The sequence below is a fragment of the Canis aureus genome, chromosome 29 (assembly GCF_053574225.1).
Source record: "Canis aureus isolate CA01 chromosome 29, VMU_Caureus_v.1.0, whole genome shotgun sequence".
NCBI classification, from domain to species: Eukaryota; Metazoa; Chordata; class Mammalia; order Carnivora; family Canidae; genus Canis; species Canis aureus.
Window position 1 is genome coordinate 35,683,716 of NC_135639.1, and position 72,089 is coordinate 35,755,804.

A 72,089-nucleotide genomic window follows, 5' to 3' on the forward strand; every position below is an offset into this window, starting at 1 on the left:
GACTGTGACTATACTGCTTCCTTTCTGCAGTGTCAGACATGCAGCTGGCACTTAGTGAATACATGTTACATAAATAAACGTCTGGTTTGTCCAAAACCTTAAAGATGGAAGTATAGAAGGCTGCATCTATAGCCACACTATATGTTGGGACAACTCTGCCTTCACATGCCATGGATACCAGGACACAGCCAATGTGCATGCAAAGCAGAAATGAACAGTGAGAGTCTGAAAGATGGAGAAGCTGAATGACAGATAAAGAAGACTCCCTCAGAAGCAAGGCAGAGATTCTCAGAAGTCCCTCCCAATATTTCTCCTCAATATCCAGTGAGGAAGAGGCAGTAGGAATCAGAGTTCAGGGCGTGCACCTGCATGCACCTATCTCTGTAACTCACATAAACATGTGGCTTTTGCAGTCCTGCCTGGGAGAGCCTGGAGTTTGGTAGCATGGCCTCTTCTTCTACAGAAGTTTTATTTTTTATACTTCACTCTCTCAGAAACAATTAAGCAGATATAATAACTTAGTCCTTATAAATTCCTTAAAATCTCTTGATCTCTTCTATTTTTAGCACTCCTAAATTCCTTACAGTTTCTTTTTTCTGCTCTGTGTGCTGCTCTAGTTCCTTGGTCTCCCCTCTTTTCTGTCCATGCATAGTTCCACAAAGGCTCCAGATGAGACATGCCCCAGTCCCACAATCCCAGAGGACTGAGGTTTGGGTTCTATGCTAATCGCTTTTCTCACGGGAACCAAATTTTCCCCCTTTCCTTTATGGAAAGTGAGGAAGGGATAAGGGGCTGAGTGAGCAAAGGTGAAGAGAGAATTCTGGGAACTCCAAACATTAATTTTTATCCCATCGCAGGTAAATTGTAGTGTATAAGTTAAAATTTACAGTTTATCTGTGCAATGGCTTTAGTTCCAATGTTCTTATAAAGGATTGGGCTAAAGGATTGATTCTCTTTAGATATTAGGGGGATAGCTTAAGCAAGTTTACAAGCATTTTTTTTTCTTATTCTTGCTGTCTTCTGACAGTATAGAGTAAATAATGAGGGCTTATAAAATTGGTTCCCTTCCAGAGCGCAGACCAGTCCATGCAAAATGGGTGAGATATGATTTCACAGAAACAGATTAAGGGAAAAGACCTCCTGCCCAGTAAGGCTCCATGAAAGAACTCAGGGAAACAAAGAATCCAGTGCCGTGCCCTTCAACCCTGGTTGCACATTGAAAGCATGTGGGGCATTTGAAAAAATATTCTCTGGTTCTCACCCTCAGAAATTCTGATGTCATGGGTCTCAGGTATGGTCTCAGCACTGGCATTTTTAAAAGCCCACCAGGTACTTCTATTGTACAGCCAAGGTATAGAAATACACCCTGGTCTGAAGGGAAACCCTGAGTCCTTCTCTTACATTTTCCTTCAAATACTTACAAAGATCCAAATTATCTTTGGCTTAGCCATGGGGTCAAGAGATCTGGGGCCAATCAGTTTGAGATAAAAATTTCATTATGGAATTATTCCATTGGATTGATCTAGATGTGTGTGTGTGTGTGTGTGTGTGTGTGTGTGTGTGTGTAACAGATTTCTTCTGAGCCTTGAAGTCCATGTCCTCAGCAGGGTCCCTACGCTTAGGATTTTGGGAGCTTTCCCTCAAGTAACACTGTAGTTTGACGTTCACATCCCAAGTGAACATGGCAGTCATCATCAGCATAAATCAGCAAGCAGAATGTAGCAACCAGCACAGAAACGCTGGCTTGAGAGTCTGCGATGATATTTTTATTTTCATATATCCACTAGGTTCAAGATTTGTTTATTAATTCTGTAGCAGGTTAAGGGAATGGAGGCAGCTGGTATCATTTATTCATTTATATTTTCATTTAAGAGCCATCTGCTGAATGTCTTCTGTGTTCCAAGCTCTGGTTAGGGTTTAGGATAGAATGGTGAACAAGATTAACACAGTCTCTGTCCTCTGTCCAGGAGGAGACAGAGACAAGTGGAATGAGCACTGGCTCAGAGTAGGAATATGGGAGCACATGGTCGGGACATCCAGCCCAGACATCGTTGACAGGTTGAGGGGCGGTGGTGGTGAAAATCTGGAAAAATTACTTTGGGGAGAGTGGCCGCCATAGAATAAACCACTTGGATTCTCCTTTAAGAAAGAACTTGCTGTTCGACTCCTGGGAGTGCAGTTATCTGATAGCATCCAGCTGTGAGGGCTTTTAGGCTTTGCCTCAGCTTTTAGGCAAGGGGTGGGGGTCGGGAGGAACAATGCTGTGCATAGGGTGGAGTGAATGGTAGTGGGAAAAAGAAGAAAGAGGTAAGGGAGGGATTGTGACCAAATCATGGAGAGTCTTGGAGACCATCATAAGGATGCTGGCTTCTACTCAAAGTAGATGGGGTGGGAGGAGGGCATTGAGTGGGCAGTGATATGGGCTGATTTATGTTTCATGGTATCCTTAGCCTTTGACTTGGCTCTAGCCCATTTCTTCCCCTGCAGGCAATAATACCTGCCTCTGCGAGGACCTGGCATCTAGCAAAGAGGTACGTACACCGTCGGGGTGACTGCTAGTCTGATAGCTCTGTGCAGTGGAAGTTCTAAAGAAGTTGAAGATTTTATTTCTGACTTCAAGAATGTTATATTCTCAGGGATGATACTAAGTGTGTTCTTGTGCCTCAAAGGTGTGGAGGTTATCAAGCACCAAGGCCAGGAAGTATGGTGAAGTCAAGTCCAGCAGTCTTTGTAGGGTGATGAGTGAAATGACTGGTTTTTTTTTTTTTTTTGTTTTGTTTTTTTTTTTATACTTGGAAGTGGAACTACTTAACACTCCTACTTGTCCTCAACTTACAATTGCCTTCCCTGACTTGCTCAATCTGGTGATCAATGAGCTTGGCAAGCAGGTGGCCCTGGAAAGGTCCTAACTGGTATGCAATCCTAAATTTGGAGCATGGCTGTCTGTTTTCCATTCTTTGCCTTCTGTAGATTTCCAGATACAATTGAGCTGAGCCTAGAAGTAGAGTCAGGCTAAAAGGGAAGGGAACTATATAGAAAAAAATTAATTCTTCACTGGAGGAACGATTTTTCTGTTTAGAGATAATAAAGATTCCATGCTTCCCCCCTTCCCCCATTAATTGTTCTTCCTAGGATTTCTTCACCTTAGCTGATCCTAGAGCTGTCTTGAGAAAGCCCATGACTTGGTAGCTTCCTGTTTAGCTTCAGGCCCCACACCAGGCCTGGATGTCCTTGTAAACTCACTTTCTAGTAGATTTCTTGGCAAAGGAACAACTCTTTTCAATACCACCTGTTCCCAGGGAATGCCAGTATCAGGAAGATAAATGCTCAGAGTGAGATAAAATCTGTTCTAGTAGGCGGTTACCTTCTCTATCCAAGAGTGTGAGCTAACCTGGCCTTGACCATTCTTGACCTGAAATGCTACAATGAGGACAATAATGGTGAACAATACCATTACTAGGAAAATGGCTGGAACTCACAGTTCACAAATATTCATGGTGAATAAACATATAAAAATATTTAGCATCACTAATCAAAGAAGAAAGAGGAGAAAGGGTGTAGGGCAAACAAAATCAGTAAAATTGCAAACAACCAAAAAGCTCACTATAGACAATTAGTTAAATCTGAATACAATGGAATATCTTAAAATTTCTGTTTATAAAAACCTTGTTTATGGGCATCATAAAATGCTCACAGGACACAGGACTATATATGCAAATATGTTCTTAATTTTAAAAATAAGCATTTACAAAGAGGAAAATATTAAAAACTAACAATATTTGTTTTGGGGTGTATAATTATGGATTATTTTAATTTCCTCCAAATATTTTTCTCTAACTTCCTATTTTCTAGAATAAATATATAATAAAGAAAACCAAATAAAAATAAATTTTAGGAAAAAATTAAGAAAATGGATATTATACCACTCACATTTTTTTGCCTATAATGTAATTTTCACAGAAAAAAATTTTTGAGAAAATACTTTTAGAAGTCATCTAATGTTGCTCTTGGCTTTTTCTTGCAAGAGTATGGTGTGATGGCAATAAAAATTTTTTCATGAAGTTATGATTTAAATGGTTAGACGGTCTTAGTTGACCTCAAGCCCAGTTATAGAGTTTAATCATCATCTTTTGGCCACCAAGGCTAGATACATTTAGGTACAGCCACTGTCATTCTTTAATTAGTGAAAATTGGCACATGTAAAGGACACAAATCCACCCTCTTCTGAGCCTTCTGCCATTTTCAGTGCAGATGGGAATAAAGAGGGGAAGACTGAATAATTATTCAGTGAAGGTGATAGAAAAGAAGGAAGGAGAGGAGAGTAGTGCAGAGGGAGACTTCAGAGAGCATACTTGAACATGAGAAGATCTGGGAGGGAGGGATGGGCCTTGATGGGTGCTGACATTTACTAAGTTTTCCTCTGTGCTGGGCTCAGTCCTACGTTCTATTCATTCATTCCTTATGGAAGCTCTTGAGGGAGGTGTTTTCTCCACCTCATGATGAGGACATTGAGACTCAAAGAGCCAACTGCCCAAGATTATACATGCTAGTAGACAGGGGGGTTGGAAGTCAAACCACCATTATAACTCATTCCGTGTTATATGTGTGTGTGTGTTTGCATGTGTATGCCTGGTGAACATGCCTCTGCCAATAGAGTTTTCCCCACCCAGTCACCTGAAGCTTGGAGAGGTGAAGGGACTCGTCTGTGGCCATGGAGACCACACTAGAACACAAATGACCTGATTATCCATCTACTTGGATAAATTGCAATTTAAACTCAAACTGTCTGGGAAAAGCTTTGAAACAGAGAGCAGACTTTAGGGGCTGGCAGCCATCACAGTAGAAAGGAGAGTCCTAAAAAGCAAGAGAAAGTATGGAAGATGGTGCCTGTGAGGAGCCGGCTCAGGAGAGACCTCTGAGGTGTGCTGACCAGCAAGTATCAACATCCATGTGGTCCCGGAGACCCAGGATCCCTGCTTTCCTAGGATCCAGGAGTGGTTCCTGAAAGGGCAGATCAGATGGTATAACTGCTTCAGGACAAGGAGAGCTGAGAGAGTCTTCAGCCTTTGGAGAGATGTAGCAATATATGAGATTAAGAAGAAAAATTCAGACTCAGGGAGCCAGACAAAAAATATCTGGGTTGGGAAGGGCTGGACACTGAAGCTTCATTCGTCCTGACCGAGGCTTCCTTGAGGTTTGTCCCAGTCCTCCCACGCTGTTGTAAAGTCACTTCTTCAAATCCATGACCTGAATGTGAGGCTGCCCATGGTCAGCTTGTGGGAAGGAGGGTGGGAAATAAAGAAGCAAGGACTGCAGCCCCACAGTGGTGGTCTCCTAGAGGGTCATTATTGTCTTCCATATCTTTTTGATTGTTTCTCATAAGACCTGGCAGTCTCTTCCACATGAAAGCACCCCATGCCCACTAATGATAGAAGCATCACAGAGAAGCTATGTGGCAAGGATAAAAATTGGGACATTTTAATCTCAGATGATCCAGTGAGTCGTTTTCCTCTGCACTATTGTTAGATTAGAGTTCTTAGAGGGCAAGGCCCCTGTTTATCCATATTTAAATCTCCCATAGGCCTAATATGGCATCCTGCTTACACATGTGAATTAATTGAGTGACACCAAGATGTTTTTCCAAGGTTGGGTTGGAGACTCTTCAACTAATTTTCCTACAGATACAACACAGTTTATTTCTGCATGGGTGATTTCTTTGGATTTGTCACATTGAAATGCGTCAGTCTTCCATTTGCCTCTTACCTGGTAAGTACTAAGAGGTTTTCCTTTGGCTGTTTTTCACCCTCGAGGCCAAGTCTAGTCATCAGAGAAATGTCCCTGAGAAATATAATAGGTTTTGCCATCTCTGTTTGATGCAGAATGTTGGAGAAGATGGAAAAGATAGATACTTCCGATAACAAACTACCCAATTACAAATACGTTTACAAATGGGTTGCTTTCTACTTCTTGCATATTGTTTTTTCATATGCAGAGTCAACATTATTGGCCCTTCCTCAGTAAGACAGATTTGAAATAGTTTTTGCATAGTGTAGTGGATCTGACCAGATAGAAAACATAATGGATAGACAGGAAATTAGACCTGGACAGAGTCTATGCCACTTCCTGCCAATCTTCACAGGGGCTGTCAAAATGGCATCCACATTCTAAGTTCCCTTATTTGTTCACTATAAGTATCAATATAGATTAAAGGCCCTTTATACTTACTTTTCTTAATATTAGAAATCCAAGAATTTCTCGAACACCTACCATGAGCCAGGAATTATGTGATGCCCTTTGCATGTAACCCCTCACTTTTACATTATTCTATTTTGTAGTAGAGGAAGGAGAGTGTCACAGAAATTACATCAATTGTCGGAGACTAAATCACTCTTAATCAGCAGATGGGATTTGAATGTAAGTCTGTCAAAATCCAAACATTTGCTCTTTCACGTAAACCACAGTCCTGTAGTTACATTCTTACTGGGATGGAAGGACTTTGCCATGTGAACTATCCACCCCCAAATTGCCTTCATTATGGAACCCTATCAAAGGCTTTTGCAAAAATCTAAATAAATCATGAAGACTGTATTCCATTTTTTGAAATCTTTATTTTGCTTCTCAAAGGATTCCATGGAGCCAAAGAGATGGTCAATGGAATCCTTTGGTCATGCCAGCTCAGTCTCCATTCCAAAGCAAAGGCCCCCAAGAAGGATTGAGCAGAAGGTCACTTTTCTATAACATTCAGGTGCCATGCAACTATTTTCCTGCAGCAATTGGACAGTTTTTTTTCCAATATCTTGTTGAAATCACTCTGAATATAGTGAAAATATTTTCACTCTGAAAATCACTCAGAAAAAACTATATAATGTGAAACTATATCATGTGAAATGTTAATTATCTACTTCAAACTGTTTTTCTTTTTAAAAATTATTTTGGATTTATAAAAATAATATATTTATTGTAAAACATTGAAACAATGAAAAAGTATGGAGATATAAAAGTGAGCATTCTCATTTATAGCCCATTTTACTCATGCTCACCTTAGGAAGTAACCATGGTAATATTAGAGGGTCCGTGCTTTTCAGCCTGCACCCCCCTACACACATGTGCGCGCACGCACACACACACACACACAACTATGTGGCTTTTCTTTTGTACAAAAATGAGAGCATAGTCTGCATTTCATCTGCAATTTGCAACTTAATACATCTCACGTAGGCTTTTATGTCCATCAGTCATATTTTTGTTTGCTTATCACTCATAAATGGGAATAACACTGCTTTCCTCTCCTTAATCTTATAATTTTGCTGGAGGATAAATCATACGTTAAAAGATATTCAAAGATTTTTTAAAAATGGTACCTGAGGTTTTGCCCTGGCCACTGAAGTATTATTTTACAGGGAGACGTTACACAGATTAGGTGGGGAGTTCCAAAGAGAATAATGACAAGGAAATAATTTCTCGTTTTCCCACTCTGAATGGGACACTTCGTGATCTGCATATTATAAAAACATGAAAGTGAGGTCAGGCTTGGCAGGGAAATTGCTGGCTACAAGCTTTTAGGACAATTAAGAAACAGCAGGATCATTCTGGCAGGAGCTTCAACCAGTTGGCAGAAAAATGCCTCTTCGGCTCCTATGGTGACTGGCAATTCCAAGTAAATAGCTAAAATTGCCTTTCATGTCTGTCGGCAACTTATTTCTTGAAGTTTTTAAGTCTTGTTGAGTTTTCTTTGATGATGCGGTATCTTCTCTATTAGGGCAAACCTAATATCTACAAAGATAATTTCAACTCTAATAGCATGAAAATTCACCTGTTTTCAGAACTAGGAATCCTTGAAAACTTGCTCAAGTCTAGAAATGAAATTTTTCTCTCAAAGTTTTTTTCTTTAAGGCTTTGTTACCATATATAAGGCTATGTTTTACATGATTAGTGACATACTAATAGGCATTTTGAAATATTAAAAATAGCTCACAGACCCCTGTTATTATCTTTGGTGAAGTCCAAGGACTTGGAACCCTAGGTTGGACATTATTAACTTAAAATGTCCTTATTCACTGAAATTATAAGCTGTCAATAAATATTATTTTTCTTCCCACTTCAATTTTCTGTTCTCTCTGAAGCTACATTGCTCCTCCTACCCCCAATACCTAGCCAGGGCAACCAATAATTGCTTGTTGGCTCACTGCTGAAGCCTAAAGTTGAGAGGCTGCAGAGTGTAGTGGTTGAGTGTGGGCCTGGAGTTCCAGTGGCTGGTCCAAAGCCAAGCTCTACCACATGTTCATGTACAGCCTCCATAGAGTAGACAAGATGGTGGCACCTCCCTCACAAGCTTATTGAGAAAATTAATGAATCCACATAACAAAGCACCTAGAACCCTGCCTGGACCACAAAGTGTGAGTTATTAGTTTATCTTCTGTATTTAAGGCCACCTTTTTCAACTTTTGTAATCAGAAGAAGTTAGTAACTACTTATGCTTCTAAAGGAAAATCTCCTCTTGTTTCCTGTGTCAAAACAGAGAGAGGAAGAAGATACCATAAGTCTGATCACTTTTTCTCTCTCCTATATTAGGTCAGGTAAGAGTGGGGTTTTGAAGCCAGGCTGCTCGGGGTGGCAACTCACCAGCTTGTACCATGAACAAGTTTCCTAACCTTCCCAAGCCTCAGTTTCCTTATCTGCCTAAGGGGATAACAGTCTCCCTGGTCATGGGACAGTCTCCCTGGTCAAGATCAAGACAGTGTGAATAAAGTATTTACACATAGTAAGTGCTCTATGTAATTAACTAGTGAGTTGATTCAAATGCAGCAAATTTAAATCCATCTACCAAGCACCTACGATGTGCCCACTCTATGTAGGGACTTTGTTTATCCAGAACCTTTCAAGGAACACTCATTATATGCCCTTAACTAACGCAGAGATAAGGCTTTGAAAATGTGTATTAGTGTTTAGAGGTAGAAGGCGATAGAGCTGGAACGTGATCCAGGTCTTCTGAATCACAGGCTGGTATCCTTTCTTCTCTACCCCCGAATTTCCCCATGCCCTATGAACATCTGATTAACCCAAGACTCTCAGGGTCGATAATTAAGAAACAAGGTGGAGGGACTGTTAGTCTCTGCCTTCTGTTTGTTAGAAGCTTTCTCGATTTTTTCATGACTGATGCATATGTACATGCACAGTATACTTTTCGATTTTTTGCACAATATCCTTTTAACAGTTAAACAATATAACAAAGGTTTTTCACAGTCAGACTCTTGGGTTCTTTCTCCTCAAAGTTTCGTGGACTTTTTAGAATGTCTAAATGACCCTGAAAGTTTTTAACCAGGAGTGTTTTCCCTTTTTCATTGATTCTGAAACAGTGAGTTGACTCCTCTCTCCTTCCTGGAAGCCTTTTTAAGTCATTACAAATAGCATTTATCTTTATAGTTAAGTGACCTTTAGCGCAAACGTCTCTTTCTTCTTCCTGGGATGGGATCTGCCATCATTCTCCTGGAACACAAAGGCCTCCACTAGATTGATTTATCCTGCTGAGGCTTTGGAAGGGATCTCCTCTTCTCTGACCACGTCTGAATTTAAACGTTGGGGGAAAATATTTAATAACAAGGCTTCTCTTTTCCCAGTTTTCCTTGGAGTTGTTTTTTGAAGAGGCAGTTATTCTAACATCTGCTTGGAAAACTCTATTGTCCCCAGTCAGAAAATATGGCTTTGTATCTTTTAGCCAATTATTTCTTATCTTTGGCTACTTCTGCTCTTTTTAAATTCAAATCAGCCAGCATCTGTTCCCAGGATTCTGTGCCAAGGTGCCACCCAGCTCAGAGAAACTAATCTTTGATCTTTTTCTTTTCTCCGGCTTGGTACCACACATTAGTTACCATCCCAAAGTCTCCCACGTTCTCATGATTTCCTTTGTAAATTTATTTGGGATTTAAAAAAGAAAACTTAAAAAAAGGAGAGCTATGAAGCTTATTCATATTTAATGCTGTACGAAGGTAGCCAAAGCTTTGTGGTCCTCAGGTTTGGTGTCTTCTGCCTGGATGTTGTGTATGTCTTCATGGGGAGAGAGCTGCCAACTTTGCACAGAGCAGAGGATTTTCAGTATTGGCTCCTCCCGTATCCTGGGTCCCTGATAAATTTCCCAGGTGGCTTTTTCATATCATGGGCATAACGGTGGAGCCCACCTCCAAAGATCAAAATTAATGTCAAGGGAGAGGCTCAGGCGGCACCTGCTGTACCGAGACAGTCTCTGATATCCTCAGCTACTTTCCTTTAGTGTCTTGGTACAAATAGGGCCCCTCTGAAACAGAACTCATGATGGTTTTGTAGTTTCACACTGGCATGGAATTTTGGTCCAATGTTTGAAGAAAATCTTCTATTTATGCATAAGGAGACTTCTGAATTCTGAATCATGGTTGCAGGCATTTTTAGAGTGAGAGTTGTGTAACTCGTGGAAGTTGGAGTAAAACGGTTTTGAAAAGTGCTGCTAAGGACTTTTCAGTCACTCAGTCATTCAGTCCACAAACATTCGTTGAATGCCTCCTCTATGTCAGATACTACATGAGACCCCAGCAGTAGAGCAGCAGGGAAAGCAGACAGGGAGAGCCCCGTCTTCCCGAGGCTTGGAGCCCAGCTGATACCTTCTGTTAACGCAGGAGCAGTTTGAATATGAGTTGTGGCTTTTCCAAGTCAGGTGTAAAGCTTGTCACTTGCCTTGAAGCTAGCTACATTAAAAGGCTGATTCCCAGATAAATCCCTATTGAAAAGATTCTATAATTTCCAGGAAGATGATATCTCCTGGGCATTTTGCTAAGGAATCAGACCTTTTTAACCCAGAGCCGAGAATGTGAATAAGTTGGTCCCTTCTTGGTATGGAGAACAGTGGTCGGTCTGAAACAAACATTGGCAAACTACTACCTGGGGGCCACACCACCTGTTTATGTGACCTTGCAAATGAACAGTAGCTTTTACATTTTTAAGCACTTGAAAAAAAATTAAGAATATTTTCTGACACCTGAAAACTATATGAAACTCAGATTTGAGTGTCCATAATAAAGTTTTATTGGCCCACTGTGCCCATTCCTTTATATGTTGCCTATGGCTGCTTTTGTGCTGTGGTGGGCGAGCCGGGGGATCACAGGAGAGACTGTATAGTTTGCAAAGCCTAAAGTATTTATTACTTGGCCCTTTGAAGAAAATATTTTCTGACTTCTCATCTAAGAGACTTTCTAATGCTGTCACTTCACACCGCATGACTGTGGTCACCTCTTGAGATGCTGAGAGATGCATTAATCCCAAACTGCCCCTTCCCTCTGTATGACATGAAAAATAGAGAAAAGTATAAGAAAAAAAAGAATGACATAGTTTTGAATTTTCTTAAGCCGCAAACTTGTGAGAAATAGCACATTATTTTCCATAATGAAGCTGAACGTGCTTAGTGTTAGAACATGCACTCTTATTCATTCCTACAAAACCTCTGTGTTTTGTCTTTTCATCCAAGTTCAGTTAATTCTGGATTTTCTCTCTTGTTTTCCTTCTCTGCTAGCATGGGGAACCTAGGTGGCATCCTGCCAAGGGTGCCTGTCCTGGGATGCAGCCCATCTCTGGCTACTGGCATTCTGGGAGTGTCCAGGACCCTATTTGGTCTGGCTGCCTTCTGCTGCAATGTCTTTTTATCATTTCTGCCAGATACTTCCAAGGCTGATGAGTGCTCTGCTACTCCTGAGCCCCTTTTGGGTATGGAGAAACTTGCGCTCTTCCATGTTGCTCTAGGGCTGCTAGAAATCAATTGACCACTCAGCCTTCTCTGGCCCCAGTAGCCAAGAACTCTGGGAGGAGAATCAGGTCTGTGTGACAATAATGCCCTTGCACTTAAGAATGGCATCCTTCCTCTTCACACAGCCAGCTTCCGGGACGGACACTCCCCCAGGCCGGCTGCTGCTCCATTGGCCTTGGTGTTGGAAGAACTGGATGTGTTCTCTTTCAGTGCTGTGCTCTGAGGCAGGTGGGGAGGGGGGAGGCATAGGCTTCTGCTTGATAGGCCTTTCAGAAAGGAGCCTATTTGTCTTTCCCAGTTCTGTACATGTTCCAGCCAGCTCAAGTCAGACCTATTGGCTCTGCTTGATTCAGCAACTTCAGGCTCTGGTTAGGCCAGATGGAAAATCAGTCCTGGAAAAACGAAAATGTGAAAAACCAAGGCAGAGAAGGTCATTCACCCCCTCATAAATCTAAACACACTAAGTCCATTGAAGGACTTGCCAGGAAAATGCTATTTTCAGTTTTCTCTGTGGGTTCAATTTATCTTTACTAATAAGTAGTCAAGTTGAATTAGATCCAGAACCAGATACAATTCACCCCTTTTTTCCTTGAAGGGAGTTACCCCAACCTTCCTGTCAGAGACCTGGCTCTTCCATCCTAAGGACTGGCGTTGTCCGAGTTAGGACTTATAGAAGATCTTCCTTTAAGATCTCTGAATTAAGTGCACTGAGGTTTCCCTTTCTGAAATAAATGACCAATTGCCTCTTTCCTGCTCTATCTCATTAAGGATGAGAAACAGTTACTCAGGATTGCACTTTACTTCGCTGGGTTTTGCTTCTCAAATTGGCAATTTTCCTGCATCTTATGATCTACCTTGGCCTGAAGCACAGCCTCATCCATCATCCTGACCATTCAAATTTAGAGTTTTGAAAGATATGTAATAAAATAATGGAGTATGACGAAGGACACAACTATCCAGGCAACTTGGGTGGCCCAATCAACCCTAGTGTCAATGAGGTGGTTGGAATGGGCACTGGAATGCCCACACCTCCATAATATTACCACATTCGTGTGTAAAGATAAAATACACAATGTATTAAAGCATTCCCCAAGCTTTTGTGGGCAAGAATCAGAGCTCCCATCCTATGAGGATATGAGCAGAGTAGAAGAGAGCATTCAGGTCTATTTCCCATCTGAATGGCAAACTGGAAATTGGTTTCTGCTTTTCCATATGGAAATGACTTGTTTCCCACATGGGTTGCATAAATAAGAACAGCTGTCCTGAGGCTGATCCTTTCAGGACAGAGTGAGAGGAACCTTTCCTTTGAACTCCCTGTGGTAGTCTTAATATAGAATCACAAATTCTTTGATATGCCTCCCTTCCACAGGTGGGCCCTAGCTCCCCACTCCTTGAGTGTGAGCGGGACTTAGTAACTCACTTATAATATACAGCATGCAGCAGGTGTGACCTTGTGTCACTTACAAAGATTTGGACATGAAAGGTACTATGGCTTCCTCTTTGCTCTCTCTTGGATCACTCACTCTGGCAATCCAGCTGTCATGTCATGAGAACACTAAAGGAGTCCTATGAAGAGGACCACATGTTGGGGAACTGATGTCACTGCCAAGAACCAATAAGAAACTGTGGCCTTTTGCCAACAGCCGTATGAGTGAGCCACGCTGGATATAGATTCTTCAGCCTCAGTTAAGTCTTTAGATGACACAGCCCTGGCCAACATCTTAACTGCAATCCCACAAGAGAACCTGAACCAGAGCCCCTGAGCCAAGCTGTTCACAAATTCCTAACCGACAGGAGCCATGAAATCATAAATGTTTGTTGTGTAAAAGCTACTGAGTTTTAAACTCATTTACTGTGTAGCAATAGATAATTAACAAAGCTCCCCTTTGAGAACACTTCATTTGTAGTAAAAATTTTATTATAAATGTTATTTATGTTACATACCTTTATGTTTCCTGGTCATAAAAAAATATCTGGTCAGCTTTCCAGAGCAATAGGGCTGATAAAAATGAATTACCATATTAGTTTAAACCTGAGCTGCATGAACTTGATCAGACATGTTCCTAGATAATTTAGTGATATATTCAAATGCTCCTCAGTGTAGATTACTTGAGTGGACAAAGAGAAAGAGGGGTCCAGGTTATCAATTTCACTTCATTGTAATAACAGAGTTAAGAGCATACTGTGATGGTTTTATCATATGCCTGCAAATTCTTTGACACCCCTTTCATTGAGAGTCTGGTATCTCTGTCCCCTCCTGTAGAATCTGAGCTAACTGTAGTGACTTGTTTATAACCAGAAGGTGGCTCATTCAACAGCCAACTGAAGTCTCAGGTGTCAGCCAGGAGCAACTACTAGACATGTGAGCAGCAAAGACAGCCCCCCACCCCCCATGATTTCTATCCCCAACCAGCAAGTTACTTCCAACTGTCAAGTCATCCCCTAGTTTAAGTCTTCCGACTTGAGACCCCAAATATTCATGGAGCAAGTTCCAGGAGCCTATTAAAATGGGTGTTTCATGTCACGAAGGTTTGTTACGTAGCAATAGTAACCAGAAGGGACACGCAGAAACAGTTTTTCTACATCTTTCAAATTAGTTGAAAACAATCCAATTTGGAGACAAGAACTAATTAGCTAACTGAATTGAAGTGATGACCTTTAAAGGACTTGACTTCAGGGCAAAATGTAAGGTTCAGTAGGAAGGTGGCAACGTGAGAGACCAAGTGGAGAAATACAATACGGTTTTTGCTATGTTGTAGTTTTTGTTGCAAATTGCAGCTCTCTGTGGAAAACGTTAAAAAGCTCGTTAGGCAGCATGCATAGAGATTGAAACGGTAAGCATAAATTTCATCTTTGAGTCTTTTCCCCCACTTTAAAAATAATTGCAATTGTGAAAAATTTCAAACACAGAGAAATACATCCGAGTATTCACCACTACCACCGAGAATTCATCCAAGGTTAATGCTTTTGGACGTATTTGCTTGGAATCTATTTTTAAATAAGAAATCAGTGGATAGATACATGTTGAGCTTCCCCCTCCTACCAATTCCAATTGATGCTGTCCCCAGAGGTAACTGCTATCTTGGAGTTCGTGTTTCTCCCTTGCCTTTGCCTTTTAATTATTTTAAGAACAATTATTTCTGAAAGTTATCTTATAATTGCATTTTTGAGAGCTGGCTTTAATGATGCTGTCATTAATAAATAAGTTGATTTGGTTAAGGCGCTACAGATAAATGTTTGCTCTCTCACTTACAAATGGATTAAAAATCCTAGGATACATGCTCTCCATCTAGTGGTAAAAACTGGATAACCGTAAGTTCACACATGTCTGATGTAGAGGAATGAATGCATCTAAAGTGACTTTTATGGACAGGACACTCTTCTAGTCTCTGTGGGGAATATGAAGAGGGACACATCACTGACTCCAGCCCTCAGGGTGCTCACTATCTATGGAAGATTTACCATGTGCTCAGCAGCCATGTGAGAAATAGGGAGGCTCAGAGAGGTCAGGCAACTTGCTCAAGGTCATACAACTACTGAGTGCAGTATAGTGATCTAAACTCTTTCTGTTCTTTAAGCCAAAAACCTTGATGGAAATTTAAAACATTTTATATGAAAACAGATACAGATTTTTTTTAATGAAGCAGAATACAAATTTTGATGAATTGTAGGGCTTAAAGAAAAGTCTTCAAATAAATTTGGTCCACAACCCCTATTCTAGGAATTTCTATGTTTAGGAGTCCATGGAGGGAAGACGTTGACAAACTCTGCCTGGGGATGGCATTCTAGTGTAGACCAGGAGATGGTTTAGAAGGGGGAGTGGGACACTTGAAAGACCACTAGCAGCCATGATATTTAAAAATATCATTTGGATCAGTGGGCACTGACCAGTCAGAATGAGTTTCTGATAAAATCAGATACTGAATATATCAACCAGTTTAGCCATAATGTGCTTGCCATCTTCTTTGTGAAAAAAAAAGAAAAAGAAAAAAGAAAAAGGAAAAGCTTGTGTATTTTAGATAAGGGAACACATTTAAAGAAAGACAAGAATTTATAAACAAGACACTGAGAGTTCCTTTAACATGTCCCAAACCTCTTTTTCCTCTTCTATTTTCCTGCCTCTATTAGACTTTCAAGCTAGAAACTTTTACATTGCTCTTCACTTAGTTTCTCAGTTAAGTTAAAAAGAATCCTATCTTGATTTCTGTCCCTCATCCCCTTGGTTCCTAGTCCTACTTTGAGGGAGAAAGAGAGAATAAGAAATGCCTGGGGCACAAAGCCAAGAAGATATGGATTCTTTGGGAGGGAACTTTTCTAAATGGAAGAATAGGATGGTTATGGGTGTGGTTAGGGCAAAAAAAAAAAGGTGGTAATCACATAATGGATAAGGGAGAGAGTGCAAGATGTTAAGGTCAGAGACATAATCAGAGGTCAGGCTGTGGGAATCATGGGAGGCCAGTTATGTGGCTTATGTTTTTATTCTAAGTGCAGTTGGGAGCCATGGAGGATTTTTGTTGGTAGGGGAGGGGCATGTGTTAAGATATAATTTGTATTTTTAAAAAGTTACTCTAGCTATGACAACAAAATCTTGTAGGTCAAGACTGGAAGTAGGGAGATCAGGGGCTTCTACAATGCTACAGCAACAAGATGGTGGTAGACTGGATAGGAGCCATAGTGGGCACGGAAGCAAGGGGATAGATTTGAAATATCATCGACAGGTAGAGTTTATAGGGAGTCATCTGATATTATTTAGTCCAACTTTTCACATTGCAGATGAGGAAACTGGGGCTCAGGGAAGTAATGTTGAGTCACCATTTATAAATGGCAGAACCACAACTCTGACATAGGCTCTTAATTCCCAGCTTAAAGAATTTCCCATTGTACTACATAACTTTGTATGTCTTTTATTAATCTGTGCACACCTTTATCTCTCTCACCTGATTCTAAATTTCCCAAAAGCTGAGAAGTTGCCTTAGACTTAAACAATTGATTAATTCAATTTGTATTTTGAAAGGCTTGTACCAACAAGTCACATGGTAGATGAAATGTTGTAAGACAAAGTTCTACACTTCCAGGATCACCCCATCCTAGGCACAGAGAAAGAGCTTCTTGATATATCTTCAATTAAAATGATGTCGAAAAACATACAAGGTTCCAACCTACATCAAGCAAAATCCCACTGAGATTCAGATTCTAAGAGAACTTCAGGATCTTGTTTGAGTTAAGAGAGGGAAATACTAGAGGAAATTCACATTAGCTTTTTATGGAACATAACAGCCCTTGCAGGAACTGTCCCAAGGGAAAGTTGAAAGAGTGTTTGCATAATCTCTTGCCCCAACTCTAAACTCAGGGAGGACTTCACATGGGTTTAGCTGAGGATCCACATGCCCTTCCCAAGGCTTGGCCATGGAGACCTGTGGAAAGGGTGACAGAATGAGAATTAATCCTGGGGAAACTCTTTTCACTTCTGCCTGTGGAATAGTAAAACAGCATTGGCCAAGCCTTCATCTTAGGAGCTGTTTTTATCCAGCAGGATAAGCAGGGCCAGGTGGAAGCTCAAGGGAAAGCAAACGAAGGGGCTGATTTTTCATAATTAGTTCTGTCTTGGGCTTCAGATTAAAATCAGAGAAAAGAGAGAGAGGCTTCGAGTTCACATGTTGTTTAATCTAATTCAATAAGATGAGGGATTAAGGATGTAACCAAGAATCAATCACAACCAGAGATTAAGTCATAACCGGGAATAAAAAATGTTCATTTAATTTGATCATTTCCTATGTTATCTCATTTAGGAGACCATGCTTGACAAGTAACAACTGACGGGATGTGCAGATTCAGTCCAGGTAAGGGAACCCTTCCCATCTGTGTAGTTGGCAGAATTGAATGCAGCCATCTGGAAAACCTCTAATAAAAAGATGCCACTTGGTTTCAGAGAGAATGCCAAACACCTGTGTCTATTATTAATCTGAAGTCATTGAAAATTAGCTTTGAATAGCTCAGGTACTAATGACAAGTGAATTTATTTATTTATTTTTTTTTTTACTTTTTTTTTTTTTTTTTTTTTTTTTTTTTTTTATGATAGTCACACAGAGAGAGAGAGCGAGGCAGAGACACAGGCAGAGGGAGAAGCAGGTTCCATGCACCAGGAGCCTGACATGGGATTCGATCCCGGCTCTCCAGGATCGCGCCCTGGGCCAAAGGCAGGCGCCAAACCGCTGCGCCACCCAGGGATCCCGACAAGTGAATTTAAAATTATTCCTTGTACCTTATACTTCTCCTTTCTCTAGTTAAGCACAGCGGGGGTAGGGTAAGGCTCTCCTTAGGACAGATCTGTTTTCTGTGCTCTTAGCTTCTTATTCTGTGTCCTTTTCCTTCCCTCTCTGGTATCTGGTGCCTTTTTGCTGCAAATAGGGTTTCTGGGGCTCCCTGGTCAGGTTCACTCCCCCCAAACAATGTCTAATGCTCCCAAGTTACTCCTTTTTTCTCCATTGAGTCCATAAATCCTCCCACTTCCTCAGGACACTGATCTCATGCATCTGTTTGAAGGGAAGCCATGTGACTGAACTTACTCATGGTGCATGTCTTAATGTGCTAACTCATCCATCCTCTACATGGAAAGACCTTAATGGTAGAATGTAGGGGGAACAGGGGACCATGTCACAACACTTCTGTCACTATCAGGTACTCTTATTTTCATTGCCCTTATCACAATTTGTAATTTCGTAACTGTGTAATTAATTGACTGCTTTCTTTCAATTAGATGACAAACTCTGTAGGGTTGGGCCCGTGTTCATGTGCATTTCTCAGCCCAAGGAAACGGGTCCATAACTGACACAAAGGAGGAGACTCGTAACTAGCTGTGTGAATGAATGAGTAAATAAATAAATGAATACAGGTAAGAATGTACCCTGTTCCATACATGCTCAAAAGGGCAAAAGTTTAAAAACGTAGTGACACCATCTCAAAAAACAGAGGTCCTTATAGGAGGTGAAAAATTACTAGGGCTTTGTTTAAAAAGATAATGCTGTATACAAATTTCTTTATTTTTTATTTATTTTTTATTTTTTTTTAATTTTTTTATTTATTTATGATAGTCACAGAGAGAGAGAGAGGCAGAGACACAGGCAGAGGGAGAAGCAGGCTCCATGCACCGGGAGCCCGATGTGGGAATCGATCCCGGGTCTCCAGGATCGCGCCCTGGGCCAAAGGCAGGCGCCAAACCGCTGTGCCACCCAGGGATCCCACAAATTTCTTTAAATTAAAAAAGAAGAAAACTCATTGAGGCTGGCAGGTAAGTGTCAAAGAAGCAAATCCCAATTAGTTAATACCCCTTGCTTGCAGGGTATCACTTCTCAGCTCAGAAAATGAATCAATACCACTCTTTCCTCTCTCTCTCCCCTCTGCTCTAATGAGATGAAGGATTTGGAAACAGAATAGCTAGCCTGAGCCCTATGTGTTCTGCTCTCCCTCTGACACCTGAGTCCCCTACCCTTTGCAGACCCTCTCTAACTACTTCATGCTTTTTTTCCCTCTGGCTATCTTGGTAATGAGACACAGGGATACGACATTGGATGTAAAATTTACCACCTTTGCAGAGTAGCCTGCACTGCAGAAGTATCCTCGTTCTGCTTGAGTTACTATGAAAATGAGACAAAATAAGTGAAAACATGGAAGTTTTTTTTCCTCTTTTCTTCTTAGTTCATAAAACATTTGTAAACCACAGCTGTCCAGCAAGGATCTCTCTTTATCTCCTGGCATAAAAAATGAAGGCTAAAATGTTTGTAATTAATTAAGCTGGAAGATAGCTGGGGTTGGAAATGTACATATGTGTCAGGGAGCTAAGAAATTCTAAGAGGCAATAGCCTGTGGCTCCCCAAGGTAAAGACTTCTTAAAGAGGGTGATTTATCTTTAAAGCATCACTCAGGTGCCTTTTTTATATTTCTACTGTTGCTATGGAAATCACCCTTGTAAGTACATGTGGAAATGTAGAATATGTTGCCAGATGCATAAATATGGGGGTGCAAGCAAGTGGCAGGCATGTTGACACTTGTCTGTGTCCAGCTTTGGACCTGAGGGAAAAGAACTAGAATCTGGGTGAGGAAGAAAGAAGGAGTGCTATGGGATAGGCATCACCACAGATAACTTAGCGCCTGATAGACTCTAAGACCTTCTGGAATATCCAGGCCTCTATTACTTAGGCTGACCATTATGTCTGTTGTCTCAGCGTTTCCATTAACAGCATCTCTTTTCATTGCCAATATCTTCCTGGTTTAGTCGATAAATCAAATATAAGAATATAATAAGAATTCTAAGAATCTAATTTCCCCCACACAATAGAAGCATCACTGAAATGATCTCATCAGAGCTAGGATTATATTTTATGCACAGGACTTAAGTCATGAATACAGTTACTCTCTGAGAAGAAACCATCCCTTCCTTTCTTTACACTTCTTTCACTTATACCACAGCTTCAATTGATCAGTTGTGTCTCCCTTTAACCCTCCCCCCCAAAAAAAGAAGCCATCTCTTACCATTTCACAAGAGAGAGTAAAGCTGAATTGAGTCGTAGATACTGGAAGTCAGCAAGGCTCATTCATCAGTGAATCAACTAGGTCTTATATGTGTTAGCCTCCCAGATTACATATTTCAAAAATGTGGTGCAAGAAAAAAATAAATTTCTGCCTATCCTGAAGGTGCATCATTAATAGTTTCTAGCTGTGAGAAACTTAAATACAAAAGGGCACTGGGAACATTGCAGAATTCTTGGGGAAGGCTGGAAAAACACGTTGAGAAAATGAACAGGCACAAAGTAGAGTTGGGCAGCCTGTCCTCAGCCGAGATCAATGCCATAGAAGTTGTCCAACATGGACACTGCCTCCCTGCTATTGGGCATTGGACCGCACTGGAGTCACCAAGGCCATGGCTGCCCCTACAGACTAGATGTTGTTGCCTCTGCTGCCACCATCAGTATGGATAATCCATGATCCCTTCTTTGACTCATTAGTTTCTGATTCTCAGTCCCAGATGCATGAGCCATGCCTAGTTTGGGTGCTGGGGCTCTAACTAGAAAAGTGAATATCAACCCTTTGCAGCTCCCATAAGAGGAGCTTTCTGTCTTCCCCTAATTTCACAAACATAGGAAGGAAATTCAGATGTTCTACAATAAAAAAAAAAGGGGGGGGGGAAATGGTGAGTATGAAATCTGAGAACGTTAAGGGCCTTAATATATAATCTTCCAAAATAAGATCCTAAAAGTCTATTGAAATCAAGGTCAAATGAAGCCTTAAAGCTGACTCCCTTGGGTTTTTAAAAAGAGGAGATAATTTTCAATTGTCCCAGGGTATGGCTGTTAGGCTAACAGAGGAAAGGGAAAGGAGGAACAAAGGATGCTTATTAAAATTCTCGGGGACAGGGAAAGTTCACGGTCTTGGATGGAGGAGGGGGGCAGAGTTGCCAAATTTGCACCATTATCTGCCAGGAATCCCAAGCAACCACAGAGGGAGGGGAACATAATAAAAGGATGAGAAAGTAAGGAGCCAGGGAGGCACAGAATTCCACTCATAGAGAGAGGGTAAGGATGTGGCCTGCAGTTGTGACAGGAATGCTAAGGTGAGCTTTGGGTCACAGGGAGTGGTGTCCTTAGGAAATGTATGAGTGCCACAAACTACAGGTTGTGACTCAGAGGCATCCTTGAGGAAAGAGGGGATGAATGGGTGACTGGAGGCAAATACACGCACGCACACACACACACACACCCCCGAGTCATCTCACTGTGGGACAGGTCAGCTGTCAGGATGAGAAAACTTGCCAGCGAGTCACGCTGACTACAAGTGGTAGCAACCCGACACTAGTTGGCTCAGGCGGAGGAAAATTTCTCGGAAGGATAAGGGGGAGCCTCATATAAAACGCGGGGGAGGGAGCAGGTGGACCCAAGACACAAATGTCCTCAGGACTGTGTTGTCTGTGTCTGCCTCTCATCACTGCCTGACGTCGCAGACCAGCATTTCTGGCTCCGCGGAGAATAGGATCGCTGCCAGGGCCGAGGTCCCGCCCCATGGCTTCTGCCTCCAGAGGAGAGATGACCCCTTTGCATCCCGGTTCTGTAGAAACACCCAAACGAGCCTGGCTCCCCCTGCCAGGTAGGCCAGTTTAAGTTTCTGATGGTTTTAAAGGACAATTGCTAGGGGTGAGCAAACTGCTAACATTTTTGCCTTGTCCTGTGGGCAGTTGACTGTGGATAGGAAGGCGGGCCCTGATCCCTCCACCTTGGGTTTATTTTCCCCTGGATCTGACAACCAGGCAAGCAACTGGGCTGTGTAACCCACGGGCCTGCTGGGGCCCGTCCCTGCGAGCGGGCGCTGTTCTCGGAGAAGGGAGCATCACCACAAGCTCAGGTCGGTGTCTGTCTTACCTGAGAATGTGGATGAGAGAATCTGTGCAGTCTTTTCCAGGGAGGAAATCAGTAGGTGGAAAAAGGGACTCGTGACTGTGGTGGTGCTTGGGTGGTGAGGCTCTCATCCCACGCGCAACTTCCTACGCCGCCTTTGCACCGCGCGCTCCCCGCCCCTGGCTGGCCGGTGGGTTTTCAAGGGCTGGCTTGGCTTTGGGAAATACAGAGTGAGCTTACGGCTCCCACCTACCGCTTACCCCTCACGGACCTCAGGCCACACAGTTCACATCTGAAAAGAAAAAGCAGTGACTAGCCAGTCTGTCTTTATGTTCTAAGCAACGGCCCTGAGAGATTCTTGACTGAACTGACTTAATCACACAGTTGTTTTGATGTTGTACGAACAGAGCCATCATTTGTAGTCTGGGAGAAAGCCCGTGTGCACTTACCAGGCTGATGCCATCGATGTCAGCTCTATTTCCCAGCCTGGCCAGGCTTTGCTGAAATTAAACCCCACAGAGAACATTTCTGATATTATACTTGTAGTTCTTATTGCTGGGAGGATTTTCACGATGACTTTTAAACAGAACTGGATAACTGGAGAAGGATGGGTGAGCCTGCGAAGCCGCAGTCAAGCTTATCCTGAACTGCCCATGGGAGCTGAGACCGGGAACTGCAGGCCCGATTAGCTATACGTGCTACCAAGCAGCTGGTATGGAGTAATGTGTTAAGGACCCAAGTACATCCGTGTTCCCGCCAGTGCTCCAGACGGAGTCATGACCCCCAGCCTTCTTCTATGGAAAACTCAAGACCCACTGTGGAGTCAGCTGTCATTTGTTACTAGAAAGTACCTCAGGTTCATCCTTTCACATTTCTACTTTCACTCCAGTCTCTGACTTTTGGACACATTCTTATTTTTTAAAAATATTAAAAGCTCTGTCCTTTTAGGGATATATGTCAACATGTCAACTGCTTTGTCACATTCTTTGCTAATGTCAATGCCATCAGAATGTAAAAAGCTTTTTACAAGGAATTGCATTTTGAAATGAATGCCACATGAACAGCCAAGCAGAGAGCCAGAAGCTTCTAGTGAAGAGAATGAAAGCAGAACTCTGGTGGAGAGCATTTAAATCCTCCTACGGTTGTGATCTTCCTCACCCTTTCCTAGCCTCCATGGCCAACTGGAACAAAGGTGGTGTTATATTCCCTGCCTTGTGTGTGTGTCAAGGGTCATGCCTGCAGGCACACTTTAGTGTAAGCACCAAACTTTCATCCTTCCCATCCCCACCTTGACAAAGCAGGCACCTCAGGATCCTTTTTCTGCCACCAAAGTCCCCCATGCAAGTGAGAGAAAATCAGATTGCACACGAAAGATTAAACACCATGCTTCCCCATTGGCTTCCTGGCACCCTCTGATCTGCTCGGGCTTAGAGATTTCCTGTTTGGAAACCAGATGTTTTGGCCACCTCTTAGTCTATATTTTTAAGTTTATTTTTCACCCCATATCATCAGTAAATTGCGTGTGTAGGTCCATGAATGTGCTTTCCCTGTGTGTGTGTCCCTGTCTGAGATTCCTCTTCCATGTCAACTACGATGGTTCAAGTTCCGAAGCTATTCGATTGGACATTTTTACATCAGAAGAAGCACACAAATGTCTCTCCGAGCCCTGCATTTCAGAACAGTTAGCAGCAGCATGCAGAAAAGTATCCAAGAAGCTATTTCATTTCCATGGCAGCCAGGACCCAGACGCCAAAGCTTTATAGATTAAAATCAATGCCTGAATTGCATTCAGAAAGCCTGAATTGCCTGTCAGCCTTCAGGACCAGCAACGCAATGTGATAAATGAGGTGAAGAGCCTCATCCAGGCAAGGGAGTGCGCGCCGCATTAGGGAGCACTTCTGTGTCTTTTTCAAAGCAGATACCAAATGGAATGAATTACTGGGAAACAGCAAATGAATGTCAAGAATTTGAGATGCAGGGGTTGTAATTTACTAATTACTGGGAAAAGATGAACACAAAGTCAATGTGTGAAAGAATGTGATGGGGGAAGGGTGAAGCACGTGAGACAAAGAAAGTGAAGGCACAGGTAGAAGGCTCCTATTTTCTGTCCTCGTAAAAAGTGATGGATTTTCAAGGCATAGATACCTGGGTCACCCCCAACTTGGTCATTGCCAGTCTGTGTCATAAATTGCAATGAGTGGCAGATAAGATAAATAAAGAAATATCTAGATTCGCATCTGGCACACAGTAGGCAGGCAGCAAATGTTAAATCCCCCTTGCCCCAGCCCCCATTCAATTCCTTTTTCACTTAGTACAGGAATCACAGCACTTGGGACATGAGTGATTTTGCTCAGTGATTCAGTGTTAGAGAATGAGCCTCACTGCCTCCCATAGCAGATCAACAGTGAAAGACAGTAAGGCAAGGATGGACGGCTAAAGCATTGAGAACCCCACAGAGAAGCATTCAGAAAGTATGGGCTGACTGAATCATACAACTTTTGATGCTATCCTCTGCCTGTTGGTGCAGACCTGTCCAATGGCAAGATAACAACGTATGCTTTCATTCTCCAGTGTCCTTGCCTCTCTTCGATGACATTAATGCATTCTCTGAGTCCAGGGGGAGCTGGGCATGTCATTCCAATCAGCCATGTGCTCCTAACAGGGCTGTAGCTTCCAGCGGCCAAGAGGGACTCCCTGGGGTCTCCTCTGCCATGAGGGATAGGAAGGATGCCATCTGAAGAGGAACCATAAAGTAATTGAGTATGACCTGGAGTGGGAGTCAAGACACAGAGAAGCCTGTCCCGGCTCACCCACTAACCAGATGTGGAAAACATGGACTCAGACCAGAGGATCATTTCCCAAACTATTTTTACTAGTTCTTTAAGACACTGTGATAGAAACAGCTTGTTTTTCCTCAATACTTACCACTTCCTTGTTGGTAACAGTACCCTTGATTTTTAGCTATGAATATGGCTGCTCAAGATATAGAGACCACACTTCCTAGCCTTCCTTGCATTTTTGCCATGTGATGAAGTTCTGGCCAATGAGATGAAAGAGTAGACAGGGTGTGCAATTTCTTGGAAGAGTCATTGGAAAGAAGAGTGTGTGTGTCCTTCTACCCTTCGTTCTTCCTGGTGGTATGTGAGTTTGTGGTGGCTGAAACTGGAGCAGCCATCTTGGGCTTTGATATGAAAGCCACATGCTGTGCAGAGTGGAATGATATGACAGAAGGAAACCGGGTCTCTGACATTGCAAGAAGCCATGCCAACCCCAGGCGCTCTAGATTTCTTTTACATGGGAGACAGAAGGTCACAGTTACTTTGGGTTTTCTGTTAATAGAAACTGAACCTAATCTTAATTAACAGCGATGTTGGGCAGCCTGGGTGGCTCAGCGGTTTAGTGCAGCCTTCAGCCCAGGGTGTGATCCTGGAGACTCGGGATCAAGTCCCATGTCAGGCTCCCTGCATGGAGCCTGCTTCTCCCTCTCCCTGTCTCTCTGTCTCTCTCTGTGTCTCTCATGAATAAATAAATAAAATCTTAAACAAACAAAAAACAAAAAAACAGAGATGTTAATAGATGTTCTACCAAAAAAGTTTCTTTGGGCAAATAAAGTATGGAAATTTTGTGTATTATACGTCCTTTCTAAAGACTTGCAATGCACTCTAGTACATTACAGGATCTAAGAAGTCGTCTATAAAGAACTGTACTCTCTTATGAATTTCTCCCAGAAGGCTAGTGTTCTATAGATCCTTGCAACTCAGAACATGGTCTGTGGACCAGCATCACCCAGGAATTTGCTACAAATGCAGAATCACAGGAAACCTTGGACCCACTGTGTTAGAATCTTCATTTTTCACAAGATTCACAGGTAATCTGCCTACATAGTAAAATCTGAAACACATTGCTACTGATTACAGTGTGGAAAATGGTGTCCTGTGATCCTAGATTTGGGCACAAAAATAGCCACATATTGCCAGGGTATACGTCTGGAGTCCCAGCAGCAAAAGAGCAGTCATGGGTAATTCTCACAGCCACAAACTGGTCCTGAGCTCTGCAGGCTGCTACTATCAACCCCATGAATCCTCAGGGTGATTTCAGCTCTAAGCTTTGAGTCATTTTCAAAGCCATGCCTTTTTTAATTGACACGAATGAATTGAGACCAGAGTCTGTGGCAGCCATCATCTTCCTCTGCTCCCAGCCTACCTCTGCTTCTGTGGGCACTGCTGGGCAGGAGCTGGTCTCCTTCCAGGGTGGCCCCCTGCTACTGCACCCCTGTTTGATCAACTGGTGCTTTTCTCCACAAGTTTACTTGGATCTACAGGAGAGTCAGGAGGGACTTCCAGCACACCCAGTGCTACCTGCCAGGGCCTACACAAGCTGCCAGGGGTGTGCTCCAATCAGTCTTTTTCAATCACACACAGGCTCACACGCAGGCACCTAGTCTAGTCAATCAAGGGATCAGCTGAATTAGGTTATATTGTTTGTGTAACAGAAACCAATAGGATCAATCCCATTTGCTTCCTACTTTACAGCTGATCTGGTGGTAGTATGTTAGAAGCTCTGCTAGGCAGTGGTAAAGATTTTGTTCTCTGGAACCAGACTTACTGGGTTTGAATCCAGGCCAACCAGGCACTAGCTGCATGACTTTACTCAAGTTACTTGACCTTAACATCAACAAACCTTGGTTTCCTTGCCTGCAAAACGGAGCTAGAATTTGCATCTGCTTCCTGGATTTGTTTTGAGGATTGCATAAGGAATAAATAAAAAACACTTGGAATAGTTCCTGGTCTATAGGAAGCATTATAAAAATAATAAAAATTTTAAAAATAGATATATTTGCATGGGTAATAAGTAATTGCCATTATCATTTGGGGGATTAAAATCTAAATCATGTGGCTAAAAATCTAAAAAAGAGGAAAGAAGTCTAAATATGTCGTATGAATTGACATAAAGTATTTCAGGCCCGTTTCTCCCATGGGGTATCAGCTAAACAAATGATTGTCAGTTTCATTAAAACAGAACAGATCATTCGAGCAAACACACACTTAGTGCATGTCTACTGAACATCAAGGTAGGAGGTCTATGCTGGGCACTGTGGGAAATGCAGTGACATAGCGGATAAGGTGCCTGCTCTGTGATTCAGTATGAGAAAGGCATTGGCACAAATATCTTCATTAGATGTTGAAAACGTTGAAAATGCTCTAATATGTTCCATGAAAGTAGAAAAGCACATAGTAATCACAGGTTCCTGTACCAGGAGCTACATATGCACCTTTAGCATACATTCTTTCTTTCGATATTTAAAACAAGTCTATGATGATGGTAAAAATCATTCTCATTTTACAGATCCATGGGTGGAGCTTCAAAGACCTTCAGAAAATTGCCAAGTTCTAATACCTGCTAAGTCAAAGAGCAGTATTCGAATTCAGGTCCGGCTGCCACCACAACCCTTGCTTTTTCCTTCACACTAGACTGCAAAGAAGAACAAAGCCTTCACAGAGAAAGTGACCTTTCAGTTGGGTCTTGAAAGAGGAGTTGGGTTGTCAGGCAGAGTCAGGAATCAGAGGAGGAGGGCAGACTGTGGTGAGCTGAAGAACGCCCTGGCCCCCTACAGAGGCCGACAAGGCCAGCAGGAGAGGAGACTGGGGCTGGCAGAGATTAAAAGAACTGTGAGACACGGAGATGGGAAGCTTGACAGTCCTGACGTGACAGAGGATCCTAAGTCAGAGATGGAAGAGCTTGGACTGCGTGCCTTGGACCAGCTACTTGCAGGGCCTCAGAGTAGAGGGAGGAGGGCCCAGGGAGAGGTAAGAGGGGGCGCTGAGGTATGAGGCAGCAAGCACACAAGCCCCATTTAGAGACATTCAAAACTTAAAACTCCAAACCAGACAAAATACCCTACTGTACTTGCAAAGCCCAACAAGCCTGCAGTGAGCCTGGCCTTGCCGCGACCAGTTCGTAGTTGCTTTGAGACAGTGGTGTCCCAGGGCAAAAGCAGTGCAAAGCTGGAGTCAAGGAGACCGATGAGGAGGCTGTGTGTGGAGGATGATGAGGCACAGATTGAAGACCTTGGCAGGGGAGCCGATTCTGATGCATGGTTAAGACATTTAAAAACCCTCCTTATCTGTGACTCAACAGCTGGATTTTACATCTGGCTCTATCACTTCCTTGATTATCACTTGCAGTGGGGGAAAGAGACCCATGAACTAAGCATTACCCATTGTAGGTCTGCTCTTGAAGCTCCTAACATTCAAATGGATGGAATTTCTTTCTGTAATGCTGGCGATGTAACTGCGCGCAGCCTCCCAGCCCACCGGGGTGGGGGCGGGGGACACGAGAGAGAATGGTTAAATAAAAACAGTTCTATTTTGGGCACGTTTTAATGACAACCTCCTCTTCGAAATATTTTTCTTGCAATGCCTTTTCTGTGCAGTGTCATTGGAAGTGTTTTTAATTTCAGAGAGAGGCTGCGGCACAGGATGTTAATCAATGAAATTCTGGCATGCTTTTCTATGAATGTGCCTCATTATTTATATTTACCACTGACAGAGATGAGTGCTTCAGCCCAGGCGATATTATCATTCATGCCTGGTTAATACAGGAAAAAAACAAATGCTGTAGGAAATGCATCCTGATGCTGCTGGGAGGGAGAAGGACCTACTCTAGGTCTCTGGGATATTTCATTGTCCCTAGGCCTTCCCTGTGAGTCACAGGACAGAAATTGGAGGCGGAGAATGCAGAATAGCACAGTCGTCTGGACTAAAAAATAAGTTTGGGCTGAAATGCTGGATAATAGTATTTATGTATTCCTTGCTTGCAGGTTCCTGCAATGCTTTCTGTTCTGTATGCATGGGATGCAGCCAGCAATGCCAGCGTTTTTGTTCCTCTGAATTCCTGTCGTTGGACACTGCCAGGATTTAGGGTGGGGTCAGCCCGGGGCCATTTTAGCCCCAATAAAGGTCTGTTTTATTAAAGGCCTGCTTGTCCCTTGCCTGTTTACTGCTGCCTAATACAACACTTTCTTTATCTCTTTTTGGCGCCGCCCCAAAGAAAGCAGCGAGACTTGCTGCCTTGGGATTCTAGCTTCTATCTTCAGTCTGGTCGCCTGGGGTTTAGGGGCTCAAAAGGGGAAAAGCTAGAGCACAGCATTTAGGACAGAAGTCCCTGTGTGCCGTAATCGATGCAGGGCAGCCGCATGGATGACCAGGATGCTTCTGAGCCTCGCTGTTGCGTGGTTTCTGCCCCCGGCAGTGGGAGAACCTGCGGTGTCACTCACATGCTCCCCTGCCTCTGCCTACTCCGGGGACAAGATGCCGAGCCCAGGGACTGGGAACCTGCCAGGTGTTTCCCTGGGAGACCTAGCTAGTACCTGGGAATGTGCACTCTGATTTTATCTGAACGATTACCCTGTTTTCACCCACTTCTCTGGTCCGGGTGGCCACTGGGCTAACAGGTCGGGTCACCTGTAAGCAGAGTTGGCATCCTGAGTGTGCGCCCTGGGAGGTTGCACAGGGCTCCACACTGTAAAGCGCCCCCCGTCTTATGTATGGGTTTAATGTATGTAAGTATTTCTTAGCACTTTTTAAAAAAGATTTTATTTATTTATTCATGAGAGACACACAGAAAGAGGCAGAGACATAGGCAGAGAGAGAAGCAGGCTCTCTGTGGGGAGACCGATGGTGGACTCAATCCCAGGATCCCTCGATGACACCCTGAGCTGAAGGCAGATGCTCAACCACTGAGCTACCTAGATGCCCCTCTTAGTGCCTTTAAAATAAGGGGACTTGGATTTTCATGTGGCACTTGGGTGCTGCAAATTAGGTAGCAGGTCTTGACTATAAGACGGGATCTTTGAGCATTCCCGAGGAAGGCAACTGACTGTGGAGAAAGTTCCTTTTTTAGGTTCACCAGTGATATTCCAATTCTCAGGGGATTAAAGGAAGCATATGAGGCAGTGACAAGTATGAATGCCTACGAAATCCTGAGATCTGTTCACAGCTGAGGAGTGGGGCCCACTGATTCAGTAGAAAGGCCAAGTGTCGTGTAGCCTTGAAATGGCCAGCCCTGCAGAGCTAGAAAGTTCAAAGAGGGTGGTTGGCAGTGGCAGGTGTAGCTGGGAGGTCAAGGAGGTGGAGTAGAAAGAGGCCCTTGAATATACCCTTGAAGAGGTAATCGGAGACCTAGAGAAGTCTTGGAAGAGAAGGGTAAAAGCCGGCTGGAATTGAGAGGAGAATTCCAAAAGTGAAGTGGAGACCACAAGAAAGAGAACGTGTTTGGGAGACTTTAGAGATGAAAGTTGGTAGGGCTGCAGATGTGCAGATGGGTGGCCTGCACCAGTCTGCTGGTCACTGCACAGGCGCGGAGGGCAGAGGAAAAGAACTGGGCCAGGACACCAGCAAAGGGGGTGAGGAGAGGGAGGGCCATGGCGGAGGCTCTAGCACACACCTGAGTTCCCAAATCCTTGCCACCGCCACCACCCTCACCCCGATTGGCAAGCTCCTGAGCAGCCACTGGTGAAGCAGAAGGAGGGTGTCAAGCAATGCTTCTGAAAATCTGGTCTGCGAACATGTGCAGGAGAACCACTATCTGGTGTTTGTTCCTAATGCATTTTCTAGATCCTAACCTGGACCTCCACTATCAGGATCTCTCAGGGCCCTGGGCACGGGAGGGCAGGAATTAGCATTTTATGCTAAAGTTCCCAGGTAGTCCTGATGGCCCCAAACATATTTGAAAACCGGGAGGAATAGATCCGGCTGTGTCGGGAGGGCCCAGGTAGGGAGTGAGGTCAGCGAGGGCAGATCCTGGGCACTGGACTGTATAATATAGTGGTGCAGGGGCTGGGTCAGAAAGGGAGGGTGTGGATGATGACTCGAGTCATTGCAATGCACAGCTGTCACAAACGGAGGTGCCTCTCAGCAGCTTCCCACCACCAGTCCCCAGCCAATTCCACACACACCCCCCCTTCTTGACTCTCTGAGAGTAACTCTCTCCTGCAATCACCAGGGAGGATTAAGAATTTCCAGTGAAGACTGTTACTGAAAGTTGTACTCGGGCCTATCTTATTTTTGTTTGGAGGTAGTTCGCCTAAGGAAGGTCCAAACAACACAAGCCATATGAGGGGTTTTTAGGATAAAAGGGAAGATCCCATCAGCTCGATGTACCGAGTATGCCCAGTACTTGGCTCTGCTCCCAAGCCAAGCACTACCCACTGGTTTCTTCTTCCTTCTCCAGCCTCACGCTTTGTTCAAACTCTCCTTGCTAAAATATCCAGAAAACTTCCAGGCCTTGGCTTTGGCAAAATTCCTTATTCTGGGTTCAGCCTTTCAGCCCTAGACAAATTCAATCTCCTTAGGCCACCGATTCTGCTAGCGTGAAGAAGCTGGCAGGATTTATGTGTGTTCCTCACATTCAGCCTCTTACTCAGTTTCCCTAACCTCTGGCTTCCTCTTCTCTCTAAGATTCCTTTGCAAATCTATTTTGATTAATCCCTGACTGATGTCTCACTAATCTGATGATTCCTTCCAGGCAGACCGGTTTGCTTCCCAGCTTCTCAAATAACTGATTCCCAAAGAACTTCTCAAGATACCAACAATCCCATGGTTCCTGAATGTTTTCAAAAGCAGTCTTTCTCAAACGTTAGCATGCAGACAGGTCACCTGGGAATACACAGTCTCATTTAGAGGGTTTGGGCGGGACCTGAGATTCTGCTTCTGGTCCCAGTCATGCTTACGCTTCTGGCCCACGGTTCGTACCCAGAGTGGCAGGTTTTATAAAGGAGTAGCTCATAATTCTCTCCCCTGTCCTGCTCTATCTGCTCCAGGCTTACTATTATTTTTTAATCATATCCTCATTCTACTTTAAACACAGGAACAGGAAAAGAACCTATCTGTAGCTAATTTGGATTTAGTTTTCTTGTTTCTAGTCAACTTGATCTCTCTAAACCAACTGCAAATTAGCATCCCACCCACAAATTTCTACCATTTTCTTTGCATTATTTTCTCAGGGCCCAATTGCAAATGTCTTGTGCACAAGACATGTTATAGAGATAGAAGGACAGTGAGTTGTAGACAGCAGCGAGCAGGCAGGCTTCCTCCAACCACCAGATGACATGGAACGAAGCTCCAAAAGTTGGGCTCGGAGGGGCCTAGTTCCCCGTGCCCTGGGCCACTTGCTGAGTTATCTCACATACTCTGTCTCATGGCTTTCACACCCAGCACCTCAGTTTTCTCATCCTTTGCATTAGCAGTTGTTAAGTAAAAAGGAGCCAATTGCTAGAACTCCTAATTTTAGAAAAAAAAAATCATAATTTTTCTACTTGTATTTAGGGGCTGAAAACATTTATTTCTTATAACATTTACATTTTAAATAAAGATTTCTTTATATTTGCACTTTTTATTTTGTACTAGGTAAGTGAATTGAGTGAATTGCCTCTCTAAAAATAAAGTTTTGGAATTGTGACAAATGTTTTACAATAGTAATATTTGAAGATGGAAAAATGGTTATTATTAAACATACATCTTAGGTCTTTCCTGTCACTAAAACCTTCTGCTTATTCCTCAGGATCCCCACCACCTTCAAACCACTGCCTGAATTTCTTAACTTCTCACAGCTGAACCCTTAGAATGACCCATACTTATTCAGAGACATCTTCATCCACGCTGTCTCATGAAGTGTCTGAAGTGGGCATCTGTTATCACAATTGTACTGAACTTGCCCTACAAGGACATTAGCTATCTCTCAGTCACTGAGTCTAATGGCTTCTCAGTCTGTTTATTTGCCCTGTCTGAGCAGGTGATGCTGTCAACCCAGAAGACCAGAAACAAAGCAAGGATGTCTACTTCACCATGTCTGTTCAACCTTTGCATTATAAATATTTATAATACAAATATATATACAAGGTATATAATACAAATATACATAATAATTATGTATAATATATAAATGTGTTAGATATTTATGTACGTAAATGTATTGTATATTATATATAATATATATTTCTGTACATTAAAATGTTTTGACGTCTCAAAAAAAAAAAAAAAGAGAAAAGAGAAAGGATCGTGCCTGGGGAGAGGCTGGTTCTTCTAAAACTAGTCAATTCTAAGCGATTACAAAGGGCTCAGCTGAAAGCATGCATTTGTATTAAAACTAGACAATCTAGAGCCAAACTTTCTCTGGCCCAAACTCCCCAGAAGGCAGTCTTCCTCTACTTTAATCATCCCAGGGCCCGGTACCAGGCAACCAGACACCATCCTTAGAGCCTAGAACCTGCTGAAATTGTTCAAACTAGCCAGTGCTAAACTGTTCATCCTTCTCTGCCTTATCTTTCCCACAGAAACCCTCATAAAGACTCCATCCTTGGTTTTCCCCTTTCTCCTGTTTTCCTCCTGACTACCTAAGGCTTTCCACGTGGCCCTGTGTGGCATGCCATGCCTCCTGTTACTAGGACTTGTGAGAATAATAAACTTTTGTTTTTCTGAACCTCTCCTGTGTTTTCTCTTGTGGTTGTATCTGACTGATCATCACATAAAATAACTAGAACACCTTGTTCCTGGGGATTTTAGACAGAGCCATAAATCAAGAAAAAAAAAATACACAGCATCTAGATAAAGAAAGCAAGAAATATCCATAGATGACATGATTATCTATGTAGACATTTCTTTAAAAAAGCCTACTAGAATTAATGAGTGAGCTTAACAAGGCTACATCATCAAGTGGACATTGAAATTCCAAAACAAAACCGTTTACAATAGCATCCAAAAGAAGAGATACTTAAGGATAGATATGACCAAAGATGTTCAAGGTATGTACACTGCAAACTATAAAACATTGCTGAAAATAATGAAAGAGGGCCTAAATAATAGGATCTTGGAATGGATGTGGAGCAGAAGAATCAATATTATTGCCAATTCTCCTCAGATTTACGTATAGATTCAAGGCAGTACAACTGAAATTATAGTTGGCTTTTATTTTTGTAGAAATTGACAAGCTGTTTCTAAAATTCATAGGGAAATGCCAAAAACTTAGAATTGCCAAAACAGAATTAAGTTGGAAATCTTATACCACTTGACCTCAAAACTTATTCTAAAGTTACAGGAATCAAGATATACGTTGTATTGGCATAAAGATAGACAAATAAATTAACAAACAGAATAGAAAATCCAAAAATAGACCTACACATATGTAGTAATTGATGTCTGACAAAGGGGTGCTAGAGCAATTGGATCTTTGTACACAAGAAATTAACATTAACAAAAGAACTAAAACATATTTTTAAAAAAAAACAAAACCTCTTCAGTCTATAGCTTGTACCATATATAAAAATTAACTTAAAAAGTGGATTGGGATGCCTGGGTGGCTCAATTGGTTAAGCATCTGACATCAGCTCAGGTCCTGATCCTGGGGTTCTGGGATAGAGCCCTGAGTCCATCTCCCTGCTCAGTGGGGAATCTGCTTCTCCCTCTCCCTATCTCCCTGCTCACACTCTCTCTCTCTCAAATAAATAAATCAATAAAATATTTTTTAAAAATGGATTATCGACCTAAATATAAAACCCAAAACTGTGGAAATTTTAGGAAAAAACATAGGATAAGAACTCCACGACCTTAGTTTACCCTGAGATTTCTTAGTGACGGCACAATCCACAAAAGAATGCATTGATAAATTGGACTTTATCAAAAAGAAGAACAGTTCTTCGAATGACATTGTTAAGGCTAGTGTAAAAAAAAAAAAAAACAACAAAAAACAAACACACAGCCTGGGGCGGCGGGGATGCTTATAAATCACGTATCTGGTAAATGACTTCTGTCCAGAATTCATAAAGAATTTTCAGATCTTAATCCAGAAGTTCACTGACAAGTGAAGGTATGCACAAAAAATCTATCCTTTGCCATCCATATAACAAAATACTACTCAGCAGTCAAAAAGAATGAACCAAGGATAAACTGCGAAGATGGGTATAATCGACTCTAATCGTGCTGATTGCAAAAAGCCAGCCAAAAAGAAGTCCCCCTGTCCACGTCTGTTTACGTGCCCCGCCGTAAGGTAGAAGGAATTAGTAGGGGCTGGGAGCGGCTCAGGTAGCTGCCTACCAACGGGGCGGAGGCCGGAGGGAGGTAAAAAGGGATGGCCAAGGAGCACAGGGCAGTTTGGGGGATGAGAGGCGTCCGTTCTCTTCATCACAGTCCCGGGTTCAAGGGTGTGTACATTTGTCAGCGCATCGTCTCTTGCAGTCCCTGCTGCCCTGCCTCTCCCTGACCTTTGTCTGTTACTACTGCGCATCCTTCTAGGATACCCCAACTTTCGTGGGCTTTGGCTTCCTAAAAGAAAAGGAGGGGGGGCAGTCCGGGTGACTCAGCGTTTTAGCGCTTCAGCCCAGGGCGTGATCCTGGGGTCCCGGGATCGAGTCCCGCGTCGGGCTCCCCGCATGGAACCTGCTTCTCCCTCTGCCTGGGTCTCTGCCTCTCGCTCTCTCTCTGTGTGTGTCTCTCATGAATAGATAGATTAAAACCTTAAAAAAAAAAGAAAGAAAGAAAGAAAGAAAGAAAGAAAGAAAGAAAGAAAGAAGAAAGAAAGAAAGAGAAAGAAAGAAAGAAAGAAAGAAAGAAAGAAAGAAAGAAAGAAAGAAAGAAAGAAAGAAAGAAAGAAAAAAGAAAAGGAGGGGTGACAGCATTTCAGGAAAAAATCTTTCAGGTGAAGAAGTATGAAAAGCTTCCTTACTTCTGTGGTACGACTGGGGGCTGGGGGTGGGGTGGGAAAACCTCGGCTTCTGGCCCCTCTCCTTCCCTTCCTTCCCTTCCCGAGCCTTTCTCCCCACCTCCAGTTCTCTCTGCAGATGAGCACTGGGGTAATTGTCTCAGATGATCATCTGGAACGTTCCAGTGTCCTGCTTAGAGGCTTCTCGAGGCTCCCTATTGTTTTGTTTTGCGTATATTTTTATTGGTGTTTGATTTGCCAACATACAGTATAACACCCGGTGCTCATCCCTCAAGTGAGGCTCCCCGTTGTTAAGACAAGGTCCTTGGCGGGATGAGCCTGGGTGTTATGCTATATGCTGGCAAATCGAACTCCAATAAAAAAAATATACCAGAAAAAAAAAAAAAAAAAAAAAAAGACAAGGTCCGGGTAACTTAGCCAGGCAGCCAGGCACTTTCCAACCCAGCCCTGCCTGGACTTCATCTCTTTCCTCCTCTGTAATGAATCCTCTGCTCCAGCCAAGCCGGTCTCCTTCCCCCTTCCACAGAGCTCTATCTCTTCCAGCTGCTTCTCCTCCTTGACTGATAGCTCCCTCCTTGGAGGCTTAGCCCCAGCCCTTTGGTTCCCTGCAACCTTTCTGACTCTGAGTCATCATTTCCTTTTCCTCCTTGGATTTCAGGCTGTTTAGGTCCAAACGTTTGGGCAATGAACCACACCTTGTTTTATGAAAGTTTTATTCTGCTATTTAACTTTCCACATATGTATGTATGTTTCTCTCTCCATTTGGGCGATTGCTTTCCTACGTATGTTGCAAAAACATCAGTGCCTCCAGCTGCTCAAACCATAAAGCTCCTTGTATTCAAATACTCCGGGGGAAAAGCTGCATACCATGCCCCTCTCTAGAAGATTCCCATTGCCTATCAACATATTAAAAAAATCTTAAAAAGTCCTGTACCGCTGAAACTTGGATTATATATTTGATTCGTTTCTTTACTTATTTTCTGATTCTTAACTGTTGAGAAAATCCTTCTTAACTTGAAAGGATGTTAATATTCCTCAGAATTGCTCTCAGAGTTGGGATGCCTGGGTGGCTCAGCGGTTGCGCATCTGCCTTTGGCTCAGGGTGTGATCCCGGGGTATCAGGATCGAGTCCCGCATCTGGCTCCCTGCATGGAGCCTGCTTCTCCCTCTGCCTATGTCTCTGCCCCTCTCTGTGTGTCTCTCATCAATAAATAAATAAAATCTTTAAAAAAAAAAGAATTCCTCTCAGAGGAGATTTGGGAAGTCCTGAATTAGATTATGAACACTTTATCCATCCCTGTAACCCCACCATGGTGCCTAACCTACTGACCTAGTGCTTAGTAGGTGCTTAGGATGTATTCAGGGATTTGGTGAATAATCGTTAATGTTTTGCTCACTGATCTAAATTCTTCTAAGAGTTTCTTTCTGTGCCATCTTGAGAATGCCATAAAACAAATAAATAACCTTGCTTCCATTTCTTATTAAATTTATTGGCAGTAGACTCTGAAGCTTAATGGGATTTCTAAGTCCTCTATATGCTCCCATGTCTGCCTGAGAAAGATAGTTTGTACTCCAACACAGTGGGAACATAAAAAGTTCACTGAATTTTCTGCTTCTAGTACACCAGACCCAGGCTCAGCTTTTTGTTTCAATGTCTGCCTTATCGTTTCATTTCACTCAGAGAAACGATTCAGAGCAAGGCTGGGGAGCCTTCTGGACTTCCGCAAAGGAACTACACAGAAATGTTACACAAACGGGTCATACTTCCAGGTCTCATTTTTTCACATTCCTGGGTTTGGATGTACTTTCACCAGCATGCTAGATAGAGAAGCTAATGATTTGGATCTGAATCTGAGATAGCAAAAGAAAAATAACTACAATTATTTCAATAACCAAAGTTGTGGTAGGGTTGCTAGCACCATGAAGCCAAAGTTTAATATTGGGATTCGAAAGTATTAGGAAATCTTAGAAAGGATTGACAGCGTTAGTGATTTTATTTTAGTTTTTTAGTTAGTAGGACTTTTTTTAAAAAATTGCTTTTAATAGGTGATATATCTTATACATTGTAGTATTCATATTATGTCATACAATGTAATTCATTAAACATACATATATGTGTATATATATATAACAAAAATTCAACACATACAAAAGAGTGTATATCAAAAAGCTAATTCCCTCCCATCTCTGCTTCCCACCCAACCTGCCCTCCCCAGAGGCAACCCTTTTTAAAAGATACTTTTTGAATCTTTTGAACACATTCTATTCATATATAAGTACATATTTATGCAATCCCAAATGCTATCATGCAACTTACACTTCTTAACCTTGCTTCTTTCTTAGTATGCAGGAGACATGTCCATTTTAGTACCTTTAGGGCTTCAGTGTCCCATTCACCGTCTATTATTTCCATAGTGATGACCATTTTGTTTATTTTAATTTTCTTGCTAGCATAAATGATCCTATGATGAATATTCATATATGCACATGTCCTTTCACAAATGTGTGAATAAAACCATGTAATTAATAATTCTTATATTTAGAAATTTTGGGGTCAAGAGGTTTACATATTTTTAAACTTTAATGGATCCCACTAATTTGCTTTCTTTAGCAGCCGTGGTGGAATTTACAATTCTACCACCAGTGTATGACTGTCATTTCCCAACACCCTTATCTATACTATTTGTTATCCAACTTTCCTTTTAACTTTTTCCAACATAAGTTAAAGACATGTCATAATTTGGATTTCTTACAGGATAAGTGAAGTAATGCGAAACATTTTTCCAGATGAAAAACCTACAATACTTCCTTTTCTGTGAATTATGCATATTCTTTATCCATGTTCTGTTGGGGTATTGTCTTATTATTGATTCATGGGAATTCTTTTTTACTGTCTGTGGTATATATCAAAATAACTGACTTTAATCATTAATATTAAACTCCTGAAGGAGACATTAGACCATGATCTCTTCTAAAGTGTCATTCTCTTAAATCTGTCTTTTAAAAGATGTGTTAGAGACTGCTTCAGAGATTATTGATCTCCTTCCACTTGAGCGTCATAAAATTCTTCCTACCAAAACAAGACCACAGTTACATATCAGCACACTCTGTATCAGCTTTCCAAAATTAGCTAGTAGATTTAATAGTTTTTTTTTTTTTTGAAATGAGGTATGCTCATGACTTTATGTTCTAGCAGAAGTAGGCTGCATATCTGCTATGGCTAGTGGGATTTATTCAAGGAACAACCCTCCCATTCCCTCTAGATCAGAGCTTACAGATTGGCCACCCAAGGGCCAAACACAGCCATGATGTGTTTTACTTGGCCAGCATGGTGTTTAGAAAAAATTTGAATTAGTTACCCATATTAAAGACAGTGGGTAATTTTACAGGAATATCTAGACTTCTGGCTTCTGCTGACAAATCACAAGATCTGGCAACACTGCATCTCCACATGACAACAATTGGCTGGAGCTTGTGGGTATCTGCTCTTTTCATGGACCATGCATCTCTATGTTCTTCAACCAAGCCTGCCTCATTTATATCACCTGCCAATTTCCCAGACGTGTTTGCCTTCGTAACACCTGACCATTTGTTCCCAGAATTTTCCTCTCTCTCCCTCATCAGTCAGAAGAAGAAAAAAATCCCCCCAGTGTCTTGTCTCAGACTCAGGTCTGACTCAGGTCCAGTCCTCCTCATCCTAGCCTTCCTTCCTTTCCTTCTTTGGAACATGGTCTCCCTACATCCACGGTGTGTTGCCTTGCACTCTGCTTGAGTTCCCATGCTTCCCCTTTCCCTCTTCCCTCAGATGCCTTCCAAAAGAATTTAGAACGATTAAAAAAAAAAAAAAAACTCTTCTTGGATAGGGCATGAATTTTAAAACACGGTTAAACACACTTTAGCCAAGTTTTGAGAAAGATGAAGAAAAGCGTCTTTCTGAGGCTTCCTTTGGGAAGAATGGAGGCTCTAACTTGCAAGTATTTTTGAGGATGGAACATAGTGACCTGGGATTGGCTCGCTCTTTTCCACCCCTACCAGCTTCTCATAGGTCACATTCTCATCGGCTCCCACCCAAACCTTGAACCTCGGCCTCAGCTTTGTAATTTCTCTCCCTGCTGCCAGTCTCTACTCTTCAATTCTGTCTTCCAGACACGATTTTCTAAAGTGTGAATCTATTTTATCAACCCCTACCCATCTTCAAAACCTTCAGTCCCTGTTGCCTGAAAGTGTCCTCATCAACAAGGCTCCTGGGGTCCTTTATAATTGACCTTAAGGACCTCACTTCAACCAATCCCTTTATCTTGTAGCCTAGGCACGTCAGTTTCTGTGCTAGTCCTTGAGCATGCGCCAGGAATGTGGTGTCCCCGGGCTGCTGCAAATAGGGCTCCCTTTCATGGAATCACTGTATTCTGATGTTTTACATCACATGTTCCTTTTCATCCTTCAAGATCCAAGGCAATATCACTTCCTCAGCCTTGGATAGGGTTAGCACTCCCAAGCCTCGTATGTTCCAACAGCACTTGTCATACTGCAATCACAGTCACTTCACCCGGGCCTACCTCCACTCTCAGCCCCTCTAGAACAAGAACTGTTTCATTTTTTTAAAAACCAATGTTGGAAGCATAGGCTCCAGTACAAATTAGATGCTCAATGTCTGATGAACAGAAAAAATAATGAGAAATGGAAAATAATGTATATAACTCACATGACTATATGAATGCTTAACCCTCATTTATATTTGAAGAGATGCTTTTTATTTTTTTATTTTTTAGATTTTATGTATTTATTCATGAGAGTCACAGAGGGAGAGGCAGAGACATCGGCAGACAAAGTTCCTGGTGAGGAACCCAATGCCAGACTCGATCCCAGAACCCCAGGACCCCAGGATCACCACCTTGAGTTGAAGGCAGACGCTCAACCTCTGAGCTACCTAAGTGCCCCAAAAGAGGTGCTTTTTTAAACAAATTTTTGTAACAGCAGAATCAGGGAATTAGAAACCATACAAGGGATAGCAAACAGAGGAAATTTAATACAGGGAATTGTTTCACAGATGTTGGAAGGAATTCTAGAAGAGCAAAACGGGAAGTTGAGACAACCTAGTTATTAATAATTGTGGGAGAAGCTACTGACCCCAGGGTTGAGGTAAACTAGCTACACACTTGGGACACACGTGCTAATTGATGAGGTTGCAGCAGTGAATAATATGGACACAATCTGCCTCATTGTGTTTTCAGCTTATCCAGGAGGAGAGATATTAAGGGGATATCAACAATAATGTATTTTGATAAGATGCATAGAGAGAGCTCCAGAACCACAGTGCTGGGGGATTTAATTTAGTCTGGGGTAGTGGTTTCCAAAGCATGGTCTAAAGAATCAGAAATACCTGGGGTCTTGTTTAAATTACTCACCCCCTCATTCTAGACCTACTGAATTAGAATTTGGTGGAAGGGGGCAGAGAACAGAAGGAATCTATAGCTTTAAAAAGCTCTCCAGGTGATTCTGATGTATTCCAAAGTTTGAGAAGCCTTGCTAAGGAGGTCTATGTGGCCTAGATAAGGAAATATCATTTACTCTGAGACTGGAAATGTGAGCATGAGGAAGTCACAAGCAGGAGGGGTGGGAAAAGATTATTCCAGGCCTAAAGGACATCATGTAGCAAGATCTGGAAGTATAAGAAAGCCAGGTCTACGACAAGAACCAGTATATAGGGGAAGCAAAGTGGTTAGAGATGAAGAATCGTAGAAGGAACAAAGAGAAATCAGAAGGTGGTAGAACTGGACCCTGTGAATTCTGATAAAAAAATAAAGTGAAATAGAAATAATAAGATTAACTTGGCTTGACCAATCTCACACTAATCGTCCGGTAACCTGGCTATGCAAGCAACTTTGTAATTTCAAACAGACTGAAATTGGTGAAGCTACCCTAAAGAAAATGAGGCCCCATGTTAAGTCTTGGTGAACATTTGTTGTCTGTGTCATGGGAAAAAAATGCCAACCGAATTCACTCCATTCCCTTTCCCTACCGAAAGAGACAGGTTGAACCTAAATAATTTAATCCAGTAGTCTGGAGTTCTTCCTGGTCTGTCAAGGGGCATCTGTTAACAAGTGGCCTTGTTCCTTTCTCTATGCTGTTTGGCTCCTGGTGGGAAGTCTGTTCTGCACAATTATGGGGCTTGGTTGTCTTGCCAGTGAGAAAACAGGTCTCTCTCCATGAGGATTCAGCTCACATTATTCCTGAGATAGTGTATGTGCCCAATTTAACATGGCCATGATGAAAAGGGCTGGTATGCCTGTAGAAATGAAGTGGAACTGTGACCAGAGGGATCCACATGTACCCAGGATGATAATGAGATTTGTTTTTCTTTTCCTCCCTCCCTCCCTCCCTCCCTTCCTTCTCTCTTCTTTCTTTTTCTTTTTCTTTCTTTCTTTCTTTCTTTCTTTCTTTCTTTCTTTCTTTCTTTCTTTCTTTCTTTTTTTCTTTTCTTTCTTTCTTTTCTTTCTTTTTCTTTCCCTCTTTCAGATTTCAGTGGCCATAGACATCTCTGAACACCCAGCAGTGCTACTTTAGACTGAAAAAGGGACTTGGGATCTTGCATGGGAAGGAAAGAAGAACCCAGGGAGGGAGGCCTCTTAGGGTTGATCAAGGTGGGTTTTTTTTGTAGGGGAGATGGGTAAAGATTTAGACAAGAGCTAGGGAAGAAAGTACCTGGGAGGGCCTGAAACCCAAGGGTAAGGTAAGGCAGCAGTGGGGAGAGAAGGAGGCAGAGGACCTCACCCTGGAGAAATGCCTAAGTCTTCAGCTACCTCCCTCTGGAACTCAAGAAGTTTTCAGCTGGTGAGATCTTTGACCTTACTGGATGCAGGGCTCCATGCCAGAAGGGAATTGGAATGAAGGAGAGGATCCTTACCTGTAATTCTCATCTGAGATTGACTCTCTGTTCAGTACAGTCACGTGTTTATGCCTGCCAAGTGTGACATGGAGACCAAAAGGCCGAAAATGGAGCGCTGTCCGCCTACATCCTCACCGGATCCAGAGAGAAGGTGCCTATCTTTATATTTCTTTGTCAGGTGGATTCTGGTCAGGAGTTCTGAGTAAGCCAGACAGAGCTGGGACAAGCAGCACCGCGGAGTGGACAAACCCAAAGAAGGGGTACCAGTTTTTTTCCTTACCTCATGGTTTGGACAAGCTGCCTTCTGAAAGATGGTAGGGGAAGCTAGATATCTTTGTAATAACCAACTGTCTTGTATCTAAGAAGAGAACTCACGGTAACGAGGACCCACACAGATATACGTCTGAAAGTACAGAACACACCATCTCAAAGCCCGGGAGCTGGAGCCAGGCCCTCATGCCTCCTCCTGGTGGTCACCGGCAATCAGCCTCCCTAACTCAGCTCTCAATATGCCCAGAGCAGGAGGGCATCTGAGACTTTGCAAAGGTACAAAACAAAAGGACATTAGCTACTCTGAGAAACCTGCTCACAGGCCTAGTGGTTTGTGGCTGTTTTGTTTTTAATCAGTGACATGCCCTGGGGCAGTCCCCTTGATAGCTTCTAGAATCTGCTTTTTTTTTTTTTTTTTTTTTTTACTGCTCTCCCCTGGCCCCCCATCAGGGGCAGATTCTTAAGTAGGATTGCCAGATAAAATCCAGAACACTCAATTAACTTTGAATTTTGGATAAACATTGAATAACTTTTTAGCATGAGTGTGTCCTGAATATTGCACAAAGAATTCTAATTTAACAGGGCATCCTGTATGTTTAATCTCTTGGGGGGGGGGGGGGACTCCCTGAGGGTGAAGACTCCTGATTCTGTGCCTGTGAGCAAGCAGCTGGCTTTAGTCTTTTTTTCTACTTTGAGATTGCTCAATGATCACTGATTTTATTACCTGTGAAGACTTTCTGCACGGTCTAGGAGAGAGAGCGAAGTGCATATTTCTCAGCTCTCTAGACAATTTTTTTGTGTGTGTGTCTGTACTGAACACAGCAGCCCAGTAAGGAAATTGAGAAGAGAAAAGCAGCATTATTAGTTCTCCAATAAAACCCCCTATGTCTTTCACTCCCCAGCATTGGGGTGTAAGCTGGAGGTAGACAAGGCCAGTTCAGAAATACCAAGGCAATGTGATCTGAAACTGTCAAAAGAGATTTGATTTATAACCACCTCTCACACCACAGAGTCCTTTGTTGGTTAGTTGTGAGTGTTGTTTTTTTTTTTTAATAGCACTAGTACTGTACTTTCATTTTGAGAAAGCAACTTGCCCTTAGCTAAAGTGAGAATTAGATAAATTACTCTCCTCCCATCAGATTATTAATGACTAAAACTCTCTGCCTCAAGATTTTTGAAACTTCGATGAGTATAAACTGAAAAAAACAGTCACTTGAGTGCTGCAGGCGACTTTCCACCTCGTAGGAAGTGGAGATTCAATAATCCTTTAGGCTAGAATCTTCCTTTATTAGTACTACCAGCTGGTGGTTAATAAATCACTTTTATTTACACAAATGTAAAGCAAGTATCTACCCATTGCTTCTTGTTGAAAAGTGTAAAGTTATCACTGACCTGACTGCTGTTTAGACTAGATGTTCACTGTTATGTTTGGAAATAGCAATTGTTATGTTTGCCTTTGTCAGACTGGCTTCTCTGTATACTTGTTTTGGTTCTAGGGATTGCTTCTAGAAGCTGAGGATTTGGGCAGGCAAAACAGGAAAAACATGAGATCCATATCTCATGCTAGAGGAATTGAACAGAGTTGGGCCCGGCTCAGCCCATATTGGCACACAGTTGTCACAGGCACACTGCTAAGACTGAATTATACAGAATATAAAAATTAGTGAAAGGGAATAAAGGGAAAGGAGAGAAAATGAGTGAAAATATCAGTGAGGGTGACAGAACATGAGAGACACCTAACTCTGGGAAATGAACAAGGGATAGTGGAAGGGGAAGTAGGCAGGGGGTTGGGGTGATTGGGTGATGGGCACTGAGGGGGCACTTGGCGGGATGAGCACTGGGTGTTATGCTATATGTTGGCAAATTGAACTCCAATAAAAAAAGAAAGAAAGAAAGAAAGAAAGAAAGAAAGAAAGAAAGAAAGAAGAAAGAAAAGAAAGAAGAAAGAAAGAAAGAAAGAAAGAAAGAAAGAAAGAAAGAAAGAAAAAGAAAGAAAGAAGAAAGAAAGAAAGAAAGAAAGAAGAAAGAAAAGAAAGAAGAAAGAAAGAAAAAGAAAGAAAGAAGAAAGAAAGAAAGAAAGAAAGAAGAAAGAAAGAAAGAAAGAAAGAAGAAAGAAAGAAAGAAAGAAAGAAAGAAAGAAAGAAAGAAAGAAAGAAAGAAAGAAAGAAAGAAAGAAAAAAAGAAAAAAGGAAGAACGAACTGATGTTGGACCCTTGTTAGGTTGAGGCATATAGGGCAAGGCCACCCCCTAGTGGTAGGGGTTGGGATTGCTCCTTAAGGAAGGAGAAATTCCCATGTCAATCATCCCAAGAAAAACCAATTATATCCAGATTAGGTTAAACCTGCTTCTCTTTCTGAAATAAAGTCTAGAAGTTGGCAGTCAGAACTTTTAGGGTGGCTCTTTGGTCCCCAAGGACTCAGGCTTCCTTCTATTTTTCTGCTTAATTTACCTTAATGAACAGCTTCTGTTCTTAGGGTCACAGAATGGCTGCCGGAGCTCCAGCCATCATATTCACAGCAGAGCCTAGAAAGAGGAAAATTGGAGGAGGAAGAAAATTGTGTGAGTGTATGTGTTTTAGGGTAAGGCCTCTCAGCTGATTGTCTTTTAAAGTCTTTCTGAAGTGCCCCAAACAGTTCCAAAACTGGCTGAGGAAGTCTCTTACCAGGGTGCCTTGCACCCTAAATGAATGGGGGTGCTATTACTACGGAGTCAGGGGAATGGATACTAGGGGCAACAGTAGAGTCCCCCATCTTGGAAGCAGGAACCTAGATGGGCAGAGATGTGCCTTGTTACTCAAAGCCACTTGGCAGTTGGGCCTGAACTTTCTAGCAGCAGGTGTGAGCTGGACTCTGCCACACAGAGCCCAGGCCAGGTACCATGAACACTGAAAATAACTCTGTGAGGTGTGCTTCAGGGAGCTGCCTCTGCCAACAGCTGAGGTTACTCTTGAAGCTGAGCTTACTTCTGTTATCCTTAAGCCTCCTGTGAAGGAAGGCTTAAGGATGTTCTGTTACTCTTCTGTTGGGCTGTGGGAAATTCAGGTGTAGGGTGGGGAGGTGTTCCTGCCTCAAATTGACCAGTAGTAGGAGGGCTATTTCTCCCTGCCCAAAGGGGCATGGGTGGTATCTGTTGCCCAACAAAGATTGGCTGCCCAGAGCTGCCAGAGGCCAGTAGAACCTCCCGAGGGGTCTGGCTGAGTTAGTAGCTTGTGGCTTGGCAGCCTGAGGAGGGGTCTAAGGAGACCAACATGAGCAGGTCGGACAAATTCCTAAGCACACTTTAGGATTTCCACCCTGGTTTGCCCTGGACTGAGAGGTTTCCTGGGCTGTAGGACCTTCGGTGCTAAAATCAAGAAAGTTCTGGAGAAACTGGGATGAGTTAGTCATCTAGGAATACAGGTAAGAAAGCATCTTGTAGGGAACCTTAGAATTTGCTTGGGGACACTTCGAAGCTGAGGGATGAGTGCTTGCATGGTGGAAGCTAGAGGCTCAGAGTCACTGAGGTCTTTTATTATTGTAGTTTATATCTTAGAACAGTTTTAGGTACACAGAAAAATTGAGAGGAAGATGCAGAAATTTCCCATATACCTCCTCATGCCACCAGGCATGGCCTCCCCCATTATTAACATTCCTAACCAGATAGAACATTCATTACAATTGATGAATCTACACCGACACAAAGCCACTTGGCAGTTGGGCCTGAACTTTCTAGCAGCCCATAATATAATAACCAGTCCATAATTTACATTAGGGATCACTTTTGGTGGTGTACATTCTGTGGGTTTGGACCAACGTATGATCGCATGTATCCATCATTATAGTATCAAATGGAGTATTTTCACTGCTCTAAAAATTCTATTCATCCCTCTCTCCTCCAGCCTGGCAACCATTGATCTTTTTGCTGTCTCCATAGATTTGCCTTTTCTAGAATGTCATATAGTTGGAATCATATGGTATGCAGTCTTTTCAGACTGGCTTCTTTCACTTAGTAATATGCATTTAAGTTTCCTCCATGTCTTTTCATGGTTTGATAGCTCATTTCTTTTTAGCACTGAATAATATTCCACTATCTGGATGTACCGCTGGGATCTTATTTTTACTGGTATGAACCATGGGAAATCAGTTTTAATGATGCCTTAAGATGACAATTCCACAAACTCTACCGCTCAGAATAAAGTCGTGTCTGCATTTGAGCCTAGAAGAGTAAAAATGAAGCAGGTCAAACAAACTTGGCAATCAATGAAAGAATAAATGGAAAAGCCCAAATCCCCCACTATCACCTACAAACCCCCAGAACCTGGCCTGTGCTGTCTCTCCAACCTCATCTCCTGCCTGCCGCACTCCTGTCCTACCTCGCCAGGTTAACTCTCCCAGATGCATCTCGCTGTTTCTAGCGTCTCTACCTGGAATCCCCCCCTGCCTCACCTGATGTGCCTGGTAAACCCCAACTCTTCAAGTTGTAACTGAAGGGTCAACTGTGTGTTTACGGCCTTCCCTGGCCCTCCACAGGCAGAGCTGAGTACCCCTTCCCTCCCACTGGCCACCATTGTGCCCTGGTGCATCCCTACTGTGCTGAATCCCAAAGGCAGTCAGGTACAGGTCTGCCTCTCCCACTGACCAATAAACTCCCTGAGACTAGGAAGCCCTTACTATGTAGCAAACCTCCATGCACATGATACACATACTAGGTGCTTAGCTAATGCTGGTTAAGAGAGTCAATCAGTGGGTGTGCAAATACTTATTTATATTTATATTAACTTGATTTTTCTATTTAGGGCATCATACTATTGACTGTAATTCTCAGTTGGAGGCACTCTGGTCAGATTTCTTTGTTAAAATGCCTAATGGTCTATTTAACTTGGATCTTGTAAATGCACATACACAAACACAGAAATGTTTCATTGGAAATATCACCACTGAGCATAACTAAAATTCATAAACACAACAGAAGGATTCATGAGCAATATTATTATTGAGAATAGCTAAATCTACAGCGTGGGATTAATTATGTTCTGCTTCCCTAACAGTTAACTTAAGCAGACATAAAATAAGCAACAAATATTTCACATCGTATTCAGATATTATCTTGCGGTTCCTTCTCTCTCTGGAATTAGAAAAGTTTTTAAAGAGTATGGCTGATAGGTTAGCTAAGACAGGGTAAGATAGGGTTTGTTGAGAAAACAAATACATCAACGAAAACAAATCCCAAGTCTCAGGGCTTTAAAACAACAAAGACTCATTTGCCACGCATGCGAGTTTCCTCCAAGTAGTGTCTATGCCACCTCACACGTATGGCCTCTGAGGGCACTGGGAGATCCCTGGGCCACGTGACTCTGCTTACCTCCCATCAGCCAGAGCCCTGTCACATGGCCCCAGCCTACAGGCTAGGAAATGTAGAGGAGCCCACAGCTCATTAGGGCAGAAGCAGGCGCTGCAAGACAAGGAGATCCTGAGGTGGCGGTTACCATGGGAGGCATCTCTGAGGGAGCATTCTTGGGGTCCACACCTATGGCAGAAAGCAGGATTGGACAGAGTGACAGGTTAAGCCTCCATGCAGTCTCCTCAGGAGCCTTACCTGATTTGGGGGATGGAGAGCAGAATGGTTCTGAAGACAAGATAATTTCAGGGCTGTCCTGAGTTGGGGCAAAAGGGCTGGACCTTTGTACCTATGCATCAGCTGGTCACTGGATTAGGCTGTTCTGGGAAGAGGTATGGCCCTGAGTGAGGTAGCTCAGCCGAGGTAATTCCAGACAGGACTGTCACCTGAGGGCTGTGTGCTGGCAGCTGGGAAATAAGACCTGCTTACATCTGTGACAGGGGCTGGGGGGCTTACCACAGCGCCCCTGTGGTGAACATGATAGGCTCTTCCAAGCAGATGTCTCTGCACAGATTATATCTGAATCCTCTTTCATCACCCTGGCTTTAAGCCAATCACCGGCTTGGCCTGGGAACCACACCAGTTGTCTGCTAGCAGTTCCATTAAGCTTGGGCATAAAGCACATTCTTCACCCCTAACTGCTTTAGCTGTCCCTGCTGACTACTGCATAGATTTGGGCCCTGCTGAACCCCCAGAAAACATTCTGCAGAATTCCTGCTGCCCACTTCATGAAAGGACTGCCTCTCTCCATCTGCACTGGGTCTTTGCTGAGCTCATTGCGAAGCAGGGATGTCTGTGTCTCCTTGAACTGCCTCTGGCTAAGTGGGCCAGGACTCTTCCAAGGTAAATAGCCTCTTCCAGGCTGGGCTTGCTGTTCAGCACCAGCAAACATCCACTCCTCCAATAGTCCAAGCTGTACTTGTTTTTTTTAACCATATCATGCCCACTCTACACTGTAACATGGCACACAGCATGACCCTGTGAGGAGCATCTGTGCAAATCCAACATTTGTTTCTTGGGTCTCCTAAAGCCCCCCACTTTTCCTTGATCTAACAACATTCTTTCTGTGGAGGCAGTAATAATGGCCGACATTTATTGTAAAGCACTTCATTGTCACAACTATCCTATGCAGAAGTGCCATCATTTTTCCTAATTTACATTTAAGAAAACCAAAGACACCTGCCCAAGGTCATAATGAGGTATGAAGGGTGGAACAGTGTTGTGATCCAGGGAGTCTTACTGCAGACAGAGTTCGGGCTGTTGGTCACTATGTCATACTGCTTGTCAAACTCCAATGAGGCCATCGAGCAAACTCCAGGGTTTCTTAAAACTTACGTGCCCAGGAGGCAGGCCCATAAATCAGCAAGGCATATATTCCTGGAACTTCTCAGAAGGGTCATTTAATGTACTCCAATATTGTGCCTGGAAAGCCCAATAAGGAATGAAAACTGAGCTGGGAACTCTCTTCACAAGCCAGAAAGATGAATTAGAAGTAAGTGAACTTAGGGAGGGGGATTCCCCATAAAAAACTGGAGCTAGTATTAAGATATAAATGTATGGACTTTGATCTTTGATGTATGGGACAACTTATGAGTAGTTTTTGTGAATATGTGTGGTGGTACCCTGAAGCAAAAAATTAATCAACTACATTTAGATTGGGAGAAGAGACTGCAACCAGTATTTGTGGGTGGGGTTGGGGTGGCAACAAGAGTGGAGCTGCCCCTGACCCACGCGGAGCCTCCTCCTGTCTCTCCCCACAGAGGTGCAGAGACACAGGGTTACAACCCCTATTGCCCTTGCCCACCACCTCCTTTTGCACAGGAAGCCTAATTGCCTCTGAGTAATAAGGTGGTGCCTTCTTTATCAAACTACCTCGTGAGCGTTGGGGGATACCTTACAAACCTGGTCTGGATGCTGGACAACTGGCTCCTTCATCTGCAGGCATGATAAGGTGATGGTCTTTCTCCACACCACGTTACCTGGGAAATGGTGCCGGAAGGAAGCAGTGCTGTGCTTCTCTAGCGGGCATTCTAACCTGTCATGTTGGCTCCCCCGTTTGGATACAAATAGCTGTAATGAGGCCATCCACCAAGCTTCCCAAGTCCTGCCCAGTGATGAAATGTGCTTGCTATAGGCAGGGTCTGGAGGTGATTTGGGCCTGACAGCTTGGCCTCCAACCACATTATTCATGTGTCAGGAAAATGAACACCATGTCCACTGCACATGGTTTTAGCAATTAGACCTTTATTAATACCACAGAGCAGCTGGAACTAGAAATAGTCTCAAGTGCTCACATTCTTTCAAATACAAATATCCAGAGTGGTGGCAGCTGCTGAGGCCAGGTGTATTCATCTTGGGCCAAAATTCTCATACCCTTGACTCCATGTTTTGGGCCTGGACTTTGTGGCTCTGAGAAAAAATGGCTGCAAAGTGCTGCTCTGGCAAGTCCAACTTTCCCCATTGGAGTGAGTGTCTTCTCACCCTGCTCCCACTGTTCCCCCATTGTCTCTGGCTCAGGTTTTAGAAAGGAGCTTGCCCTCTTGTGTCTGGGGTCTCATTTCTCCCCCAGCGGGAATGCTCCTTCCCATCCCACTCACCTGCATACCTATGCTAGGCTGGACTTCACAGAAGACTAGACTTGGCATAATCCAGATGCCTACCCAGTAAGAACTCTTCTGTGCTTTTGGCCTCAGTTTCCCCCAGGCATGCCCTCAGCTGTGGAATGGCCCATTTTCATTATAGGACAACTCTGGGTATTTGCAAGTCCTTTCTTGTGTTCCACTTAGCCCTTACTCCCTTACTCTGGCCTCATCAGTTCGATTCCAGTTTGCCTTCACTGCATGAGATGAAACATCTATTTCTAGGCAGATGGACCTCATGAATGTCCTGCTCTTTTATAATCCTCATTCCTAACATTCACCTTCCTAGTTTGTTCCAGCGAAAGAGGGGAAGAGAGTGTAAAATCCACTCCTTCTCCCCATCAAAGGATGGAGGACGATTTATCCTCCAAGAGTGAGGTCCAATATCACCTCCTGCAGAAAGTATCTCCATTTTATTTATTTATTTTCTCCACTTCTATGAATTCCTGTCATATTAAGGACTGTGGTGCATTCAATTGTGCTCCCCCAAAAGATGCATTAGGATCCTAACCCCCAGTACCTCAGAACATGACCTCATTCAGGATAGAGTCTCTTTAAGACAATCAAGTTAAGTGAGGTATTTTAAGGGGGGCCCCAATCCAAGGTGACTAATTAGCTTATTAAAAGGGAAAATTTGGGTACAGAGACACACATAGAAGATGATGTGAAGAAGTGCACAATGAAGACAACCGCCTGTGGGCCAAAGAGAAGGGCCTGGAGCAGACCCTTCCCACAGAGGCAACCTCACTGTCACACTTCACCTCTAGAAGTGTAAGGCACTCTGTTTCTGTCATTTGAGCCACCGGATTTGTAGTACTTTGTGAGGGAAGCCCTGGCAGGCAAGTACAGGTATAATATGAAGCTTTCTGTTTTCCACATTTTCTTCCTTTAAGTTTTGTCAGCAGTAAAGTATAAAGAAGAAAATAAGCCAGAAATGATGGTAGTATAGAGTCTTCCTGCTCAGAAAATCCCTGCTGTCAATAAATGTGTATGTGTGCAGACACATACACATGCACACAAATATATGTACCTTCATTATATATTGTATACATACAATTATATATCATATATTATACATATAATAACAGGTTCCTGAACTCCTATTGTATGTAATATATATTATCATATAATATATAATTTTCCACTATATATAATGTATAATATGTATTATAATATGATCTCACTATATATAATCTCAATCTAGCATATACAGTGCTTGTATTATATATATACTCAAGCATACACATATACTCATAAATATACAGCATACACCTGTACATTTATGTATATAGTATGTCTGCTGAGCTATATGATTTCAATACTTCAAAAAAAGTGCAAAAGAAAGAAAGTTCCCTAGTTTCTCTTTCCATAACTGTTAACCACTGTGAACACTTAACCACTGATTCTCCTCACCTCAGAATTGTTTATATTATACCACCAACTATCTATTTATCTTTTAAAAAAGTTTATACAAAAGGGATCACATTTTGCACAGGCTTCCTCCCCTTGCTGTTTTTTAAAAAGCTGTGTTGGAAATCCACTCCAATGACTACTTTAACTCATGGAGCCACATCTACTCAAAGGCCTGGATTTTCTGCTGGGCACGTCAAGGGTGGCTTAGGAATGTGTTGCAGGACCACAGGGGCCTGGGAAGATGACAGGGTGGCAGAAAGAGTGGAAGTGCTTTGCCTGAAGTGCCACATACAGCTAGCAGATGTGATTCCAGCTGTTAGGGATGTCAAGACATTTCCCATAATTAGATGATTTTTTTTCGTCATCAAAACAATGTAAGAGTGTTACCTCTGAAGACGAAAATATCTCATAGCTGCACATTTACCAGAAAAAAAAAAAAGAGCAAAAACCAAATTTGGAAACAGAAACTTCTGACCTGTTTACAGCTCTTCCAAATGAAGAGTTTTATTGGGTTGAACATATGGGTTAAATATGTAAAAATGCAACCGATTCCAAGTAGTTGGTAAGAATAATTTAGTGACATCAGGGGAAATAAAAATATAATAGATGAATTAAAAAAAACTGTGTAATTTATAAAGGGGTTGAAAAATGAGTATCATGGGGATCCCTGGGTGGCTCAGCGGTTTAACACCTGCCTTCAGCCCAGGGCGTGATCCTGGAGTCCCAGGATCGAGCCCCACATCAGGCTCCCTGCCTGGAGCCTGCTTCTCCCTCTGCCTGTGTCTCTGCCTCTCTCTCTCTCTCTCTCTCTCTCTCTCTCATGAATAAATAAAATCTTTAAAATATAAAAGAAAAATGAGTATCATGACTTAGTATTCCTCCAGTTGTTCTCATTTATACCTTCATGCCTTTGTGAGGCATCCAGATTTTTTTCTTGCTATTATTACTTAAATTGCTAGCTAATTTCTTAATAATATAATAGAAATTGGTAATGAAACAATAACTTCAGAGAAAATAATGGACACTTTAGAATTCTATCTCAGCTAAAGTAAAATTCAAAAGTGAAAGCAAGCTAAAGACATCATTAGACAAGCAAAGATTGAAGCAATTTACTATTCACAGCTCCCTGCTGAAAGGATTCTAGAAGCTCTACCTCTTTGGGAGAAGCCACAGGAAGCAAGAAGCAAAGGCAAGTAGAGATACAGATAAAGAAAGACATGGGCAAATCTAAAGGAGCATTGATCATGAAACAATATAATGATGATTTGTTTGGGGTTATAAAGACAAGGCATAACTAAAATACTAGACAAGGAGAGCACATAGTGCAAGAAACAGTGATCAAAATGGATATGGATAAGGTAATGTTCAGGAGACAAGTAAAGATGTTGATTAAGCTTAGGCTTCATTATGTAAAAATTCCAGCTTGAAGATGGCAGTAAAAATTGGGATTGCCTGGAAAGCATCCAAAAGCAACAAGGAGAATGGAAAATAAAATTCAATCTTAAATTTTAGCAACACTATGAGACAGCCAAAAGTTGAATCATAAAGTAAGTGGAAATGCTTCCCCAAAGCAGTTGACATCAGGAAAGGAGGTGTAGGGGTGGAAGCCTGGAGAGTATCTTGTGGCTGCAAATCTCAGAAAAAAGTCAGGAAAATCTAAGTCTCAAAGGTAGACTATAAATCTCAATGCAAGAGCAGTGGGGATGTGGTATGGGCAATAATGGCAAAATGCTCTGACCCTGTTTCACTTCTAAGATGAAGAACTGGAGCAGAGCAGGAGTCATCATACAGATGGGCCAGAAACTATCCATCAAAGACTTAAAAATTCTGAAATCACCAACTTTTATGAATGTAGTCTTAAAATATTTGATATACAAATGACCAGAATCACAAGAAAATCAAGAAATTCACAAGCATAGTGAGCTATTTTAACACATTGCTCTATATTAAGTAGGTGCAGCAAACAAAATAATTACCAAACATAAATGATTGAAGCAACACATTTAATAACTTGAATACAGTATTTCCTGTATCTAACAATTAGTGAGTATACATTGCACTTATTTTTGAATGACCACATACTTGGCAACAAAGCAAGTATCTAAAAGTAACAAATGAATCAATATCATACAGACCACAGCCCCTTCCAAAAGACTATTAAATTGGAAACAAATTACAAACTGTAACTACAGAAAAGGAACCATGTGTTTGGAAATTTAAAAACATTTCTGGATTATTAATGAGTCAAAATAGAAATCACAATAGAAATTTAAAAATATCTAGAGCTGAATGGTGAGGGGAAAATCACAATTGTGAGACGTGACTAATGTAGTACTTCAGAGAGGAAATTACACGTAGGCATCCCACATATGCATACACCCAAAAGGAAGACATTTTGAGGATGAACGAACATATCTAATTAAAGAAGTTAAAAAAAAAAAAACCAGTGTGAACTCAAGAAAAGTCAAAGGAAAAAAGCTACAAAGAAAAGCAAAATGAATAAAATAGAAGACAAATTAAATGATTAACAAAGGCAAAATAAGGGCACCTGGGTGGCTCAGTTGGTTAAGTTGCCGAATCTTGATTTCGGCTCAGGTCATGATCTCAGTGTCCTGGGATCCAGCCCCTTGAGGCGCTTTGCACTTGGCAGGGAGTCTGCTTGAGAATTCTCTCTCCCTCCCCCCTTTGCCTCTCCCTCCAATTGCACATGCTCTCTTTCTCTCTCCCAAATAAATAAAGTCTCTTAAAAAAAAAAAAGGCAAAAGAGCAGAAAAACAAAAAGAAAAAAGAAAAAAAGATGTTACAAATGAACCACACTGGGAAAGAAAAAGATGTAACTATAGATACAGTATAAATTCACAAAGTCATGAGGTGATGACTATGTATGACTTTGTTGCAATAACACTGAAATTTTAGATAAAATGGAAACACTCCAAGTAAATATAGCTAAAAAAGAAATAGAAAAGTTGAATAGACTTATGGCTTTTTAAATATTTAACCAGTAATTTAAAATCTATTCATAAAAAATGGGACGCCTGGGTGGCTCAGCTGTTGAGCGTCTGCCTTCGGCCCAGGGCATGATCCTGGAGTCCTGGGATCAAGTCCCACATCGGGATCCCTATATGGAGCCTACTTCTCTCTATGTCTCTGCCTCTCTCATGAATAAATAAATAAAATCTTTTTAAAAAATCTATTCATAAAAGAGTTCATACCTCAAAGAGATTTACAGGTTAGTTTTTCTCACCTTTCAAGGGAATTCAATTCCTATCTTATGATGCAATCTGTTCAGAAACAAGAAAAAGGCAGAAAACTTTCCAACTCATTATATGATATTAATATAACCTTGACAACAAAAACTGGAAAAGACAATTACAAAGAAGGAAAATACAGATGAATTTCATTGATGAAGAAATACATAGAGTTTTGAAATAAACATTAGCAAACTGACTAGTAGTGTTGCAAATAATACATTATAACCAAGTTGGGTTGCTAAAGAGATGAAAGCTTAACAATAGCAAACAATATTAATGCAATTTGCCCCATACACGGTAAAGAAGACAAAACATGTGATCTCTTCAAAAGATGTGGAAAACACATTTGATAAAATTTGATACCATTCATAACCAAAATCTTTTAGCGTACTAGAAATCAGAAGAACCACCCAATAAAGTTTGTCTATGATCTGTCTATGGTCAAAATCATACTTGATGTGTCTCTAAAATAATTTCACTGCAGTTCAGGAGCAAGGCAAGGATGACTACTATCAAAAGCCCTTACTCAACATTGCTTTGTTAGTCTTAGCCAATGAAGTAATGACAAGAAAAATAAATAAAATGAATACTCAAAATTAAGGAATAAAAGTATCATTATTTATGGATGCTATGATTATCTATTTTTAAAAATCAAGAGAAGTAATCAGCAGCTATTAGAAGAAATAAAGAAATACACTAGTTGCCTCATTTACAATTCACTTTAAAAATGGTTCCTGAACACCTGCAACAAATTGTTAGAAAATATAATTTTTTAAAAAGACACTATTTACAGTTGTAGCAAGCATTATAAAAGCCTCCTACGATAGCTAATAAATATGTGTAAAATCTTTACAGGGAAAAGTATCAATCTATATTAAATAATATAAATGTACAATTTATCACGAAGGCCTAGGCAGAAAGATACATCACATTTCTTGTCAGGAAGATTCAATATTGTACAAATGGCAAACATTTGCCGAATTATTCCATTAGACACATTTCCTTTATCAAGCCAATAGCGTTTTTCACGGGAAATCAATTAGCTAAGCCTAAATTACTGGAATGGTAAGAACTAAAGAAAGAATAAATTTGAATCTATAGACAACAATGCTTTATTACATACTTGGAATTTGCTGAGAAGAAATCTTAAATGTCTTCAACACACACACACAATCGGTAACTGTTGAGGTGACAGATGTGTTAACTAACATAATTGTGGTAATCATTCACAGTTTGTGCATATATCGAGTCATCACATTGTACACTTTAAAGTTAGAAGTGTTATTTGTCAGTTATATCTCATTAAAACTGGAAAACAAACAACTGTGAGGACAAAGAATGAGGTGAATCACGGCACCAACTGCTAAATATCACCATTAGTGGTAATAATATTCAAATTACAGTATGGTGCAGGGACAGACAAGTGGGCCAGCAGAATGGTTTGGAGAGTCAAGGGAGTGAGCCACTTGTACATGGAAATTTGTATTTAACAGGAATGGCATTTCAAACACTGGGAGAAGCTGGACTCTCCTTATGAGGTGCTGAAACATTTAGCTTCTATTTGGAAAAGATAAAATTAGATTTCTACTTCACCACATAAGCAAAAGTAAATTCCAGATGGACAAAATTTTAAATGTGAAGAGCAGAAATTTAGAATTTTTAGAAAACAATATGGGAGAATATCTCGGAATGTAGAGTTATGAGCAGATTTATTAAAGAACAAAACCCACAAATCTTAAGGAGATTTATGAATTTGACTACATCAAATTTATAAAGTGATTTATAACAGAGGGTAGCATAAACAAAAGCTAGATGCAGTTTAGTAGAAGATGTCCACAATTTAAAAAGCTTCAGAATAAATGCAGACTAGTTACAAATGTATAAGAGAAGGGCAAACCAGGTTTTTAAAAGACTCCTAACTCTGGGAAACGAACTAGTGGTGATGGAAGGGGAAGAGGGCGGGGGGTGGGGGTGAGTGGGTGACGGGCACTGAGGGGGGCACTTGACGGGACGAGCACTGGGTGTTATTCTGTATGTTGGTAAATTGAACACCAATAAAAAATAAATTTATTATTACAAAAAAAAATAAAAGGTCCAAAGGATTAGAACTGGTCTTCCTCCTTTCCCCCTCCCCTCGCCCTCCCCTCCTTCCCATCCAGCTCTCCCCCTCCCCTCTCCTCCTCTCCCCCCCCCCCCGCCCCTTTCTCCCTCTCTCACACACATACACACCGACACATACATAATACTGGCCAGTAAACATACACAAATGCTTAAGTTTATGAGTAATCAAAGAAACATAAATTAAGATGACAAAATGCCTTTCACCCATCATGTTGGAAAAATTTTTAAGTGTCACAAGTGACAGGATGGAGGAAAACAGTAGTTTCTAATCTGCTAGGAATGTGAACTGGTACAACCACTTGGGAGAGCAATTTGTCAATCCCGGGGAGAGTGAAGAAGTCCATTCCCTACCACTTAGCAATTCTGTTTCCAGGTGCCCACACTAAAGAAATTATATACATGAGCACCACAGTACATGCACAAGCACGTTCATTGCAACAACAACATCAACAACAACAACAACAACAGCAAATAATGATTGTTCTTCCATAGGGAAATGAATACACTGTGGTATACTGGCTGCAGTCAAATGAATGAACTAGGTCTAACATTGTGTTCAAACAACATAAAGAAGTTCCTAAAATATATTGTAAAATATGAAAAGCAAATCTCAAAATCATATATACAAGATGACGCCATTTAAGTAAGTTCTGAACACACATAAAATGATAGCAAATGTTTTGGTCACACAAAATGTTTAGTGAGAGTACAGAATCATGCATGGGAATAAAACAGCAACTTCAGGCAGAGATGCCTCTGCAGAGGGAGAAGAAGAGCATAAGAGTAGAGGTGGGGCGTTAGCTGTATTTTTTTTCTTTTGTTACGAATGAGCTCAAGTAAAAATGAGAGAATGTTAACAGCTATTTCATCTGGAAGGTAGGCAGATCAGCTGGGTATTTTATTTTCGGAACCCTTCTACGTGTTTGAAATATTTCTTTTAAGATTTTATTTATGTATTTGAGAGAGAGAAAGAGGGAAAGCATGAGCAGGGGGAGGGGCAGAGGGAGAAGCAGACTCCCCTTGGAGCAGGGGGTCCGAGGAAGTGCAGCTCAATCCCCAGGACCCCAGGATCATGACCAGAGCTGAAGGCAGACACTTAGCCAGCTGAGCCACCCAGGCACCCCAAAATATTTCTTAACTAACAAGATTAAAACATAGAAACATTATTTAAAAGCTATAGAACCAGAATTCAAGTCTTTTTCTTCTGAATCTTCTTTAATACAATAAATATTTGCATACATCTCACGGGCCAGGCATGGGAAAGCTGGTTGTCAGAATGGGGTCCCAAATTTGAGGACTGACTACATGTCCTACAGGGAAGAAAGGTAACATTTATTCCTTCTTCCCTTTGATTATTATTTGGTGCCTGTCACTGAAGAAAACAATGGCAGTTTTTCGTTTGAGCTAAATATAAATGCAACAAGGAAAGACCCATGTCAAGGGCTTTCCTCGGGACCTCATGCTTGGCTGTCACGCTTACCGATGGCAGTCACAAGTTTCCTTTGACTGCCAGAATGTCATTGGATGGTGGTGCCTATCTTTGTGCATGTGGCATAACTGGGACTGCTGGGACTCTAGGCCACTTCACAGACTCCGGGTAGCAGGGTCCTTCTGCAGAGGCCACGTTCTCCCAGGATGACCTTGGATAGTTGGTTGTTGGAATACAAAGATGAAGAAGGAGTGGACCATGGAGACAACAGGAAAATCAGTGTTGCCAGGAAGCGGAGGGTGGGGGCTGGGAGGGAGCACAAATAGGCAAAGCATAGGATTTTTAGGGCAGTGAAACTACTCCATATAATACTGTAATGATGGACATGTTATACATTGGTCCAAACCCATAGAGGGCACAACACCAAGAGTGAACCCTAAGGTAAACTGGACTTTGGATGATGATGTGTGAGCGCAGGTGCATCAGTTGTAACCAACGTGGCACTCCGGTGGGGATGCTTTCGGGAGCTCCATCGGACAAGGGGCAGGAAGCGGGCCTGGGCAGAGCATGAAGGTGCACTTTGAAGGAGCAGCTCAGAGGTTCCAGCTGATCTCACACAGAAAGCTGTGGAGTTGGTGTGGCCTGTAAAGGTGTCCCGAAGGGGCCCTTCCTTTGTCCCCCCCCCCCCCCCCCGCCACTGACCAGTCATCAGATACAGGCTTCTTCTGGGGAGGGAGTTCTAATCTCAAGTGAGGCAACAACCTTATCAAAAGGCAGTCCGTGGGGGGGACTGAGCTAGGGGCCAGCGGCCGGGGCCCTGCCGGCAGCTGGGAGGTGTGTGCCTTGGGCCGAGCCGGGTCAGAGCCACGTGGCAGCACCTGCCACACCACGGTGGCGGCTCCTGATAGAATTTTGTCTGATTAAGTCCCTCACACAGAGATGTAAGGGAGAGTTTCTTATGGGCTCTGATGTCAGGCCATTCCTTCAGAGGCACGGTCCAAGTCCGGAGCCTCTGGGATTCTTTTAGAAGCCCGCTGAAAGCCGTTCAGGGACACCTTCGGCAAAGAGGCTGGCATAATTGTAAGTGCTTTGGTCTTGGACCGAGGTTTGAAAATAAATGTCCCAATGGAATATTTGGAAAGCCTTCTGAGAAAGCCCCTGAATAAATACCATAGCCCTTTGCGCCATTGGTCAGGATTGTTTTGGCGTGGTTTTCTGGGACTCACACTGTGCCCTGGCTGATAACTGAAGCCGTGTGGAAAGCACAGAGGAGTCCAGAGCCAAACCCTGTCCCCACCATCACACCACACCCAGCACCCCGCAATTCTGGTTTCACACCCCAATGCTGAGGCTCAAGGGCGAAGCAGAGTTGAAGTTGGTTTCCAGGGAGCCCGCACTCTGTAGAGACCCCCTGTCAGAAGAACAACCTCAGACAAACCGCAAGCCTTTGATTCCAGCCTTTTGTTGCTCTCAATCCTGCTATGAGGCCTCATAATCTAGAGGGTGCTTTAGTGACTTGGAACCATCCAGAGGCTCAGAAGTGTCCCTCTGAACCGACTGTGATGTCTGAAGGTCTGGGGTCTTATCTCCCTCCTATACCTTTAACAGTGAGACGTTGGGCAAGGCATGGCTCTCTGAACCTGCTTTCCTCCCCTGGAAAACGGGGTTGATAAAAATCATCTCTCAGACTGCATCCCATCTTCGTGCTCAAGGAATCTGTGCTCCTCCTCTGTGCATGGAGGCTGCAGAGAATGACACGCATTTGTACAGATGCTGGCACATCCTAGAATGTGCTTTGTTGGAGCAAATTCTTGCCATCAGATTTCTTTCAAATGGATGAATATATGAATATATATATCATGCTTATTTGCATTGGCTGCTTTTGCTCAAAATCAGCAGCTCGATATTCACTTGCATTACCAAAATAGACCCCGTTCATCAGCCTGGGAATTTTCTGGGACTTGCATAGGAGTGGCGATTATATATTTTTTAAATCCATAGGATTATTTTAGAAGTTGAGTGGAACAGTAGAATAGAAAGCCTACTACTGACTTATTTGTCGGAACATCTGCATTGCAATTTGTGCCAACTATTCACCTTGTGACATTGGCAAGCCATTTAATGCCACTGAGCATCTGATAGGGATGCCGGTCAAGGTCAGCCCTGCCTACTTCACATGGTAACTACAAATATCAAATGAAATGGAACTCGTGAGAGAACTCAGGAATCTGTAAAGCTTATCAAAATAAAAGCAATCATTATTATTGCTTTAGCACCTTCAAAGCCACACATGAGGAATCTATTTCCTCAGTTGCATTTGCTTGGGAAAAGCTTTCCTTTTCAAAGCAGAGGTTTTTAGTGCTGTCAGAATATAAAGAGTGAATACAAAGATTTATTTTGCCAGCTTCTGAGGCTCCCAAGAGAATGATTCGCAGCAGTAAAAGTTGCTAAAACAGTTTGTGAGGTCACCTGTTCTTGGCAACCAGGATTGGTGGAGAAGGAACTAGCTCCGATTCCACCCAGAGGATTGATGCTCACACAGGGCCCTACAATGGCAAGGGGCAATTGCTCATGCAACCTGCAGAGCCCTGAGCTCCTGTTTCTGCATTAGAATAGACAGTTCTGTTAGCTCCTTCAGAGCACACGCGAGTCACGTGGTCCTTCTGGTTACAAGGACGACTGCAAATGTGAATCCAGTCACAACACAAAGTCACAATCCTTAAGATTCATTTTCTACTGTGCAAACCTTATTCTTTCCAGATTGCAGCAAGCCCACAGAGCGATGTCTCACCTATCCTCTCCCCCCACCATTTGGTCTCTAGAAAACAAAACCCTACAAATGAGAGACTAACCTCCCCCCTCCCTCAAAAGCGTATCATTGCCATAAACACAGCATGCTTCTGCTCTAGATTTTAACAAATACTGAATTCCACTGTTCTTCAAAAAGATTTTTGAGGAGACATCACAGTAAGCCAATGATAGCTGATTTCCTATTCTTGCTACAGGCTTAAAAGAACCTAGATAAAGCACCAGTGGAGGAAAATTGAAACTGTAAGCCAGGTGAGAATGGCTTACAAAAGCTCTGCTTTTATTTACTTCTTTACGGAGTCTCTGTTTCTTCTTTCCCCTTTGGGAAGCACTGATGCTCAGTGCTGGGGTCTAGAGGGTTCAGGCAAAGGCTGGTTGGTCTAAGTCAGCATAGATTGCGGGGGTGGCCTCCGCACACAGCAAGAAGAACTCCAGGGGGATGGGGTCTGTTGTTATAGAAACCAGAGTCTTCCTGAGTGCCCACAGGTAGGGCCAACAAGTTATCTGGAACACAGTGCAGATAGTAAAGCCTGGAACGGTGCCATAGGACTCAGCGCAGACTGGCAGGCAGCCCCACGCATGGAGCAGCTGAGCGTGACAGTGGAGCTAGAAGAGGGGCGGGTGCTCTTCTGCTCAGGCCTGAGCCCTGTCTTTCCTTCTCCAGGCAGATGTTGGTTGGCAGGTGCACCTTGCTGTCTCTTCAGTGAGGAGAGCTTTGCAGGTGCTTGTGATTACACAGCCAGTGAGAGTTAGGTCTTCTGGGAGCTTCTTCTTCTTCTTCTTCTTTTTTTTTAAGACTTTATTTGTTTATTCATGAGAGACAGAGAGAGAGAGGCAGAGACACAGGCAGAGGGAGAAGCAGGCTTCCTGCGGGGAGCCTGATGTGGGACTCGATCCCAGGACCCCAGGATTATGACCTGAGACAAAGGCAGACGCTCAGCCACTGAGCCACCCACCCAGGTGCCCCTTCTGGGAGCTTCTTAACAGTCCTGATGTCAGTTACATGTGTGGGTCCCCATTTCTCCTCAGCCAATTAACTGCTACTTTGGGTAACGTAAGGTAAAACGTGGATTCACTTGAGTTGCCTTCCTCTGCCTTGCTCTGAATTTCACACACACACACAACACACATGTGCACATACACTCACACAGGGGAACACAGGTAGATACAATAACCTAGACATACTCACACAGACACATCCTCTTAATTCACTCCCTTGTAGGCCCTCAGGAGTAAACGTTCAGCTTTCTTTCTTTTTTTTTTTTTTTTTTTAGATTTTATGTATTTATTCATGAGAGACACGGATTGAGAGAGAGACAGAGACACAGGCAGAGGGAGAAGCAGGCTCCATGCAGGGAGCCCGATGTGGGACTCGATCCCGAATCCTGGGATCACACCCTGGGGCAAAGGCAGATGCTCAACCACTGAGCCAACCAGGCATCCCAACGTTTAGCTTTCTGAGGTTGAAAAGGCTTAGCCTTCAGCTAATAGAGCTTAGCTGTGTTTTTAAATATCATGGCTGAAAAAAATAAAAGTAAATAAATAAATAAATAAATAAATAAATAAATAAATATCATGGCTGGGCAGCCCGGGTGGCTCAGTGGTTTAGCGCTGCCTTCAGTCCAGGGTGTGATCCTGGAGACCCGGGATCGAGTCCCACGTCGGGCTCCCTACATGGAGCCTGCTTTTCCATCTGCCTGTCTCTCTCTCTCTCTCTCTCTCTCTCTCTCTGTGTATCTCTCATGAGTAAATAAAGAAAATCTTAAAAACAAAACATCATGGCTGGCAAAGGGGTGTTCGTTTTAGAGGAGGCTGGTTGCCAAGCTCACAGGAATTTGGGGTTGAAGTAATGAAGCCCCAGCTCTTTTAAAAATAGCTGGGCTGCCTTGGTTATGATTGTTTGTTTTAACTTCCTTGAGCTTTGTTATGGTGTGTGGTTTCAAAAAAGCCCTGCCAGGGACCCTGAGGTCGACGCTGGCTCCTTTAGTTGTTTTTCCAGGCTATGACAGAAATGCATAGCACACCAGACAGGATTAAGCCTGTCCAGGGTGGTCATTCTTAAGGTGCTCTGTGGCCCTAGACCAAGAATCTTGACCTTAATTCTTAGTAAGACCCTCCCTGCCCAGACATCCTATGTTAGAAATACCCTGTAGGGTTCTTTAACCCATGGCTTTATAAAGACAGCAAAAAAAGGCCTGGGAATAATTGACTGGGAATGATTGACTCCAGCTATGAAATGAGAATTATGTACAGTTTGTTACACAGTTAACTTTAACACATTTCTATGCCCCACAAGCCATAAGTAATAGCATAATTCTAGAATCTGTGTCCACAGCCTTTTGTACCAAAGACTTGCCTAGAGGCAAGTGTCTCCATCTGGTCCTGTTCAGATCTTTTTTCCTTTAACTGTCCCAGTTATCATATATTTCTTGCCCTCATCTGTGTCCCTTCCCATTCAAGTTCTGAGCCTGTTTGTGTTGATGGAGCAGAGAGACTCCCATAGGTTCACCCAGGTCCTTCTTTTCTCCTGAGCATAGAGGAAGACCCCTTTCTTAACCTCCCAAGCAGTAAGAATCCTCTGAATCCTAGACAGAGGGATTCAGATGCCTCCTTGGGCAGAGGTAACAGATGCCTCTTTTGTGACCACATGGAACACAGCACCCCTTGCCCCTTCGCCGTATACCTACTGCCTGGTTATGACAGCGAAAAATAGACCTTTGTTGTGTTCCTCCAGTGATACTTGAGGATGGTTTGCATTCAGGATTGATCAAGGCTGGAAGTACTAGCTTTCAATGATTCTTGGTTTCTTTGTTTACTATGGTTCCAAGTCCAGGATTTGAATAAATTTCTTGTTGACTGTACATATAACTAGAGTTGCTCTTATCAGCATGATGGCTGTTGTCTGGTCTTCCCAGAGTGGCTTCTGTGTGCAAAGCTGGAGTTCACTGTCCTGTTCTATGCCATCCTGAGTTGCATTTCATGACAGGGGTTTCAAAGAGTTCACAGCATTTTGGTGCATACAACATGAAAAAGTGTTCCCCATTGTTCAAAATCCATTCCCCTCTGGTTCTTCCTGGGGAGCAGTATCAGTTTTAAAGCTCAGACTTACCTATTCCCATCTTGACATATGAGCTACATGCAAGCCTGGAAGTCATCAGGCTTCCTGGCTCTCCCTTGTTTGAAGATAATTTTAATGCCTGAGAAATTCCCTCTGTTTATCTTCAGCATCCGTGGAGCATCAGGACAAATTCTAAGCAGTGAGGCAGTCATTGGCTGTCCACAAACTGAGACCTCTCCTGGGCCCGGCAGGTTTAGGAACGGTTTATTTTTGAGAACTAGAGAGAAAGGACAATATAGATTAGTGGGAAAAACACAAGATTAGGTTATTGATCTGGATCTTAATCCAGACTCTTCCACTAACTTGCTGATCAAACAAGCAGCAACTTTTCACGGCCTTTATTTTTGTTTCCTCACCTGTCATATGCAGGTAATACCACTTCCCTGGCTAACCTGCTGGGGTTCTTCAGCTGTTACTTTATAAAGAGATATTATATGTAGAAGCATGGAGAAATTACATTGGGGAAAATGTAAGAAACTATTTAAAGAAAATTATCTCATAGCCAGATAGTTAAATTAAGCATGTGGACTGATCAGACCTCTGCCAGAAAGGGTTGCTCTTTGAAAATGGATGTTATTTTCTTGAGGTTCAATTTTCAATGGTTTTCATCCTTTAGTACACATACCAAAGTGTGACACGATGGTTTATGAGTGGGATACGTTATTGCTTTTCTGGCTAGCTTGTCAGATTAGAGATCTGGCTCATTTCCAATGTCTACTCAACAGTATTAGGGTTAACTATGCCTATGTTGAAAACTACTGGGACAATGGCTAGAAATTTCATGTTTGGGAATTTATCCTATGCGTAGGTAGATATGAGAAATGACACATACTCAAAGCTATTCACTGTTTGGAGGAACAAAAGTTTAGAAACATCTATATTTGTGCCACAAGGGTGATTGGTTAAGTCAAGTGTAGGTCATCCATGTACTAGTAAAACAGGTAGATGTGGGGATTGCTGGGTGGCTCAGTGGTTTAGCTCCTGCCTTAGGCCCAGGGTGTGATCCTGGAGTCCGGGGATCGAGTCCCACGTCGGGTTTCCCGCATGGAGCCTGCTTCTCCCTCTGCCTGTGTCTCTGCGTCTCTCTCTCTCTCTCTCTCTCTCATGAATAAATAAATAAAATCTTAAAAAAAAACAGGTAGATGTGAATTGTGAATGCTAGAACTCTAATATAATGATATGGAATATTCCCTCAAGAAATTTCATTTTTAAAGATTTTGTTTATTTATTCATGAGAGACACACAGAAAGAGGCAGACACATAGGCAGAGGGAGAAGCCTGATGCAGGATTGATCCCAGGACCCCGGGATCATGATCCGAGCCAAAGGCAGGTATTCAAACACTGAGCCACCCAAAGTGCCCCAAATTTCATTAAGCCATAAAAGCAAATTGCAGAAAAGTGTATAATTTGGTACTGTTTGTGTCAAAAAAAATTTTTTAATGTCTTGCTTGTGTATGCATAATACACAATATTATGTGTATGTGTATGCATAATCCATCCACCAAAACTTTGGTGTTATTGTTTGCCTTTAGAAAAGAAAACGGATTGGCAAAAGGATAGACTAGAGGGCAGACACTGTGTTTGTAAAATTTGAAACCATGTGCATATATATTAGCTCTTCAAAACCAAGCAAAATAAAACCCAAAACAAGATTAGATCCAGTTTTTTTTTAGTTGTAGTAAAATATGTCTAACAGAAAATTTATCATTTTCATCATTTTTAAGTGTATGGGTCAGTAGCATCAAATACATTCACCTTGTTGTGGAACTATCACCATCCCTCTCTGGGGGTTTAGGTGCAGTTCATTCATGATCCGGAGCTGCCATGTATCACCAGAAGGACAGAAAACTTGTGTGTTCCTCCTGAGGAGGGACGATTATCAGTGGAGGGTTTTTCTGAAGGTTTCTCAATCCTTCACTTCTCCTCCCCAAGTGTAGGTGAATAACCAAGCTCATTGGTGATTTGGGAGGAGGTCTGAAGTTGTTTTTTCTGGGTTTTCTCTTTTGTAACATACTGCCTCTGGTCACACACATTTTCTGTTCCTCTAACCAGTAAACTCAGGCAGACCTTGGCCCTGCATAGGAAGGCCTATAGCTCTAGGAAAGTGAGGTCAAGTTGGAAAGAAGGAGTAGCAAGCTCTTTTGCGTGAGGCTCAGAAAAGTATGCCTTGCTTTGTTCAAGACTGACTCTTACTCATCAGTGTTCTAGAAAAGACATTGGCTGCAAAGCTCTAAGGAAGTGAATTACAGCTCAGGGTTGAAGGCAGCCAATCCAGGTTAATCTCTAGCCTCTAAAACAGGCCAGGAGAAAGGCAGTACTTTTCTGGTTGTGAGTGGGAGATGGGGTTGGGGAATGGTGCTGTGTAGGCAGCTATAAAGGATAGGCTTGGACCTAGCACCTGCTTCCAGAGGGGCAGGGGCCAGCGATCACACCTGCTGCAAACCGAGAGCAGGCCAGATAGGGCTGGAGCCAAGGTGCGGCCATACCATAATCTGTATCTTGCTCTGACCATAATTACTACAGAGGAAGGCTCAGTGATTCTTTAATAATGTAGCTTTAAAATGTCATGGCCCAAGGGTCAGGGCCTATTTCCTAGAAACTGAAGTGTGGTTCCACTGATCACTTTGTTCTGTCTCAGAAAGGCAGGCGGTGGGGACCCACACACCTGCTACTGTTTCTCTTTGCTGTCTGGTCATTTGCTATGTTTGGTGGCAACGTCCAAGGCAGTCTACTGGTAATAAAACTGATGTTTTAAACAATAATAATAATAATAATAAATTAATAAATAAAACTGATGTTTTCATCTTTAGACTCTGTCTAAATCTCTATGACTTCCAAATTCAGAAGGCCGTTAAGGGACTGATTTATCATGACCTGCCTAAACCCCCCAATTTTTCATTAAATTGCCAAACTCTGACTTTGGCCCTCCCCTGCTCTTAGAGAATTTCTTCCAGTTGCTTCAGAGAATCCCCTATGAGGATAACTAATGTCTTGTGTCTAGTAACAGTATTTCCTTGTAAAGCCATCATACCTCCGTCACTACTGCCTATGGTCTGGAGGGATTGCTACACTGTGGAACATTGGCAGTTTGTATAATTCTTTTACCACTCTGATCTCAGGAAGAGACTCTGCCCTGGCCTTCCTTACCAGGAAGGACCCAAACCTGTCCCAGGACTGTTCTTTTCCCACAACCTGGCCTAGGCTGAGCTTGACTCAAGGCTCAGGAAAACAGAGGTAGAGAACTTCAAGCTCATATAAGACATGGCTTTTCTGAATCTACAGGCTAGCATACTGTCTTAGAGTTGCTTAAATATTGACCTGCCTATGGAGAAGTCACTCATGCTCACCCTAGAAGCACTCAAAGCATAGCCAGGCTCATCACCAGAGGCCCACAGAAAGAAAGAGAGGAGTATCTCCTCTCTAGTCTGAGTTCTATGTTCTCAATCCTTATTTCTTGTCCTAGGGTCTACTTCTTCCCAGAGTGATTGACAGTGAGTATTACCTGGCAACAGCATCATAATACAATAGTCTATTAATGCTACTTTTTAGGCTAACTGATCTTCAATAATACTTTGGGCAGGATATCGGTAGAGAGGGAACTTCTGAATCCAGATAAAATTTTTAACAATAAGAACTTTACAGTCACAAGAATAAACAGAATTAATTTCAATTTACAAAAGTATATTTCCTCAAGATAAATATCAATAAAGGACTTTCAAATATAAAAACATGTCATATTAAAATGAAATTCTATGGAAGAAATGGAATAGAAATGCAAGTCAATGGAGGAAAAGAGTGAATTAAAATTTGTGACTTTGAGATGAACTTGTTTGCACATTTTTAAAATGAATAATGGCCATATAAATAAAATGAGTTGGTTCGATATACAAAATGCTAGAAACCTGGCTCTCCAGATAATATCCATAGGGAAAGTGTTATTAAGGAATTTATAGACCCATCCATCTCAAGAGGAACAGAAAACTTGTTCCAGACATACTTCCAGGGTGCAATTATCACACATTTAACTCACATGTGTTTAGAACCACCTTCTGTGAGCAAACAGGGACTGTCTGAATGCCTTATAACTCCAGTGTGCCTACTTCAGTGCTGAAATGCATTAGATCAAAAAGCAAACCAAAAACACCCAACCTCATGTCTTTGTCAGATTGCAGGCAGGAAGGTATAATGAACACTGGGTATTATATAAGACTGATGAATCACTGACTCTACCTTTGAAACTAATAATGCATTATACGTTAATTGAGGTTTTTTTTTTTTTTAAAGTCCCATTTTGCCAAGATGGTGGTGGGGAGCCTGACAGCAAGGTTCCAGAAAGAATAGACTATGAGAATTCTCAGTAGTCAATGTTTATAATTATAGTTGACCTTGCTGGTCTATTTTGAGATTAGTGGTTCAGTGCAGAGATACAGTGAAACTTGGGATTCAATTTACTGTCAAACCAACAACAGAAAGTTTGTTGCCTGAGTAAAACCTAGTGTCAAGGCTCAAAAAAAGAAAAAAAAAAAAAGAACAAATGTAGTCAATTCATACAATGGAATACTATGTAGCCATTAAAGAGAATTAGGTCTAGCTATGAAAAAAATGCCCGTGATAAGAAAAAAGAAAAAAAAAACCTTATAATTCTGTGTGTATGACATGATTCAGTTTATAGTTTTGAATAATATGATTGTATATATACTGAGAAAATATTTTTAAAAAGTATAAACATAAAGGTGTTATAAAAATGCAGAAAGGGATTCCTTCCAGGAAAACTATGTTGGAATCCCCACTCTCATAGCCCACCTCCTAATAAAGAGAAGAAAGATGAACATTCTCTTCTTTGCATATGACATGGTTTCATGGACTCAATAAAATTAGCTTTAAAAGACAATGATTTGTCTGTCTTATGAGCATAGAATAAAAGGCTTAGGTTAGCTTCCCAAAGCAAAGGATTTTTAACTGCTTTATAGCTGAAACCATTTACCTAGGGGTACAGTTTGTAGCTTGATCATTCTGGTGGGGTCGTAACTAAGCCATTCCAGTAGAGAGCTGCTATGGGACTGGCACCATTTCCCCCATTTTAAAGCCACTCTCATGAGATTGTGCTTCTGTATTATGTCACAGACCACTCTCCAGGATGTTACAAGAAATGGTCCTATGACATTCATTAATTTATCATTGTACTTATTGTAAGAATATTATTGTGGATGGGATTCACTGGTTCATGCAGCATTTTTTATAAGGAGCTCAAGGTACAAATTCCTTTCAAATTTTATAATCAGAAATAGCAATATTTCTCCTGAGCATCTTGCTTAGTGTGAATCTTCTGGGTCCTCTAATTAATTAACTGAGCAGGTTTCACCCTGAGTTGACTGCTGTGAGGTTTGAGTTGAGTTTGTGGCTGAGAGCTAGCAAGTGCACTGAATTCACAGTAAGCATTTGGGGAGGAGGGTGCAGGGCAGCGGGGGTGCTCACCTTACTACTAGGCTAGGTTTTTCTTTTCTCCTCTATGCTCATTTTTTCTCTCTCTCCACTTTTCTTACATACTGAATTTTACTCAGGATCCTCTGCTGAGATTCGCCAGAAACTTAATTAAAACAAAAAGAATATATTATGTTTATTAAAACAGTCCAGAGGTCTAGCTTCAGCTGTGGCTGCATCTAGGAATTCAAAATGTCCCATCAGTGCTCACATCCCTCCATCTCTCAGCATTACTCTCTTGTCTGTAGCCACCATTCTCTGGTTCCTGCCTCCCTACCTGGCAGCTCATGGCAGCACCTTATATCATCCTACAGAGAGCAGTACCAGTGGAAGAAGAACTGCTTTTTCCCTAAAATTCCACCAAAGTTCCCAGAATTGGGTTTCCATGGATGACTTGACCAAGCCGCTGAGACCAGGTGGGTGGAATTCTCAGAACTGGCCAAGTGTGGGCCACACACCATCTCCAACCTATGATATGATGGTACCAGTTCTATCTGAGAGGCAGCTAATTCCCCCAAAGAAAATGGGAAATAATACAGGTAAAATGGATATGAAACAGGCAAAACCAATAGGCTATGTATCAGTTTATATCGAATTTTATCTTTTATTTTTTTATTTTTATCTTTTAAATTGAAGTATGTGCCTCTTGATAAGCCCCTTGGTGTCCTTTTTAGAACAAAGTGGGATATTAACAGTTGTGTGGGCGATCAAACTGTAATTTGTCAGTTGCTTAGTGGGCATGAGATCAGAACAAGGGGAATCACATGTATGATACAAATATTTATGGCTCCAGCCTTTGAGAGCTGAATCATCTGTCTGCACAACCAGGCACAGACAGGTCACTGTCTGGAGACACAGTATAGGTGCTTTCTTCTTTGTTTCCTTTTCTAGAGCCACCATTGCCTAACCATCCTGAACCTTCTTGACTGTGGTAATACTGTGCACTCTATTCAGCTTTAGACAGGTCAATGAATCCAGAATTCTTGGCCTTCCCGCTTTAGGCCTGGAAGCCAATCTGCCTTCTGCCTGCTTGTATATTTCTCATCTCATGAATTATAAGCTTAACTCTTAGAGCTTGGGGAGATACTTACATGGGAGGTGAAAGATTCCTTCTTTTCACAAAATATGACATGCAAGGGGTGGTGGAGCCTCCTCTATGGCTGCCCTTAGTTGTTGGTGAGGTGAGTTGGTGAGGGCAGTCTTTGTTGTCAGATGGCTCTTTGTTGTCAGATGAATAAAAACATTTACACTGGGTTGTGTACAGTACTCTCAGTATATAGGAAAGTGTACCTCCAGCAGGTTCTCCAGAAATCATGGAGAAGGCAGTACAATTTTTCAGAGGACCAGCTCTGCCTTGAACTCCTTTAGAAGGTTCTGCTTGAATTGGCATTGGTGCTTATATTTCATTGTTGTGAGGTTGGCTGAACCTC

General features: G+C 42.3%; 2 long non-coding RNA genes across 3 annotated transcripts; one reads left to right on the top strand and one right to left on the bottom strand.

Annotated features, from left to right (window-relative positions):
- Positions 1-6,588: 6,588 nt before the first annotated feature.
- On the bottom strand, positions 6,589-50,445 carry LOC144301414 (uncharacterized). Its single transcript, XR_013368239.1, has 4 exons — positions 50,301-50,445; positions 48,363-48,527; positions 45,472-45,545; positions 6,589-12,159 (listed from the first exon to the last, which is right to left on the bottom strand). It is a non-coding gene; the product is annotated as an uncharacterized LOC144301414 (long non-coding RNA).
- Positions 21,313-29,126, top strand: LOC144301413 (uncharacterized). Of its 2 annotated transcripts, XR_013368238.1 has the most exons (4): positions 21,313-21,374; positions 21,762-21,904; positions 27,499-27,959; positions 28,973-29,126. It is a non-coding gene; the product is annotated as an uncharacterized LOC144301413 (long non-coding RNA). The 2 variants fall into 2 exon arrangements; XR_013368237.1 differs by lacking the exon at positions 21,313-21,374 and having other exon boundaries at positions 21,649-21,904.
- Positions 50,446-72,089: the final 21,644 nt, after the last annotated feature.